Source organism: Phyllobates terribilis, unplaced genomic scaffold, assembly GCF_046119375.1.
Source record: "Phyllobates terribilis strain yellow unplaced genomic scaffold, ASM4611937v1 Scaffold_3__8_contigs__length_932513732, whole genome shotgun sequence".
NCBI lineage: Eukaryota > Metazoa > Chordata > Amphibia > Anura > Dendrobatidae > Phyllobates > Phyllobates terribilis.
Window position 1 is genome coordinate 589,106,322 of NW_027362763.1, and position 72,089 is coordinate 589,178,410.

The window sequence follows — 72,089 nt, forward strand, 5'->3', positions numbered from 1 at the left end:
AGTTCCACGGGTCAAATCGCTGTACTATCCAGTTTTGGGCCTTTGGTATCTAAAAAAAACGCAGTTTGAGTGTGTCGCTCACTGTTCAGCCGCAAATATCTCTATTTAAAAAGTGTGGTATACCCCAGTAAACAATAACTGTGGTTTTGCCATCCCACGGTAAAAAATCTCCATTATTCAGCTTTTGGTAGTTTTTTCCGTAAAGAAAAACAGTAGTGTCTCCTGACTGTTGTGACACAAAAATATATCTGTTGAAAATAGTCTTGTGTAGACCCGACATCCCAGTGTGGTTTTGCAGTTCCACGGGTCAAATCGCTGTACTCTCCAGTATTGGGCCTTTGGTATCTAAAAAAAAAGCAGTTTGAGTGTGTTGCTCACTGTTCAGCTGCAAATATCTCTATTTAAAAAAGTGTGGTATACCCCAGTAAACAATAACTGTGGTTTTGCCATCCCACGGTAAAAAATCTCTATTATTCAGCTTTTGGTAGTTTTTTCCGTAAAGAAAAACAGTAGTGTCTCCTCACTGTTGTGACACAAAAATATATTGTTGAAAAAAGTCTTGTGTAGGCCCGACATCCCAGTGTGGTTTCGCAGTTCCATGGGTCAAATCGCTGTACTCTCCAGTTTTGGGCCTTTGGTATCAAAAAGAAAAGCAGTTTGAGTGTGTTGCTCACTGTCCAGCCGCAAATATCTCTATTTAAAAAAGTGTGGTATACCCCAGTAAACAATAACTGTGGTTTTGCCATCCCACGGTAAAAAATCTCTATTATTCAGCTTTTGGTAGTTTTTTCCGTAAAGAGAAACAGTTGTGTCTCCTGACTGTTGTGACACAAAAATATATCTGTTGAAAATAGTCTTGTGTAGGCCCGACATCCCAGTGTGGTTTCGCAGTTCCACGGGTCAAATCGCTGTACTCTCCAGTTTTGGGCCTTTGGTATCTAAAAAAAAAGCAATTTGAGTGTGTCGCTCACTGTTCAGCCGCAAATATCTCTATTTAAAAAAGTGTGGTATACCCCAGTAAACAATAACTGTGGTTTTGCCATCCCATGGTAAAAAATCTCTATTATTCAGCTTTTGGTAGTTTTTTCCGTAAAGAAAAACAGTAGTGTCTCCTGACTGTTGTGACACAAAAATATATCTGTTGAAAATAGTCTTGTGTAGGCCCGACATCCCAGTGTGGTTTCGCAGTTCCATGGGTCAAATCGCTGTACTCTCCAGTTTTGGGCCTTTGGTATCTAAAAGAAAAGCAGTTTGAGTGTGTTGCTCACTGTCCAGCCGCAAATATCTCTATTTAAAAAATTGTGGTATACCCCAGTAAACAATAACTGTGGTTTTGCCATCCCACGGTAAAAAATCTCTATTATTCAGCTTTTGGTAGTTTTTTCCGTAAAGAAAAACAGTAGTGTCTCCTGACTGTTGTGACACAAAAATATATCTGTTGAAAATAGTCTTGTGTAGGCCCGACATCCCAGTGTGGTTTCGCAGTTCCACGGGTCAAATCGCTGTACTATAAAGTTTTGGGCCTTTGGTATCTAAAAAAAAAGCAGTTTGAGTGTGTCGCTCACTGTTCAGCCGCAAATATCTCTATTTAAAAAAGTGTGGTATACCCCAGTAAACAATAACTGTGGTTTTGCCATCCCATGGTAAAAAATCTCTATTATTCAGGTTTTGGTATAGTTTCCGTAAAGAAAAAGAGTAGTGTCTCCTGACTGTTGTGACACAAAAATATATCTGTTGAAAATAGTCTTGTGTAGGCCCGACATCCCAGTGTGGTTTCGCAGTTCCACGGGTCAAATCGCTGTACTATCGAGTTTTGGGCCTTTGGTATCTAAAAAAAAGCAGTTTGAGTGTGTCGCTCACTGTTCAGCCGCAAATATCTCTATTTAAAAAAGTGTGGTATACCCCAGTAAACAATAACTGTGGTTTTGCCATCCCACGGTAAAAAATCTCTATTATTCAGCTTTTGGTAGTTTTTTCCGTAAAGAAAAACAGTAGTGTCTCCTGACTATTGTGACACAAAAATATGTCTGTTGAAAATAGTCTTGTGTAGGCCCGACATCCCAGTGTGGTTTCGCAGTTCCACGGGTCAAAGCGCTGTACTATCCAGTTTTGGGCCTTTGGTATCTAAAAAAAAAGCAGTTTGAGTGTGTCGCTCACTGTTCAGCCGCAAATATCTCTATTTAAAAAAGTGTGGTATACCCCAGTAAACAATAACTGTGGTTTTGCCATCCCACGGTAAAAAATCTCAATTATTCAGGTTTTGATATATTTTCCGTAAAGAAAAACAGTAGTGTCTCCTGACTGTTGTGACACAAAAATATATCTATTGAAAATAGTCTTGTGTAGGCCCTACATCCCAGTGTGGTTTCTCAGTTCCACGGGTCAAATCACTGTACTATCCAGTTTTGGGCCTTTGGTATCTAAAAAAAAAGCAGTTTGAGTGCGTCGCTCACTGTTCAGCCGCAAATATCTCTATTTAAAAAAGTGTGGTATACCCCAGTAAACAATGACTGTGGTTTTGCCATCCCACGGTAAAAAATCTTAATTATTCAGGTTTTGATATATTTTCCGTAAAGAAAAACAGTAGTGTCTCCTGACTGTTGTGACACAAAAATATATCTGTTGAAAATAGTCTTGTGTAGGCCCGACATCCCAGTGTGGTTTCGCAGTTGCATGGGTCAAATCGCTCTACTATCCAGTTTTGGGACTTTGGTATCTAAAAAAAAGCAGTTTGAGTGTGTTGCTCACTGTTCAGCCGCAAATATCTCTATTTAAAAAAGTGTGGTATACCCCAGTAAACAATAACTGTGGTTTTGCCATCACACGGTAAAAAATCTCTATTATTCAGCTTTTGGTAGTTCTTTCCATAAAGAAAAACAGTAGTGTCTCCTGACTGTTGTGACACAAAAATATATTTGTTGAAAATAGTTTTGTGTAGGCCGAACATCCCAGTGTGGTTTCGCAGTTCCACAGGTCAAATCGCTGTACTATCCAGTTTTGGGCCTTTGCTATCTAAAAAAAAGCAGTTTGAGTGTGTCTCTCACTGTTCAGCCGCAAATATCTCTATTTAAAAAAGTGTGGTATACCCCAGTAAACAATAACTGTGGTTTTGCCATCCCACGGAAAAAAATCTCTATTATTCAGGTTTTGGTATATTTTCCGTAAAGAAAAACAGTAGTGTCTCCTGACTGTTGTGACACAAAAATATATCTGTTGAAAATAGTCTTGTGTAGGCCCGACATCCCAGTGTGGTTTCGCAGTTCCACGGGTCAAATCGCTGTACTATCCAGTTTTGGGCCTTTGGTATCTAAAAAAAAAAAGCAGTTTGAGTGTGTCGCTCTCTGTTCAGCCGCAAATATCTCTATTTAAAAAAGTGTGGTATACCCCAGTAGACAATAATTGTGGTTTTGCCATCCCACGGTAAAAAATCTCTATTATTCAGCTTTTGGTAGTTTTTTCCGTAAAGAAAAACAGTAGTGTCTCCTGACTGTTGTGACACAAAAATATATCTGTTGAAAATAGTCTTGTGTAGGCCCGACATCCCAAGGTGGTTTCACAGTTCCACGGGTCAAATCGCTGTACTCTCCAGTTTTGGGCCTTTGGTATCTAAAAAAAAAGCAGTTTGAGTGTGTCGCTCACTGTTCAGCCGCAAATATCTCTATTTAAAAAAGTGTGGTATACCCCAGTAAACAATAACTGTGGTTTTGCCATCCCACAGTAAAAAATCTCTGTTATTCAGCTTTTGGTAGTTTTTTCCGTAAAGAATAACAGTAGTGTCTCCTGACTGTTGTGACACAAAAATATATCTGTTGAAAATAGTATTGTGTAGGACCGACATCCCAGTGTGATTTCGCAGTTCCATGGGTCAAATCGCTGTACTCTCCAGTTTTGGGCCTTTGGTATCTAAAAGAAAAGCAGTTTGAGTGTGTCGCTAACTGTTCAGCCGCAAATATCTCTATTTAAAAAAGTGTGGTATACCCCAGTAAACAATAACTGTGGTTTTGCCATCCCACGGTAAAAAATCTCTATTATTCAGCTTTTGGTAGTTTTTTCCGTAAAGAAAAACAGTAGTGTCTCCTGACTGCTGTGACACAAAAATATATCTGTTGAAAATAGTCTTGTGTAGGCCCGACATCCTAGTGTGGTTTCGCAGTTCCACGGGTCAAATCGCTGTACTATCCAGTTTTTGGCCTTTGGTATCTAAAAAAAAAAAGCAGTTTGAGTGTGTCGCTCTCTGTTCAGCCGCAAATATCTCTATTTAAAAAAGTGTGGTATACCCCAGTAGACAATAATTGTGGTTTTGCCATTCCACGGTAAAAAATCTCTATTATTCAGCTTTTGGTAGTTTTTTCCATAAAGAAAAACAGTAGTGTCTCCTGACTGTTGTGACACAAAAATATATCTGTTGAAAATAGTCTTGTGTAGGCCGGACATCCCAGTGTGGTTTTGCAGTTCCACGGGTCAAATCGCTGTACTCTCCTGTTTTGGGCCTTTGGTATCTAAAAAAAAAGCAGTTTGAGTGTGTCGCTCACTGTTCAGCCGCAAATATCTCTATTTAAAAAAGTGTGGTATACCCCAGTAAACAATAACTGTGGTTTTGCCATGCCACGGAAAAAAATCACTATTATTCAGGTTTTGATATATTTTCCGTAAAGAAAAACAGTAGTGTCTCCTGACTGTTGTGACACAAAATATATCTATTGAAAATAGTCTTGTGTAGGCCCTACATCCCAGTGTGGTTTCTCAGTTGCACGGGTCAAATCACTGTACTATCCAGTTTTGAGCCTTTGGTATCTAAAAAAACCAGTTTGAGTGTGTCGGTCACTGTTCAGCCGCAAATATCTCTATTTAAAAAAGTGTGGTATACCCCAGTAAACAATAACTGTGGTTTTGCCATCCCACGGTACAAAATCTCTATTATTCAGCTTTTGGTAGTTTTTTCAGTAAAGAAAAACTGTAGTGTCTCCAGACTGTTGTGACACAAAAATATATCTGTTGAAAATAGTCTTCTGTAGGCCCAACATCCCAGTGTGGTTTCGCAGTTCCACGGGTCAAATCGCTGTACTCTCCAGTTTTGGGCCTTTGGTATCTAAAAAAAAGCAGTTTGAGTGTGTCGCTCACTGTTCAGCCGCAAATATCTCTATTTAAAAAAGTGTGGTATACCCCAGTAAACAATAACTGTGGTTTTGCCATCCCACAGTAAAAAATCTCTATTATTCAGCTTTCGGTAGTTTTTTCCGTAAAGAAAAACAGTAGTGTCTCCTGACTGTTGTGACACAAAAATATATCTGTTGAAAATAGTCTTGTGTTGGCCCGACATCCCAGTGTGGTTTCTCAGTTCCACGGGTCAAATCGCTGTACTATCCAGTTTTGGGCGTTTGGTATCTAAAAAAAACAGTTTGAGTGTGTCGGTCACTGTTCAGCCGCAAATATCTCTATTTAAAAAAGTGTGGTATAACCCGGTAAACAATAACTGTGGTTTTGCCATCCCACGGTAAAAAATCTCTATTATTCAGGTTTTGGTATATTTTCCGTAAAGAAAAACAGTAGTGTCTCCTGACTGTTGTGACACAAAAGTATATCTGTTGAAAATAGTCTTGCGTAGGCTCGGCATCCCAGTGTGGTTTCTCAGCTCCACGGGTCAAATCGCTGTACTATCCAGTTTTTGGCCTTTGGTATCTAAAAAAAAAAAGCAGTTTGAGTGTGTCGCTCTCTGTTCAGCCGCAAATATCTCTATTTAAAAAAGTGTGGTATACCCCAGTGGACAATAATTGTGGTTTTGCCATCCCACGGTAAAAAATCTCTATTATTCAGCTTTTGGTAGTTTTTTCAGTAAAGAAAAACTGTAGTGTCTCCAGACTGTTGTGACACAAAAATATATCTGTTGAAAATAGTCTTGTGTAGGCCCGATATCCCAGTGTGGTTTCGCAGTTCCACGGGTCAAATCGCTGTACTCTCCAGTTTTGGGCCATTGGTATCTAAAAAAAAAGCAGTTTGAGTGTGTCGCTAACTGTTCAGCCGCGAATATCTCTATTTAAAAAAGTGTGGTATACCCCAGTAAACAATAACTGTGGTTTTGCCATCCCATGGTAAAAAATCTCTATTATTCAGGTTTTGATATATTTTCCGTAAAGAAAAACAGTAGTGTCTCCTGACTGTTGTGACACAAAAATATATCTGTTGAAAATAGTCTTGTGTAGGCCCGACATCCCAGAGTGGTTTCTCAGTTCCACGGGTCAAATCGCTGTACTATCCAGTTTTGGGCCTTTGGTATCTAAAAAAACCAGTTTGAGTGTGTCGCTCACTGTTCAGCCGCAAATATCTCTATTTAAAAAAGTGTGGTATACCCCAGTAAACAATAACTGTGGTTTTGCCATGCCACGGTAAAAAATCTCTATTATTCAGGTTTTGGTAGTTTTTTCAGTAAAGAAAAACAGTAGTGTCTCCAGACTGTTGTGACACAAAAATATATCTGTTGAAAATAGTCTTGTGCAGGCCCGACATCCCAGTGTGGTTTCGCAGTTCCACGGGTCAAATCGCTGTACTATCCAGTTTTGGGCCTTTGGTATCTAAAAAAAAGCAGTTTGAGTGTGTCGCTCACTGTTCAGTCGCAAATATCTCTATTTAAAAAAGTGTGGTATACCCCAGTAAACAATAACTGTGATTTTGCCATCCCACGGTAAAAAATCTCAATTAATCAGCTTTTGGTAGTTTTTTCCGTAAAGAAAAACAGTAGTGTCTCCTGACTGTTGTGACACAAAGATATATCTGTTGAAAATAGTCTTGTGTAGGCCCGACATCCCAGTGTGGTTTCGCAGTTCCACGGGTCAAATCGCTGTACTATCCAGTTTTGGGCCTTTGGTATCTAAAAAAAAGCAGTTTGAGTGTGTTGCTCACTGTTCAGCCGCAAATATCTCTATTTAAAAAAGTGTGGTATACCCCAGTAAACAATAACTGTGGTTTTGCCATCCCACGGTAAAAAATCTCTATTATTCAGCTTTTGGTAGTTTTTTCCGTAAAGAAAAACAGTAGTGTCTCCTGACTGTTGTGACAGAAAAATATATCTGTTGAAAATAGTCTTGTGTAGGCCCGACATCCCAGAGTGGTTTCGCAGTTCCACGGGTCAAATCACTGTACTATCCAGTTTTGGGCCTTTGGTATCTAAAAAAAAAGCAGTTTGAGTGTGTGGCTCACTGTTCAGCCGCAAATATCTCTATTTAAAAAGTGTGGTATACCCCAGTAAACAATAACTGTGGTTTTGCCATCCCACGGTAAAAAATCTCCATTATTCAGCTTTTGGTAGTTTTTTCCGTAAAGAAAAACAGTAGTGTCTCCTGACTGTTGTGACACAAAAATATATCTTTTGAAAATAGTCTTGTGTAAGCCCGACAACCCAGTGTGGTTTCGCAGTTCCACGGGTCAAATCGCTGTACTATCCAGTTTTGGGCCTTTGGTATCTAAAAAAAAAGCAGTTTGAGTGTGTCGCTCACTGTTCAGCCGCAAATATCTTTATTTAAAAAAGTGTGGTATACCCCAGTAAACAATAACTGTGGTTTTGCCATCCCACGGTAAAAAATCTCTATTATTCAGCTTTTGGTAGTTTTTTCCGTAAAGAAAAACAGTAGTGTCTCCTGACTGCTGTGACACAAAAATATATCTGTTGAAAATAGTCTTGTGTAGGCCGGACATCCCAGTGTGGTTTCGCAGTTCCACGGATCAAATCGCTGTACTATAAAGTTTTGGGCCTTTGGTATCTAAAAAAAAGCAGTTTGAGTGTGTCGCTCACTGTTCAGCCGCAAATATCTCTATTTAAAAAAGTGTGGTATACCCCAGTAAACAATAACTGTGGTTTTGCCATCCCACGGTAAAAAATCTCCATTATTCAGCTTTTGGTAGTTTTTTCCGTAAAGAAAAACAGTAGTGTCTCCTGACTGTTGTGACACAAAAATATATCTGTTGAAAATAGTCTTGTGTAGGCCCGACATCCCAGTGTGGTTTCGCAGTTCCACGGGTCAAATCGCTGTACTATCCAGTTTTGGGCTTTTGGTATCTAAAAAAAATGCAGTTTGAGTGTGTCGCTCACTGTTGACCTGCAAATATCTCTATTTAAAAAAGTGTGGTATACCCCAGTAAACAATAACTGTGGTTTTGCCATCCCACGGTAAAAAACCTCTATTATTGAACTTTTGGTTGTTTTTTCCGTAAAGAAAAACAGTAGTGTCTCCTGACTGTTGTGACACAAAAATATATCTGTTGAAAATAGTCTTGTGTAGGCCCGACATCCCAGTGTGGCTTCGCAGTTCCACGGGTCAAATCGCTGTACTATTCAGTTTTGGGCCTTTGGTATCTAAAAAAAAAGCAGTTTGAGTGTGTCGCTCACTGTTCAGCCGCAAATATCTCTATTTAAAAAGTGTGGTATACCCGAGTAAACAATAACTGTGGTTTTGCCATCCCACGGTAAAAAAATCTCTATTATTCAGCTTTTGATAGATTTTTCCGTAAAGAAAAACAGTAGTGTCTCCTGACTGTTGTGACACAAAAATATATCTGTTGAAAATAGTCTTGTGTAGGCCCGACATCCCAGTGTGGTTTCGCAGTTCCACGGGTCAAATCGCTGTACTATAAAGTTTTGGGCCTTTAGTATCTAAAAAAAAAGCAGTTTGAGTGTGTCGCTCACTGTTCAGCCGCAAATATCTCTATTTAAAAAAGTGTGGTATACCCCAGTAAACAATAACTGTGGTTTTGCCATCCCACGGTAAAAAATCTCTATTATTCAGCTTTTGGTAGTTTTTTCCGTAAAGAAAAACAGTAGTGTCTACTGACTGTTGTGACACAAAAATATATCTGTTGAAAATAGTCTTGCGTAGGCCCGACATCCCAGTGTGGTTTCGCAGTTCCACGGGTCAAATCGCTGTACTATCCAGTTTTGGGCCTTTGGTATCTAAAAAAAACGCAGTTTGAGTGTGTCGCTCACTGTTCAGCCGCAAATATCTCTATTTAAAAAGTGTGGTATACCCCAGTAAACAATAACTGTGGTTTTGCCATCCCACGGTAAAAAATCTCCATTATTCAGCTTTTGGTAGTTTTTTCCGTAAAGAAAAACAGAAGTGTCTCCTGACTGTTGTGACACAAAAATATATCTGTTGAAAATAGTCTTGTGTAGGCCCGACATCCCAGTGTGGCTTCGCAGTTCCATGGGTCAAATCGCTGTACTATTCAGTTTTGGGCCCTTGGTATCTAAAAAAAAAGCAGTTTGAGTGTGTCGCTCACTGTTCAGCCGCAAATATCTCTATTTAAAAAAGTGTGGTATACCCCAGTAAACAATAACTGTGGTTTTGCCATCCCATGGTAATAAACCTCTATTATTCAGCTTTTGGTAGTTTTATCCGTAAAGAAAAACAGTAGTGTCTCCTAACTGTTGTGACACAAAAATATATCTGTTGAAAATAGTCTTGTGTAGGCCCGACATCCCAGTGTGGTTTCGCAGTTCCACGGGTCAAATCGCTGTACTATAAAGTTTTGGGACTTTGGTATCTAAAAAAAAAGCAGTTTGAGTGTGTCGCTCACTGTTCAGCCGCAAATATCTCTATTTAAAAAAGTGTGGTATACCCCAGTAAACAATAACTGTGGTTTTGCCATCCCACGGTAAAAAATCTCTATTAATCAGCTTTTGGTAGTTTTTTCCGTAAAGAAAAACAATAGTGTCTACTGACTGTTGTGACACAAAAATATATCTGTTGAAAATAGTCTTGCATAGGCCCGACATCCCTGTGTGGTTTCGCAGTTCCACGGGTCAAATCGCTGTACTATCCAGTTTTGGGCCTTTGGTATCAAAAAAAAAGCAGTTTGAGTGTGTCGCTCACTGTTCAGCCGCAAATATCTCTATTTAAAAAGTGTGGTATACCCCAGTAAACAATAACTGTGGTTTTGCCATTCCACGGTAAAAAATCTCTATTATTCAGCTTTTGGTAGATTTTTCCGTAAAGAAAAACAGTAGTGTCTCCTGACTGTTGTGACACAAAAATATATCTGTTGAAAATAGTCTTGTGTAGGCCCGACATCCCAGTGTGGTTTCGCAGTTCCACGGGTCAAATCGCTGTACTATCCAGTTTTGGGCCTTTGGTATCTAAAAAAAAAGCAGTTTGAGTGTGTCGCTCACTGTTCAGCCGCAAATATCTCTATTTAAAAAAGTGTGGTATACCCCAGTAAACAATAACTGTGGTTTTGCCATCCCATGGTAATAAACCTCTATTATTCAGCTTTTGGTAGTTTTATCCGTAAAGAAAAACAGTAGTGTCTCCTAACTGTTGTGACACAAAAATATATCTGTTGAAAATAGTCTTGTGTAGGCCCGACATCCCAGTGTGGTTTCGCAGTTCCACGGGTCAAATCGCTGTACTATCCAGTTTTGGGCCTTTGGTATCTAAAAAAAAAGCAGTTTGAGTGTGTCGCTCACTGTTCAGCCGCAAATATCTCTATTTAAAAAAGTGTGGTATACCCCAGTAAACAATAACTGTGGTTTTGCCATCCCACGGTAAAAAATCTCTATTATTCAGCTTTTGGTAGTTTTTTCCGTAAAGAAAAACAATAGTGTCTACTGACTTTTGTGACACAAAAATATATCTGTTGAAAATAGTCTTGCATAGGCCCGACATCCCTGTGTGGTTTTGCAATTCCACGGGTCAAATCGCTGTACTATCCAGTTTTGGGCCTTTGGTATCTAAAAAAAAAGCAGTTTGAGTGTGTCGCTCACTGTTCAGCCGCAAATATCTCTATTTAAAAAGTGTGGTATACCCCAGTAAACAATAACTGTGGTTTTGCCATCCCACGGTAAAAAATCTCTATTATTCAGCTTTTGGTAGATTTTTCCGTAAAGAAAAACAGTAGTGTCTCCTGACTGTTGTGACACAAAAATATATCTGTTGAAAATAGTCTTGTGTAGGCCCGACATCCCAGTGTGGTTTCGCAGTTCCACGGGTCAAATCGCTGTACTATCCAGTTTTGGGCCTTTGGTATCTAAAAAAAAAGCAGTTTGAGTGTGTCGCTCACTGTTCAGCCGCAAATATCTCTATTTAAAAAAGTGTGGTATACCCCAGTAAACAATAACTGTGGTTTTGCCATCTCACGGTAAAAAATCTCTATTATTCAGGTTTTGGTATATTTTCCGTAAAGAAAAACAGTAGTGTCTCCTGACTGTTGTGACACAAAAATATATCTGTTGAAAATAGTCTTGTGTAGGCCCGACATCCCAGTGTGGCTTCGCAGTTCCATGGGTCAAATCGCTGTACTATTCAGTTTTGGGCCCTTGGTATCTAAAAAAAAAGCAGTTTGAGTGTGTCGCTCACTGTTCAGCCGCAAATATCTCTATTTAAAAAGTGTGGTATACCCCAGTAAACAATAACTGTGGTTTTGCCATCCCACGGTAAAAAAATCTCTATTATTCAGCTTTTGGTAGATTTTTCCTTAAAGAAAAACAGTAGGGTCTCCTGACTGTTGTGACACAAAAATATATCTCTTGAAAATAGTCTTGTGTAGGCCCAACATCCCATTGTGGTTTCGCAGTTCCACGGGTCAAATCGCTGTACTATCCAGTTTTGGGCCTTTGATATCTAAAAAAAAAGCAGTTTGAGTGTGTCGCTCACTGTTCAGCCGCAAATATCTCTATTTAAAAAAGTGTGGTATACCCCAGTAAACAATAACTGTGGTTTTGCCATCCCATGGTAATAAACCTCTATTATTCAGCTTTTGGTAGTTTTATCCGTAAAGAAAAACAGTAGTGTCTCCTAACTGTTGTGACACAAAAATATATCTGTTGAAAATAGTCTTGTGTAGGCCCGACATCCCAGTGTGGTTTCGCAGTTCCACGGGTCAAATCGCTGTACTATAAAGTTTTGGGCCTTTGGTATCTAAAAAAAAAGCAGTTTGAGTGTGTCGCTCACTGTTCAGCCGCAAATATCTCTATTTAAAAAAGTGTGGTATACCCCAGTAAACAATAACTGTGGTTTTGCCATCCCACGGTAAAAAATCTCTATTATTCAGCTTTTGGTAGTTTTTTCCGTAAAGAAAAACAATAGTGGCTACTGACTGTTGTGACACAAAAATATATCTGTTGAAAATAGTCTTGTGTAGGCCCGACATCCCTGTGTGGTTTCGCAGTTCCACGGGTCAAATCGCTGTACTATCCAGTTTTGGGCCTTTGGTATCTAAAAAAAAAGCAGTTTGAGTGTGTCGCTCACTGTTCAGCCGCAAATATCTCTATTTAAAAAGTGTGGTATACCCCAGTAAACAATAACTGTGGTTTTGCCATCCCACGGTAAAAAATCTCTATTATTCAGCTTTTGGTAGATTTTTCCGTAAAGAAAAACAGTAGTGTCTCCTGACTGTTGTGACACAAAAATATATCTGTTGAAAATAGTCTTGTGTAGGCCCGACATCCCAGTGTGGTTTCGCAGTTCCACGGGTCAAATCGCTGTACTATCCAGTTTTGGGCCTTTGGTATCTAAAAAAACAGCAGTTTGAGTGTGTCGCTCACTGTTCAGCCGCAAATATCTCTATTTAAAAAAGTGTGGTATACCCCAGTAAACAATAACTGTGGTTTTGCCATCCCACGGTAAAAAATCTCTATTATTCAGCTTTTGGTAGTTTTTTCCGTAAATAAAAACAATAGTGTCTACTGACTGTTGTGACACAAAAATATATCTGTTGAAAATAGTCTTGCATAGGCCCGACATCCCTGTGTGGTTTCGCAGTTCCACGGGTCAAATCGCTGTACTATCCAGTTTTGGGCCTTTGGTATCTAAAAAAAAAGCAGTTTGAGTGTGTCGCTGACTGTTCAGCCGCAAATATCTCTATTTAAAAAGTGTGGTATACCCCAGTAAACAATAACTGTGGTTTTGCCATCCCACGGTAAAAAATCTCTATTATTCAGCTTTTGGTAGATTTTTCCGTAAAGAAAAACAGTAGTGTCTCCTGACTGTTGTGACACAAAAATATATCTGTTGAAAATAGTCTTGTGTAGGCCCGACATCCCAGTGTGGCTTCGCAGTTCCATGGGTCAAATCGCTGTACTATACAGTTTTGGGCCCTTGGTATCTAAAAAAAAAGCAGTTTGAGTGTGTCGCTCACTGTTCAGCCGCAAATATCTCTATTTAAAAAAGTGTGGTATACCCCAGTAAACAATAACTGTGGTTTTGCCATCCCATGGTAATAAACCTCTATTATTCAGCTTTTGGTAGTTTTATCCGTAAAGAAAAACAGTAGTGTCTCCTAACTGTTGTGACACAAAAATATATCTGTTGAAAATAGTCTTGTGTAGGCCCGACATCCCAGTGTGGTTTCGCAGTTCCACGGGTCAAATCGCTGTACTATAAAGTTTTGGGACTTTGGTATCTAAGAAAAAAGCAGTTTGAGTGTGTCGCTCACTGTTCAGCCGCAAATATCTCTATTTAAAAAAGTGTGGTATACCCCAGTAAACAATAACTGTGGTTTTGCCATCCCACGGTAAAAAATCTCTATTATTCAGCTTTTGGTAGTTTTTTCCGTAAAGAAAAACAATAGTGTCTACTGACTGTTGTGACACAAAAATATATCTGTTGAAAATAGTCTTGCATAGGCCCGACATCCCTGTGTGGTTTCGCAGTTCCACGGGTCAAATCGCTGTACTATCCAGTTTTGGGCCTTTGGTATAAAAAAAAAAGCAGTTTGAGTGTGTCGCTCACTGTTCAGCCGCAAATATCTCTATTTAAAAAGTGTGGTATACCCCAGTAAACAATAACTGTGGTTTTGCCATTCCACGGTAAAAAATCTCTATTATTCAGCTTTTGGTAGATTTTTCCGTAAAGAAAAACAGTAGTGTCTCCTGACTGTTGTGACACAAAAATATATCTGTTGAAAATAGTCTTGTGTAGGCCCGACATCCCAGTGTGGTTTCGCAGTTCCACGGGTCAAATCGCTGTACTATCCAGTTTTGGGCCTTTGGTATCTAAAAAAAAAAGCAGTTTGAGTGTGTCGCTCACTGTTCAGCCGCAAATATCTCTATTTAAAAAAGTGTGGTATACCCCAGTAAACAATAACTGTGGTTTTGCCATCCCATGGTAATAAACCTCTATTATTCAGCTTTTGGTAGTTTTATCCGTAAAGAAAAACAGTAGTGTCTCCTAACTGTTGTGACACAAAAATATATCTGTTGAAAATAGTCTTGTGTAGGCCCGACATCCCAGTGTGGTTTCGCAGTTCCACGGGTCAAATCGCTGTACTATCCAGTTTTGGGCCTTTGGTATCTAAAAAAAAAGCAGTTTGAGTGTGTCGCTCACTGTTCAGCCGCAAATATCTCTATTTAAAAAAGTGTGGTATACCCCAGTAAACAATAACTGTGGTTTTGCCATCCCACGGTAAAAAATCTCTATTATTCAGCTTTTGGTAGTTTTTTCCGTAAAGAAAAACAATAGTGTCTACTGACTTTTGTGACACAAAAATATATCTGTTGAAAATAGTCTTGCATAGGCCCGACATCCCTGTGTGGTTTTGCAATTCCACGGGTCAAATCGCTGTACTATCCAGTTTTGGGCCTTTGGTATCTAAAAAAAAAGCAGTTTGAGTGTGTCGCTCACTGTTCAGCCGCAAATATCTCTATTTAAAAAGTGTGGTATACCCCAGTAAACAATAACTGTGGTTTTGCCATCCCACGGTAAAAAATCTCTATTATTCAGCTTTTGGTAGATTTTTCCGTAAAGAAAAACAGTAGTGTCTCCTGACTGTTGTGACACAAAAATATATCTGTTGAAAATAGTCTTGTGTAGGCCCGACATCCCAGTGTGGTTTCGCAGTTCCACGGGTCAAATCGCTGTACTATCCAGTTTTGGGCCTTTGGTATCTAAAAAAAAAGCAGTTTGAGTGTGTCGCTCACTGTTCAGCCGCAAATATCTCTATTTAAAAAAGTGTGGTATACCCCAGTAAACAATAACTGTGGTTTTGCCATCTCACGGTAAAAAATCTCTATTATTCAGGTTTTGGTATATTTTCCGTAAAGAAAAACAGTAGTGTCTCCTGACTGTTGTGACACAAAAATATATCTGTTGAAAATCGTCTTGTGTAGGCCCGACATCCCAGTGTGGCTTCGCAGTTCCATGGGTCAAATCGCTGTACTATTCAGTTTTGGGCCCTTGGTATCTAAAAAAAAAGCAGTTTGAGTGTGTCGCTCACTGTTCAGCCGCAAATATCTCTATTTAAAAAGTGTGGTATACCCCAGTAAACAATAACTGTGGTTTTGCCATCCCACGGTAAAAAAATCTCTATTATTCAGCTTTTGGTAGATTTTTCCTTAAAGAAAAACAGTAGGGTCTCCTGACTGTTGTGACACAAAAATATATCTCTTGAAAATAGTCTTGTGTAGGCCCAACATCCCATTGTGGTTTCGCAGTTCCACGGGTCAAATCGCTGTACTATCCAGTTTTGGGCCTTTGATATCTAAAAAAAAAGCAGTTTGAGTGTGTCGCTCACTGTTCAGCCGCAAACATCTCTATTTAAAAAAGTGTGGTATACCCCAGTAAACAATAACTGTGGTTTTGCCATCCCATGGTAATAAACCTCTATTATTCAGCTTTTGGTAGTTTTATCCGTAAACAAAAACAGTAGTGTCTCCTAACTGTTGTGACACAAAAATATATCTGTTGAAAATAGTCTTGTGTAAGCCCGACATCCCAGTGTGGTTTCGCAGTTCCACGGGTCAAATCGCTGTACTATAAAGTTTTGGGCCTTTGGTATCTAAAAAAAAAGCAGTTTGAGTGTGTCGCTCACTGTTCAGCCGCAAATATCTCTATTTAAAAAAGTGTGGTATACCCCAGTAAACAATAACTGTGGTTTTGCCATCCCACGGTAAAAAATCTCTATTATTCAGCTTTTGGTAGTTTTTTCCGTAAAGAAAAACAATAGTGTCTACTGACTGTTGTGACACAAAAATATATCTGTTGAAAATAGTCTTGTGTAGGCCCGACATCCCTGTGTGGTTTCGCAGTTCCACGGGTCAAATCGCTGTACTATCCAGTTTTGGGCCTTTGGTATCTAAAAAAAAAGCAGTTTGAGTGTGTCGCTCACTGTTCAGCCGCAAATATCTCTATTTAAAAAGTGTGGTATACCCCAGTAAACAATAACTGTGGTTTTGCCATCCCACGGTAAAAAATCTCTATTATTCAGCTTTTGGTAGATTTTTCCGTAAAGAAAAACAGTAGTGTCTCCTGACTGTTGTGACACAAAAATATATCTGTTGAAAATAGTCTTGTGTAGGCCCGACATCCCAGTGTGGTTTCGCAGTTCCACGGGTCAAATCGCTGTACTATCCAGTTTTGGGCCTTTGGTATCTAAAAAAAAAGCAGTTTGAGTGTGTCGCTCACTGTTCAGCCGCAAATATCTCTATTTAAAAAAGTGTGGTATACCCCAGTAAACAATAACTGTGGTTTTGCCATCCCACGGTAAAAAATCTCTATTATTCAGCTTTTGGTAGTTTTTTCCGTAAATAAAAACAATAGTGTCTACTGACTGTTGTGACACAAAAATATATCTGTTGAAAATAGTCTTGCATAGGCCCGACATCCCTGTGTGGTTTCGCAGTTCCACGGGTCAAATCGCTGTACTATCCAGTTTTGGGCCTTTGGTATCTAAAAAAAAAGCAGTTTGAGTGTGTCGCTGACTGTTCAGCCGCAAATATCTCTATTTAAAAAGTGTGGTATACCCCAGTAAACAATAACTGTGGTTTTGCCATCCCACGGTAAAAAATCTCTATTATTCAGCTTTTGGTAGATTTTTCCGTAAAGAAAAACAGTAGTGTCTCCTGACTGTTGTGACACAAAAATATATCTGTTGAAAATAGTCTTGTGTAGGCCCGACATCCCAGTGTGGTTTCGCAGTTCCACGGGTTAAATCGCTGTACTATCCAGTTTTGGACCTTTGGTATCTAAAAAAAAAGCAGTTTGAGTGTGTCGCTCACTGTTCAGCCGCAAATATCTCTATTTAAAAAAGTGTGGTATACCCCAGTAAACAATAACTGTGGTTTTGCCATCCCACGGTAAAAAATCTCTATTATTCAGCTTTTGGTATTTTTTTCGTAAAGAAAAACAGTAGTGTCTCCTGACTGTTGTGACACAAAAATATATCTGTTGAAAATAGTCTTGTGTAGGCCCAACATCCCAGTGTGGTTTCGCAGTTCCACGGGTCAAATCATTGTACTATCCAGTTTTGGGCCTTTGGTATCTAAAAAAAAGCAGTTTGAGTGTGTCGCTCACTGTTCAGCTTCAAATATCTCTATTTAAAAAAGTGTGGTATACCCCAGTAAACAATAACTGTGGTTTTCCTCTTCCACGGTTCTATTCTACTCTTTATTACCCTTTTTCCATTGATAGTGCAAGTGTAAGCTATTTTACTTCATTTACAATGGGCAAGGCGCGTGGCAAGGGACATGGAAGTGGACGTTCTGGTTATGGTTCGTGCAGAGGACGGGGCTGTGGCCAAGGTGAAAATCTGCCACAACCAACAGCCACATCTTCTCGCTCCCACTTCTTGACCGAATTACTAGGGAAGCACAGAACAACACCAGTATTGAGAACTGATCAGTGTGAACAGGTTATTAATTGGATAGCAGATAATACTTCCAGTTACCTGGGCACCACCACCTCCAGTCTGTCTTCCACACGGTCAGCTCTTTGTAGCCGTGAGTCTCGACCACATACTCCTCCTCACCCTGATGCTCCTTCCTCCCACCATGCCGAGTGTCGTCAGACAGCAAGTGATCCCACACTTGGACACTCTGAAGAGCTGTTCACTGGTCCATTTCCATATTTGGGCCCCTCACCTGATACGCTTGAAGTGGTGGAAGAGGAGATCCCATGTTGCGATGCCCAAATATTTGAACAGCCACGGCCACAGGAAGTCGACATTGGCAATCTGTCACAAGAGGTGGACGATGACGAGACACAATTGCCAGGAAGTGAGGAGGAGGTGGTGGATGATCTAGTAACTGACCCAACATGGAAGGAGGACATGCAGAGTGAGGCCATTAGCACACAGGGGGAGGGAGGCAGAGTACCCCAACAGGCAGGAAGAAGCAGTGTGGTGGCCGCAGACAGAAGGCAGGCAACCATTCCCCGTAACACCAACACGAGGGACGTTGCCAGTACAAGCGGTAGGTCTTCCAGAGTCTGGAATTTTTTTAAAGACTCTGCTGATAACCCCAAAAAGGCCATATGTTCCACCTGCCATGCCAGCATCAGCAGGGGTGACAAAACTACCAGCCTGACCACCACCAGCATTATCAGGCACATGGCAGCAAAGCACCCGACTTTGTGGGGCGAAACCCAGGGTACACGACCAGTGTCAGCGGGTGTCACCACTGCCTCTTCCACTATTGTGCATGCAATTGAACCCCCTGTTGTGTGTGCAAGGCAATCCCCTGTCCATACTGCATGTAAAGATGCCCCCTCCTCTCAGTCTTCACTTGTTATGGCAGTTTCGCAAGAAACAGCATCAACGTCCACGTCCACGTCCCACCGCAGCGTTCAATTGTCCATATTCCAGACCTTTGAATGAAAGCGGAAATTAGCAGCTAACGCCCCACAGGCCACAGTCCTAAATTCGCACATTTCATGACTGCTTGCGTTGGAAATGCTGCCTTTTAGGCTGGTGGAGACGGAATCCTTCCGCAATCTTATGGCGGTGGCCGTCCCTCGGTACTCGGTCCCCAGCCGACACTATTTTGCCCGGTGTGCCATCCCCGCACTACACAAGCACGTGTCCCAAAGCATCTGCCGTGCTCTCAACAACGCAGTTACTGGGAGAGTCCACCTGACAACGGACACGTGGACAAGTGCTTGTGGCCAGGGACGGTACATCTCTCTGACGGCACACTGGGTAAACATAGTGGAAGCCGGGACCCAGTCGGACCTTGGGACGGAACACATCCTCCCCACACCGAGGATTGTGGGCCCTATGTCAGTCAGAGTTGCCCCCACATTGTACAGCTCCTGCGCATCCTCCTCCTCCTCCTCCTCATGTTCAGCCTCCATCTCAGATATCACCACATCAGTTACAAGCTGGAAGCATTGCAGTACTGCCTCCCCCAAGCGGCAACAGGCTGTGCTGAAACTCATAAGCTTAGGTGATAAACCTCACACTGCTTGTGAGTTGTGGACAGCTGTGAAAGAGCAGGCAGATCTGAAGCTGAGACCGCTGAACCTACATCCCGGCATGGTCGTGTGTGACAATGGCCGTAACCTGGTGGCAGCTCTGAGGCGAGGTGAGATCACACACGTGCCATGCCTGGCTCATGTGCTTAACCTCGTGGTTCAGCGGTTTCTTAAATCGTTCCCCGAGTTGCCAGATCTGCTTGTGAAAGTATGCCGCCTGTCAGCTCATTTTCGCAAGTCGGCTACAGCTTCCGCCGCCCTTGCTGTGTTGCAGCAGCGTTTGCAGCTTCCGGCTCACCGACTGGTGTGTGATGTCCCCACACGTTGGAACTCTACCCTCCACATGTTGCAAAGGATTTGTGAGCAGAAGAGAGCAGTTGTGGAGTACCAGCTGCAACAAGGCCGTCGATATTCAGGTCAGACTCCACACATAAGACCTCAGGAGTGGACCTGGATGTCTGACATATGTACCATCCTGACAAACTTTGAGGAGGCCACCAAGATGGTGAGTGGCGATGATGCCATCATTAGTGTCAGCATCCCACTTGTCTGTTTTTTGCAATGCTTTCTGCAGAGAAGTAAAGAGGAGGCATTGCAGCCAGAGTATGATGAGTTGGATCAGGAAGCCATAGCGGGCGACTACACACAGACCAGCCTCAGCTCATCCCAACGTACATTGGGGGACAATGAGGGAGAGGAGGAGGAGGAGGAAGAAGAACAGGAGCTGCTATCATGCGTTGTAGACGGTAGTACCTGTACAAGTGTCATACCGTCAGTTCAGCGTGGGTGGCCTGAGGACATGGGGGAGGAGGAAGAGGAGGAGGAGGAGAGCATTGTCAGTCGTCATCTTGGTGAGGACACGGAAATCTTGCCCGTTACCAGTCTGGCAGGCATGGCTGACTTTATGTTACGCTGCCTTAACCGTGACCCTCGCGTTGCCAAAATGTTGGGTGACAGTCATTACTGGTTGGTGATACTTGTAGAACCCCGCTACAAGTAGAACTTTCACTCTCTTATTCCTGAGGTGGAGAGGTCTACAAAAATGGGGCAGTTCCAGAAGGCCCTTGCCGCAGAACTCTTAAAAAAATTCCCATCTGAACACGCTAGCGGCAGAGGTCACAGTTCGTTGCCCAACCAAGGCGTACAGGCGAGAGAGATGCAACTCCAATCCAGCAGGGGCAGGGGAACACTGTCAACGTTCTGGAACAGTTTTCTGACACCCACCCAGCTTACAGGCCCTGAGGCGCAGGGTACTCTCACAAGGAGTGGAAAGTTTCAAAAGATGGTGAGGGAGTACCTTGCCGACCGTACCAGCATCCTCCGTGATTCCTCTGTGCCTTTTAATTATTGGGTATCCAAGCTGGACACTTGGAATGAACTCGCTCTGTACACCTTGGAGGTCCTGGCCTGCCCTGCCGCTAGCGTGTTATCGGAGCGTGTTTTTAGTGCCGCTGGGGGAATTATAACTGATAAGCGCACTCGCCTGTCAACTGACAATGCTGACAAGCTGACCCTTATCAAAATGAACAAGGGCTGGATTGGGCCAGACTTCTCATCACCACCAAATGACAGCAGAGTAACATAAAGTCAAATCCACTGTGTTATTTCGGGAGGTGTATTCACATGCACCGCTTCACACCCACACATGGGTATATGCTTCCTCGTTTTGGCTGTTTAATCTTCTTCTCCTTATCCTCAGACTCCACCACTACTATACCACCAGGGTGCCAGCATTGCAAGTTGCTCCGTCCTTATTTTTGGCAGCTTTTGCTTGCAAGGCATAAGCAAATACTATGGGACACCCACTCCCCAATAATGTGACTTATGTTTGTAATATGCTGTACTGCATGGCTCTTGTAAGAGGCATTGCAAGTTGCTTCGTCCTAATTTTTGGCAGCTTTTGCTTGGAAAGCATAAGCAAATACTATGGGAGACCCACTCCCCAATAATGGGACTTATGTTTGTAATATGCTGTACTGCATGGCTCTTGTAAGGGGCATTGCAAGTTGCTCCGTCCTAATTTTTGGCAGCTTTTGCTTGCAAGGCATAAGCAAATACTATGGGACACCCACTCCCCAATAATGGGACTTATGTTTGTAATATGCTGTACTGCATGGCTCTTGTAAGGGGCATTGCAAGTTGCTCCGTCCTAATTGTTGGCAGCTTTTGCTTGCAAGGCATAAGAAAATACTATGGGACACCCACTCCCCAATAATGGGACTTATGTTTGTAATATGCTGTACTGCATGGCTCTTGTAAGGGGCATTGCAAGTTGCTCCGTCCTAATTTTTGGCAGCTTTTGCTTGCAAGGCATAAGCAAATACTATGGGAGACCCACTCCCCAATAATGGGACTTATGTTTGTAATATGCTGTACTGCATGGTTCTTGTAAGGGGCATTGCAAGTTACTCCATTCTAATTTTAGGCAGCTTTTGCTTGCAAGGCATAAGCAAATACTATGGGAGACCCACTCCCCAATAATGGGACTTATGTTTGTAATATGCTGTACTGCATGGCTCTTGTAAGGGGCATTGCAAGTTGCTCCGTCCTAATTTTTGGCAGCTTTTGCTTGGAAAGCATAAGTAAATACTATGGGAGACCCACTCCCCAATAATGGGACTTATGTTTGTAATATGCTGTACTGCATGGCTCTTGTAAGGGGCATTGCAAGTTGCTCCGTCCTAATTTTTGGCAGCTTTTGCTTGCAAGGCATAAGCAAATACTATGGGAGACCCACTCCCCAATAATGGGACTTATGTTTGTAATATGCTGTACTGCATGGTTCTTGTAAGGGGCATTGCAAGTTACTCCATTCTAATTTTAGGCAGCTTTTGCTTGCAAGGCATAAGCAATTACTATGGGAGACCCACTCCCCAATAATGGGACTTATGTTTGTAATATGCTGTACTGCATGGCTCTTGTAAGGGGCATTGCAAGTTGCTCCGTCCTAATTTTTGGCAGCTTTTGCTTGCAAGGCATAAGCAAATACTATGGGACACCCACTCCCCAATAATGGGACTTATGTTTGTAATATGCTGTACTGCATGGCTCTTGTAAGGGGCATTGCAAGTTGCTCCGTCCTAATTTTTGGCAGCTTTTGCTTGCAAGGCATAAGCAAATACTATGGGACACCCGCTCCCCAATAATGGGACTTATGTTTGTAATATGCTGTACTGCATGGCTCTTGTAAGGGGCATTGCAAGTTGCTCCGTCCTAATTTTTGGCAGCTTTTGCTTGGAAAACTTAAGCAAACACTATGGGAGACCCACTCCCCAATAATGGGACTTATGTTTGTAATATGCTGTACTGCATGGCTCTTGTAAGGGGCATTGCAAGTTGATCCGTCCTAATTTTTGGCAGCTTTTGCTTGCAAGGCATAAGCAAATACTATGGGACACCCACTTCCCAATAATGGGACTTATGTTTGTAATATGCTGTACTGCATGGCTCTTGTAAGGGGCATTGCAAGTTTCTCCGTCCTAATATTATGCAGCTTTTGCTTGCAAGGCATAAGCAAATTCTATGGGAGGCCCACTCCCCAATAATGGGACTTATGTTTGTAATATGCTGTACTGCATGGCTCTTGTAAGGGGCATTGCAAGTTGCTCCGTCCTAATTTTTGGCAGCTTTTGCTTGCAAGGCATAAGCAAATACTATGGGAGACCCACTCCCCAATAATGGGACTTATGCTTGTAATATGCTGTACTGCATGGCTCTTGTAAGGGGCATTGCAAGTTTCTCCGTGCTAATTTTTGGCAGCTTTTACTTGCAAGGCATAAGCAAATACTATGGGAGACCCACTCCCCAATAATGGGACTTATGTTTGTAATATGCTGTACTGCATGGCTCTTGTAAGGGGCATTGCAAGTTGCTCCGTCCTAATTTTTGGCAGCTTTTGCTTGCAAGGCATAAGCAAATACTATGGGAGACCCACTCCCCAATAATGGGACTTATGTTTGTAATATGCTGTACTGCATGGCTCTTGTAAGGGGCATTGCAAGTTGCTCCGTCCTAATTTTTGGCAGCTTTTGCTTGGAAGTCATAAGCAAATACTATGGGAGACCCACTCCCCAATAATGGGACTTATGTTTGTAATATGCTGTACTGCATGGCTCTTGTAAGGGGCATTGCAAGTTGCTCCATCCTAATTTTTGGCAGCTTTTGCTTGCAAGGCATAAGCAAATACTATGGGAGACCCACTCCCCAAAAATGGGACTTATGTTTGTAATATGCTGTACTGCATGGCTCTTGTAAGGGGCATTGCATGTTGCTCCGTCCTAATTTTTGGCAGCTTTTGCTTGCAAGGCAGAAGCAAATAATATGGGAGACCCACTCCCCAATAATGGGACTTATGTTTGTAATATGCTGTACTGCATGGCTCTTGTAAGGGGCATTGCAAGTTGCTCCATCCTAATTTTTGGCAGCTTTTGCTTGCAAGGCATAAGCAAATACTATGGGAGACCCACTCCCCAATAATGGGACTTATGTTTGTAATATGCTGTACTGCATGGCTCTTGTAAGGGGCATTGCAAGTTGCTCCGTCCTAATTTTTGGCAGCTTTTGCTTGCAAGGCAGAAGCAAATAATATGGGAGACCCACTCCCCAATAATGGGACTTATGTTTGTAATATGCTGTACTGCATGGCTCTTGTAAGGGGCATTGCAAGTTGCTCCATCCTAATTTTTGGCAGCTTTTGCTTGCAAGGCATAAGCAAATACTATGGGAGACCCACTCCCCAATAATGGGACTTATGTTTGTAATATGCTGTACTGCATGGCTCTTGTAAGGGGCATTGCAAGTTGCTCCATCCTAATTTTTGGCAGCTTTTGCTTGCAAGGCATAAGCAAATACTATGGGAGACCCACTCCCCAAAAATGGGACTTATGTTTGTAATATGCTGTACTGCATGGCTCTTGTAAGGGGCATTGCATGTTGCTCCGTCCTAATTTTTGGCAGCTTTTGCTTGCAAGGCAGAAGCAAATAATATGGGAGACCCACTCCCCAATAATGGGACTTATGTTTGTAATATGCTGTACTGCATGGCTCTTGTAAGGGGCATTGCAAGTTGCTCCATCCTAATTTTTGGCAGCTTTTGCTTGCAAGGCATAAGCAAATACTATGGGAGACCCACTCCCCAATAATGGGACTTATGTTTGTAATATGCTGTACTGCATGGCTCTTGTAAGGGGCATTGCAAGTTGCTCCGTCCTAATTTTTGGCAGCTTTTGCTTGCAAGGCAGAAGCAAATAATATGGGAGACCCACTCCCCAATAATGGGACTTATGTTTGTAATATGCTGTACTGCATGGCTCTTGTAAGGGGCATTGCAAGTTGCTCCATCCTAATTTTTGGCAGCTTTTGCTTGCAAGGCATAAGCAAATACTATGGGAGACCCACTCCCCAATAATGGGACTTATGTTTGTAATATGCTGTACTGCATGGCTCTTGTAAGGGGCATTGCAAGTTGCTCCGTCCTAATTTTTGGCAGCTTTTGCTTGCAAGGCATAAGCAAATACAATGGGAGACCCACTCCCCAATAATGGGACTTATGTTTGTAATACGCTGTACTGCATGGCTCTTGTAAGGGGCATTGCAAGTTGCTCCGTCCTAATTTTTGGCAGCTTTTGCTTGGAAGGCATAAGCAAATACTATGGGAGACCCACTCCCCAATAATGGGACTTATGTTTGTAATATGCTGTACTGCATGGCTCTTGTAAGGGGCATTGCAAGTTGCTCCGTCCTAATTTTTGGCAGCTTTTGCTTGCAAGGCATAAGCAAATACTATGGGACACCCACTCCCCAATAATGGGACTTATGTTTGTAATATGCTGTACTGCATGTGACGCGCCCCCTGGGCAGTGTGTACACGTGTGTGGGATACGCGGTGCCGGGTCTCTGGGGTCTGTAGTCTCCGTGGCGGTGACCCGGTCCCGTGGCTCAGGCTGGTCAAACCAGTGGCAGTCTTTCTTAGGTTTTGAGGTTAATTGTCCGACTGCGCCACCCGTAGATTTCGGTCAGGGAGTACCACCGCTGCTATGCAGACCACTGAGGCTGGTGTTGTGTGCACAGCTGAGAATAGGATAACTCCCCATGGGAGGAGTATAGCCTCAGGGCAGTGAGTGTGGATGATGGGGTTGATGGTGCACAAGCGCAGCAGGAATGACTCAGAGTCTTTGCAGTGCAGTTCAGGGTTTTACTGATGATTATAAGGTAGACCCTCCCGGGAGAACTGGGTAGCATAAGAGGCCTGGTCAGTCTGTGAGCAAGCAGGAGTTCCCCTGGCCAGGTGGAGTTGTAGGCCTCCCCGTCTGTCTGCACTCTTCCTGGCTACCTTGCTGTAAGCGGGTAGAAGTAGCCCACGTCCCTGAGTGTACCGTGTAGTGCTCACCCGTATGGCTGGTGACTTGGGGCCTTCTGTTAGCCTCCGCTCCACGACGGCGGTGCTGGTCCCTTGCTTGTGACTGAGCCTCCGGGCTTCTATGGCCAGAGGACCTGAAATCCCCTACCGGCTGGTTTCTGCTGCTGGATATATAAGTCCTCACAGCCTCGGACTCCTGTGTCCGGTTCCTATTGTCTTCTGCCAGGGCGAGCTATGCTCAGCTTCCAGCCCCTGGTCTTTAGCTCCTAGCTCCTACAGAGCTCATTGCTGTTACTTTCCCTTGCTCTCACTCTGACTCTGACTGTTCTCTGTTCTCTGACTCACTCAACCCCGCCCCAGATCCAGTTTATAAGGGCAGAATTCTCCCCTCCCAGGACTGGGGCAGGAGGATGTTGCATGTTTAAGGGATCCTGACCAGGAAATCTCCCACTTGCTCTTCGACGTAATATCTCTATTACTGTGGTGACCAGACCCCTGGGGTGCACACATGGCTCTTGTAAGGGGCATTGCAGTTCCTCATAATTTTGGAAAGCCTTCCATTCACTGCTTAGGCCAACAGTGCACAGGAGACCCAGTTGCTATAAATGGAAAAAAAGGTTTAGTTAACTCCCTCTGACCTCCATGTCATTTCCAAGGGGCATTGGAGTGCCTCAAAATTTTTGGTAGGCATTGCACTCACTGTATGCCCTATAACTGTGTAGCCGAACCACTCCTTTTGTTACAGAAACATATCCTACAAGACATATCTGGTTGACTGGCCTGATATTCATGTGAATGGTCCCTGTTCCTCCTGCTCTTTCTCCTTTGCCACTACCTCATCCATCATTTATCACCTGAAGCTTTGTTTTAACGGGAGTCATAGAACTTGGATAGTAGCAGGAAAACATCCAGCAATCCTCGGAGGAGGTAGGATATGCGCCAAAACGCTGACCACCTCAGGCCTAGCCGCTACTACATACATGCGCTTGCATTACAACAAAACAAAGCAGATGCTAACTTCTATCATCCTCATCATGCTCCTCACTTTGGCACTCTCAACTCCCCTGATGGAGAAGCCAGGGCCCACCGGAGGAGTCTGATAGTCCGGTGGGCTCGGCCAATGCTGCCCTAAAGCAGGCCAGGCTAAGAAAAGTGTGGGAAAGGTTACCGGGACAAATAGCGGTGGCTGGGGACCGAGTATGAACACCCGGCCACCCCCTGGAGGCTGGGGAGTAGTGTTGAGCCACCCCGTAGTGTTCGAGTTTGGTTCAGTTCGTCGAACACCCTTGTGTTTGCCGAACTGTTCGTCGAACTGTTCATTGAACACCTTCGAACACCGTTAAAACCAATGGCAGGCAAAGAAAAACACATAGAAACACATAGAAAACACCTTCAAAGGTGTCCAAAAGCTGACAAACTGCTCAGAAGACATAACTAACACATGGAAAAGTGACAAGTACATATAGTCATGCGAAAAGAAAAGAGGTGGAGGCGTAAAAGGAGGGGGAGACACAGATATAGGCATGTCATGCCCTTCTAAAATCCAAAAAGTGAGAAGCCGACACGGCCAGTCCGTTCCTGCCCGTGCCACCTTCGTGTCGCCGGGTTTGTGCCAGAGCCGAGGTGGACCCTGACTGCCAGCCCCCCTCTCCCAATACTGGTGCCTGTTCGCTGGTGGGTCGAGCGAGCCCCCCTGTGGTGGAGGCAGCTCTAAGCTTTTTAATTTAAATTGTCTCTCTAATTTGAATGAATACACTTTAAATAATTTTACAAGGATCTATTGAAGGGCAAGTCTCATGCCAGCAGCTGCGTAATTCCAGCTCCAGTAGCGTCCACTAAAGCTGCTGCAGTTAAAAAGCTTTTATAAGGATCGAGCTCGGCTGTCCACCGCAAGGCGTCCTACCGACAGTCCCAGCCCCTATGCCTTGGGGTGCCTCCTGATGCTCTTCACTGAGAATCCCGTGGTCCCGAAGCATTTCCTTTGAAAAAATTAAGTGTCCAAACTACAGGTGGTGTAGCTTGCTTAACAGCCGGGATAATCAGCTGACTAGCAGACACTGCTACTAGGCACAAAGTATTTCCTGGGCTAAATGCAGTTAAAAATTTGTAATTAGATACTCTCGTTGGATGCTGAGAAAGCATTCCATAGAGTCTCCTGGCACGCCATATATTATTCTCTTAAAAAGCTTGGGGTAGGGGTCTAGGGGACCCTTTTATAGTCAAAATCACGGCCCTGTATCGCAATACGTCACCTAGGCTGAAGATAAATGGAACTGTAGCACCTCGAGGGCTCGGTTGCTACAGAGGTATTGCACCTCACCCAGAGGTGTGATATCTCACTCTCAGGTAAGGATGGAGTGTGGATCAGGACCCGACACCTGCATGCATTACACCACATTGCCGTGGGGCAGGGCGACCAATATGCCCCTGAGATGGGCACGACAGTCCTTTTCCCTGGCTGGAGTGGGGGGAGGGAACACTGAGGAAGGGGAACCCTGTAGTGCAGGAGCAGGGAGGAAGCAGTTCCTGGGTGCATTGAAAAGGGAGTATAAAAGGTGGGCACCATCTTAGTTCAGTGCAGAGAAGTCTGAGCAGAAGTGACAGGGAGCAGGGGCTCTGCATGAGCTCTGCTCCGGAGGCGGGCCTAGTAACAGAGGCCCAGGCCTGGAAGAGGGAGAAGGAAGGAAGAGGAGTGGAGAAGGCTCCAGGAACGAGGAACGAAGGGATCCCAAGGGTGTAGACGGGCGAGTCGCCACCGCACGCCCGAATCCACCTGCGTGGAGGGGTCAGGCCAAAGGGGGAGACCGGTCCCCGAAACTAGTGGGGGCGGGAAACGACCCTCAGCTAGAAACCGGAGGCTATGACATTTTATGTGGCGCAGCCCCTCGCTACACCCGCTAGGATGGCAGCACAAAGGGTCAGGGAAACTGGCGCCAAGTTTAACAAGAGGAGGCCCGAGACAGCCGGACAGAAGGGTTGGTAAGAAAGGCCAGACAAAGGACACACAAAGGGGGTCCTGTGAAGCGCTCCAAAGTTATCTGGGAGTTGTCTGAGCCCCTCACCTGGTGAGCACAGTACGACGTGGGCAGCCATTACATGCAGAAGTGGTCTGGATAATAAGAACTGTGAGTAAAGGCCCTGGACTGCATCACTGACTCCGTGTCGTTACTGCTGCTGCCCTGCACCATCACCCCCATCCTCCGCATACACTGCCCTGAGGCTATACTCCTCCCGTGGAGAGTTATGCTACGCTCTGCTGCACCCACAACACCAGCCTCAGCGGTCTGCCCTGCAGCGGCGGTTCACTCTGACCGCAATCCACGGGTGGCGTAGTCGGACATTTAAACATCAAAACCACATAAATAGTTCCGCCACTGGTTTGAACGCCCTGAGCCACGGAACCGGGTCGCCGCCACGGAGACTACAACCACCAGCATCCACCAAAAAGGGTCCGGCTCCGGATGTCCCAAGGCCCAGGGGGCGCATCAGAACATTTTCATCACCTTTCATAATCACCAATGGGACAAGGCAGGGATGTCCTCTGTCCCCTCTCTTATACATCCTAGTGACGGAGCACCTGCTCTCATCAATTCGCCATAACCCCAATATTAGGTGGATTGAGGTGGGAGGCACCGAGTACAAGTGCTCTCTATTTGCTGATGATGTCCTAGTATATATCACTCAATCACATATAGCCATCAATGCTGTTATGGCTGAAATAGATCACTTTGTTACATGGTCAAATTTTAAAATCAATACAGCGAAGTCTGAGGCCCTCGATGTCTCCCTCCCCAAATCCATACAGGATTCCATCCAGTCCAACTTTCCCTTTGCCTGGCCCTCACAGGGTATCAAATTCTTAGGAATTCCTATTCATAGAGACCTCTCCCGTCTATGTTATGTTAATTATGGGCCCTTTATTGAACAACTCCATACAGACCACGGTTGGCAAGTTAGAACTGTAAGATTCGCTACGTGAACCACTGGTGTTTTGTGGAAAAGCACATGTACACTGTGTTCCAAATTATTATGCAAAAAGTGTTTAGGAGTGATAAGGGGAGAATTTGTTTGTTTGTCAGTTAAACTCATTGATGGTGATGTGTGTCAGGGCTCTTTATATCACTGTAGCAATTGCAGACACCTGTGCTAATTAGTTTGGCAGGTGTGTCCAATGAACGGCAAGACTACTTAAGAAGGCTGTCCCACATTATTAAGCAGCCTACATTTTCTGCCAAAATGGGAAAGAAAAAGGATGTGTCGGCAGCTGAGAAGCAACAAATTGTGGAGTGTTTAGGTCAAGTCATGACTACAATCAACATTGTGCGATGATCAGGATGAAGTGTCTGGGCAATCAAGAAGTATGTAGCTGATTCACAGTACACATGTGTGCGTGCTGATAAGGGCAAATTGAGGACTCTTTCCTACAGGCAATTACATCAGGTTAAAAGAGCAGCGGCAAAAAAGCCTTGTCATAGCAGCAGACAAGTTTTTGAAGCTGCTGGTGCCTCCAACGTCCCCCGAACAACAAGATGCAGGGTCCTTCAGAGGTTTGCAGCTGTGCGTACGCCATCCTGTCGACCTCCTCTATCCACTGCACACAAGCAGAAACGGCTCCAGTGGGCCAAACAATACATGAAGATTGACTTCAAAACTGTTTTGTTCACGGATGAGTGCCGTGCAACGCTCAATGGTCCAGATGGATGGAGTTGAGGATGGCTGGTTGATGGACACCCCACGCAAACACGGCTACAGCGCCAACAAGGAGGAGGTGGAGTAATGTTTTGGGCTGGAATCATGGGGAGAGAGATTGTCGGCCCCTTTAGGATCCCTGAAGAGGTAAAGATGAACTCCATAATGTATGCGGAGTTTCTCAAACAGCACTTCCTGCCATGGTTCAAGAAGAAGAACCGTGTATTCCACAGCAACATCATTTTCATGCATGATAATGCACCGTCTCATGCTGCACATAACACATCTGCATCTCTGGCTGATATGGGCATAAAAGGGGACAAACTTATGGTGACCCCCATGCTCCCCTGACCTCTACCCCATTCAGAACCTCTGGAGCATCATTAAAAGGAGTGTCTATGATGGCGGGAGGCAGTTCACATCTAAGCAACAGCTCTGGGAGGGTATTCTGTCCTCATGCAAAACAATTGAAGCAGAAACCATCCAAAACCTGACAAATTCAATGGACGAGAGAGTTCAGAAGCTCCTTTCGAACAAGGGGTCCTTTGTGCAAATGTAACATAACCTAGAATAAAGTTTTGAGTTGAAAACTGTTTGATTTCAGTTTCTAATAACCTGCTAATGCTTATAATTTCAAAAATGACCATTTTTTTGGTCTTTATTAAAATGAAAAGGCTGATCGAAGAGTGTGGGGGATCTAAGAGTGTGGCAACACAGTAGTCAGGATTACTTCGAATTCTGACAATCTGAGGGTCATGTTGCAGGTAGTGCAGCAAGAAGGCACTTATGTGTCTTGCGCATCTCGGAGCCCCAAAATTATTTTCCAGGCTAGATGCAGCTAAAAATTATTATTAATTTTAAATCTGGTGGAACTTAGTATAGATGGCCTAATAGAATCAGTACTGCACACTGCTACAAAGCCCAAATTATTTTCCAGCCAAGATACAGATAAACATGATTAGTAATTTGAAAGCTTAAAACGGTTGGTGAGGTGATTTTAACCAATCATCAAGCTTTTACTCTCCCCAGGATGACACAGGGGTAGAAAAGTCGTTTCGGATCCATGATTTGTTCATCTTTATGAACGTGAGTCTGTCTACATTATCAGTGGAGAGCCGCTTTGGCTTATCTGTCAGCACACCACCAGCAGCGCTGAACACACGTTCAGACAGAACGCTGGCTGCGGGGCATGACAAGATCTCCAAGGCGTAAGTGATGAGCTCCGGACATTTATCCAGATTGGAAGCCCAAAAAGAGCAAGGGTCCAGTGACACAGTCATGGCTTCAATGTTTACTTGGAGATACTCCTGTACCATCGTCTCTAGGCGTTGACTATGTGTCAGACTTCTTGTCTCCTGTGGCCTTGCAAAGGATGGGCTAAAAAAGTGGTGAAATGATTCCGCAAAATTGATGTTACCAGCAGATACTGTGTTTCTGTTACGGTTTGAGTGCTGAACACTCGACGGTCCCATGGTTGGCAAGTTGGAACTGTGAGATTCACTATGTGCACCACTGGTGTTTTGTGGAAAAGCACATGTAAGATTCTGCAACAGTCTCTGCTGATTCTCCTGCATGCGTGCATCCCTTTCTATGGCAGGAATAATTTCTGCAAATTTACTTTTGTACCAGGGATCTAACAGTGTGGCAACCCAGTAGTCAGGATTATTTCTAATTCTCATAATTCGAGGGTCATGTTGCAGGTAGTGCAGCAAGAAGGCACTCATGTGTCTTGCGCATCCAGGAGCACCAAGTCCCTGTTGTGTTGGTGGCGAGGTCTCCCTCATCTGATGAGTCTTCCATCAGTTCGTCCTCCACTTCTTCCTGGGCTCCTGCACCTTCCTCACTAGTTTGGCTGCTACCATGCGCCCTGGTAAAACCATCTCCCCCACCCTCACATGCCTGCCGCCTTGGTGCTGTGGACTGTCTGGACCATGCAGATGTTAGCCCTTCCGCATACAACTCCTCCTCCTCTACTTCTTCCACCTCCTCTTGTGCCACCACCTGACTCCGAATTCTGTTTAACATGTGCTCCAGCATGTAAATCACCAGAATAGTCATGCTGATAATGGCATCGTCAGCACTAAACATCTTCGTCACCATTTCAAAACTGTGCAGAAGGGTGCATAGGTCCCTGATCTGAGACCACTCCTCCAGTGTGATTTGCCCCACCTCTGGATCTCGTTTGCCCAGGCTATACATCAGAACGTATTGCACCAGGGCTTGTCGGTGCTGCCACAGTCGCTGCAACATGTGCAGAGTTGAATTCCACCGGGTAGGCACATCGCATTTTAGCTGGTGAAGTGGCCCAACGACTTCTGTAGAGATGTAAGTCGCTGAGCTGCGGCATGCAAACGGCGGAAGTGAGCACACAGCGACCGTGCCGTCTTCAGAAGGCCATCTAGTCTGGGATAGTGGGCTAAAAATTGCTGGACAACCAGGTTCAACACGTGAGCCATACAAGGCACGTGTGACATTGCCCCGGCGAAGGGCCTCACCCAGGCTTGCAGCATTGTCGCACACGGCCTTCCCTGGTTTCAGGTCCAGTGGAGACAACCATTCATGAAATTGGTTCTCCAGAGCTGACCACAACTCCTCAGCTGTGTGACTCACATTTCCCAGACATTTCAAAGTAAAAACCGCCTGATGACGTTGAGCCCTACTGCCAGCATAGTAAGGAGGTGTGCAGGATCCCTTCTGCGCAGTTAGAAAGCTTGCGGCATGACCAGACAGGCTTTGGGTGCAGGTGGAGGACCGAGAGGAGGTTGAGGAGGCAGAAGCAGTGGAGGAACTTTGAGATAAAGAGGATTGACGCACAACTCATGGGGACGGCAAGACTTGGACAGCAGCCCCTTGTCCTGCTGTCACCATAGTTACCCAGTGCCCAGTCAGCGACATGTAACGCCCCTGTCCATGCCTACTCGTCCAAGTGTCTGTGGTGAAATGCACCCTGTCACACACAGAGTTTCTCAAAAAAGCGGTGATGTTGTGTGCGACATGCTGGTGGAGCGCAGGCACACCTTTCTTTGAGAAGTAGTGCCGACTGGGCATCTGGTACTGGGGCACTGCGACGGACATAAGGTCTCGAAAATCCTCTGTGTCCACCAGGCAGAAAGGCAGCATTTCTGTAGCCAAGAGCTTGCAGATGGTGAAATTCAACCTCTTAGCTTTCTCATGGCTAGGAGGAAATGGTCTTTTACTTCTCCACATCTGAGGGACCGAGTGCTGGCTGTTGTGCTTAGACGGGGTTGATAAGGGTGTCCCCGGCAAACTGCCGGTCTGTGAGGAAGATCCAGGCGGACATGTTAGGTTGCCTTGATCCAAAGGTGGTGCTATCGATGTCGGACAGCGCTCAACACCAGCTGGTGTTACCACCTCCAAAGAAAATGATGACCTGCCAATCACACTGGCTGTTGCGGGTAAAGAGGTGGCAGGTCTGCGTCCCAAAACAGGTGTGACTGCTGTCCCCCCAGTCACAGAGGATGAAGGGCCGCAGATGCACAAGATGGGGCAGATGGTGGTTTCCCCAGCCAGCTAGGTCGCATTGTAGCACAGTGAGCTTCCCACTGCAACTTATGCTTCATGTCCATGTGCCGGTTCATGCATGAAGTACTCAAACTTTGTATTTTTTGGCCTCTAATTAGCTTTTTTTGACAAATGTTACAGATAACACGAGTTCGGTCATCTTTATCGATCTGAAAAAATGCCCAGGCTATGCAAGGCTTAGCACCCATGCGACCTGAAGAGCCACCACGACTTGTGGTCAGAGGCAGAGTTGTGTTTGAGGATGCAGTTGTTGACGTGCTTCCAGTACTACGTCTCTGTCCAGGAAGGCGCAACCTGACCTCGTCATCACTAGCATCCTCCTCCACCTCCTCTGCTGACCTCATCTCTTGGCTGCCTGTGGGTTGACAGTAAGTGGGATCTCCAACCTCATCATCATCACTCTGTGTGTTATCACACCCGTTGTCCTCAGAGCCAACCTGTTCCTGCCCTGACAAAAAACTAAAGTTGTCGCTCCAATCAGGTATTTGAGTCTCATCATCGTCTTCCTCATTGTCTCCACCAACAGGAGTTACAGTTTGGAAATGAGGGTCTACAGTATGTTCAGAACCTTCTGCGTCTGGTCCTGGATCCGACTCATAAAGATTCTGGGCATCAGTGCAGATCATTTCCTCGTCCGGATTCACAGAAGCGCTGGAGCCGACCTCTGATTCCCAGGCTATAGTATGAGTAAACAGCTCTGCAGACTCAACCATCGGTTCTACCTCATACTCAGCAGCTGGAGATTTGGGAGCTGTGAGGAAGCAAGTGCGATTGGGGTGACACCTCTGAGGACTTGAGTATTTGTGATGTTGAAGTTGATGTGGAGGAGAGCCCACTTAAAGGAGCACTTGATATCCGTTGAAGCACCTGCTGTTTTTGTGCCTCATCTGGAATTTGTAGCGATTGGCGTGGCCGTAAGAAAGGAATCTTATCACATTGTCCGCTAAAAGAAGTAGACATTTTAGTTTGGATGGAAGATGGTCTTTCTTCTGCAGATGTTACTGTTGCTTTAACACCTACCCCACGGACACAAACTTTTTTCCCTGTCCCAACATGCCTATTCCCCTTTCCACCAGCAGCAGGCCTTTTTCCACTCATTTTGGTGGTTAACTAATTCACAACTCTGGAGTTGTTTGCACAAAAGAACAATGGATGGGAACCGAGCAGAGCTGAGTGGCCAAACTGTGGTATTAGGCCAAAACTATCGTCTGGGTTAGATGCAGAAAAAAATTATATTCAATTTGCAACCTGATGGAGGTCAGTATAGATGGACTAATAGAACAAGTCCCACACACTGTTAGAAGGGCAAATATTTTTTCAGAGCTAGATGCAGATAAAAAATTATTTTTAATTTGCAACCTGATGGAGGTCAGTATAGATGGACTAATAGACCAAGTCCCACACACTGCTAGAAGCTCAAATATTTTTTCAGAGCTAGATGCAGATAAAAATTATTTTTAATTTTCAACATGATGGAGGTCAGTATAGATGGACTTATAGACCAAGTCCCACATACTGCTAGAAGCCCAAATATTTTTTCAGAGCTAGATGCAGAAACAAATTATATTCAATTTGCAACCTGATGGAGGTCAGTATAGATGGACTAATAGAAAAAGTCCCACACACTGTTAGAAGGGCAAATATTTTTTAAGAGCTAGATGCAGACAAAAAATTATTTTTAATTTTCAAACTGATGGACGTCAGTATAGATGGATTAATAGAACAAGTCCCACACACTGCTAGAAGGCCAAATATTTTTTCAGAGCTAGATGCAGATAAAAATTATTTTTAATTTGCAACCTGATGGAGGTCAGTATAGATGGACTAATAGACCAAGTCCCACACACTGCTAGAAGCAAAAAATTTTTTTCAGAGCTAGATGCAGATAAAAATTATTTTTAATTTTCAAACTGATGTAGGTCAGTATAGATGGACTAATAGAACAAGTCCCACACACTGCTAGAAGGGCAAATATTTTTTCAGAGCTAGATGCAGACAAAAAATTATTTTTAATTTGCAACCTGATGGAGGTCAGTATAGATGGACTAATAGAACAAGTCCCACACACTGCTAGAAGGCCAAATATTTTTTCAGAGCTAGATGCAGATAAAAATTATTTTTAATTTGCAACCTGATGGAGGTCAGTATAGATGGACTAATAGAACAAGTCCCACACACTGCTAGAAGGGCAAATATTTTTTCAGAGCTAGATGCAGACAAAAAAATATTTTTAATTTGCAACCTGATGGAGGTCAGTATAGATGGACTAATAGAACAAGTCCCACACACTGCTAGAAGGCCAAATATTTTTTCAGAGCTAGATGCAGACAAAAATTATTTTTTATTTGCAACCTGATGGAGGTCAGTATAGATGGACTAATAGAAAAAGTCCCATACACTGCTAGAAGGCCAAATATTTTTTCAGAGCTAGATGCAGATAAAAATTATTTTTAATTTGCAACCTGATGGAGGTCAGTATAGATGGACTAATAGAACAAGTCCCACACACTGCTAGAAGGCCAAATATTTTTTCAGCGCTAGATGCAGATAAAAATTATTTTTAATTTGCAACCTGATGGAGGTCAGTATAGATGGACTAATAGAACAAGTCCCACACACTGCTAGAAGGCCAAATATTTTTTCAGAGCTAGATGCAGAAAAAAATTATATTCAATTTGCAACCTGATGGAGGTCAGTATAGATGGACTAATAGAACAAGTCCCACACACTGCTAAAAGCCCAAATATTTTTTCAGAGCTAGATGCAGAAAAAAATTATATTCAATTTGCAACCTGATGGAGGTCAGTATAGATGGACTAATAGAATGATGCTAAGCCCAAAAGGTTTTACTTCACTAGGTGCAGTAAAAAAATTGGCATTCTATACACAGGTGGTGTAGCTTGCAACACAGATAGGCTACTCCACTGACTAACACACTCTGCAATAGGCCAAAAAAATTAGCTTTGTTAGATTTAGCCAAATGCTGTGAAAAAAACTTGCACAGCACTGGCACAGACCTGCCTGGCAAAAACTGATAGGAACTGATCTAACTTAGTCCTGAAAAGGACAGCAATTACAATTAATATTTACTCCCAACCTATCTATTTTAGAGCACAGACCTACCTGATAAAAGTCGTAGGAAATGCTGTAACCTAGTCCTTAAAAGGACTCCAATCACAAATATTCCCTACTCCCAAGCTATCTGTAGATTTGTGCGAAAATTGGCTTGAAATTACCAAGGTATAGCGCACACAGCAACAGCGGTGCCGTCTAACACGCAGCTGCAGCAGTGAGAAAATGGTGGCGACGGGGAAAATGGCTGGGTCTTATAGGGCAAGGACATGTGACATACACTGCCAATGACACATGCCCTTGCTTGTGTGAAAAAAAGCACTTCGCTCCGTGTGTGCGCTGCTGATAGGCTGACAGATTGCACCTCCCCACTGTAAATGCGGGAAAGAGAAAAAAAAATGGAGATCTTCATTATTCCTGCAGAGATCCATTCCCTGCCCCTCCCCCCGCCCCGCTGTACACTCAAACTGCGTATTAACATTAATTTTCAGCATTACTGAGAAAAAATCCAGTTATGATTTTGGTGCACGAACAGTTATCGAACATAACCTCGAACAGCCAATTTTTTTTCAAATCGTTCGTGTTCGCCGAACAGCTCGAACACCGCCCAAAACACCTCGAATTTGAGATTGGCGAACAGTTCGAGTCGAACAACGCTCATCTCTACTGGGGAGCAAGCGGGGACACCCGGCCACCAGGTGGCTGGGGACTGAGTATGGATACCAGTCTGCCGACACAGCCATGGCTTCGTGGCCAGATTCCGCCTCCACATGCCTAAAAGGCTCAATTCAAAGTGCAAGCAAGCAAGCAGTATGGCATTGCAGCCTGGGGGTGGGTGGGTGGCAGGCTGCATACTTGCGCTTGCATTGCAAGGAATGGGAGAGGTACAATTGAACACTGCCCTGGGACAAGGACTTGAATGGGGATAGTTGCAAGTTTGCAACGACAGGTGCAAGGTGGGAGGAATCTTTGCATGTACCATGAACAGGGGTTTGGCATGCACACACTACAGCGGAATAGGCTCTCCTTCCCACTAAATGCACTGGGGAGGGCACAGGTAATGTTTTGGTATACGCGCTTAATCTTATGTATAAGGCACACCAGGACAAATAGGGGCGGCTGGGGACTGAGTATGGATACCTCGCTGCCGAAGCAGCCATTAGGTAGTGGCCAGCTTCGGCCTCCTCCAAACTTAAAGGCCCCATTTCAAGTGCAAGCTAGCAGTATGGAATTGCAGTCTGGGGGTGGGTGGGTGGCAGGCTGCACACTTACACTTGCATTAAAAGAAAACATAGCAGATGCTAACTTCTGTCATCATCATCATGCTCCTCACCTTGGCACTCTCAACTCCACTGATGGAGAAGTCAGGGCCCACCGGAGGAGTCTGGTTCTCTGGTGGGCTCGTCCAATGCTGCCTAAAGCAGGCCGGGCTAAGAAAAGTGTGTGGGGGGATGTTCCAAGGAGAAATAGGGGCGGCTGGGGACAATTTATGGACACCCGGCTGCCCCCAGGCAGCTGGGGACCGTGTGTGGACACCCGGCCGCGGGGTGGCTGGGGACCGAGTATGGACACCCGGCCGCCGGGCTGCTGGGGACTTAGTATGGATTCCAGGATGCCAACACAGCCATGACGTGGTGGCCAGATTCCGCCTCCACATGCCTATAAGGCCCAATTTCAAGTTCAAGCAAGCAAGCAGTATGGTATTGCAGCCTGGGGGTGGGTGGCAGGCTGCATACTTGCGCTTGTATTGCAAGGAATGGGGGAGGTACAATTGAACACTGCGCTGGGACTAGAACTTGCATGGGGATAGTTGCAAGTCTGCATCTTCTGATGCGGCAAGGATCACTTATGATGGGCACACTTTTAGACAGTGACCTGGGAGTCAGAGATGCTTCCAGGGGTCTTCCCCATGCTGTTCCCATGTCTTTTCAGCACTTTATGCATGTGTCACACAGCACATGGCCAGATAAGGTTGTAAAATGTTAAAATGACATTTCCCGGTGAATGCATTTGTCATAGTTGAAAGCAATACAAAAGTGCAAAAACGCATAAAAAATGCTACTTGTGAACATAACCGAAGGTGTGGAGGAGTAATTTTGTTTTTGGTCATTTATTTTAACTTATATACAAGTCTTTTCCCTGGAAAGGATGTTCCTTAACATATTTCACAGAAAAAAGTTTCACTTTCGTTTTTGAATGTTTTATTGTGAGCCCGTAAAAGTGGCTTAATACCTCTGACCACGTTGTTGACAGTAGTGACCTGGGGGTCAGAAATGCTTCCTGGGGCGATCCCCATGCTGTCCCCATGTCATTTGAGCACTGTCACTATCGTTTTGGGCACTTGTTAGGCTTTTAAAAGACTGCTGGAGGTCCCACCGCAAAAATGCTCGAGTCTCCCATAGACTAACATTGGGCTCGTTGCTCGGGTCGAGCACCCGAGTATCACGGCGAGCTCGGCCCGAGCTTCGAGCACCCGAGCATTTTAGTGCTCGCTCAACACTAATCTTATTCCCTCATTTAGCGGATATTTTCACAAAAAAAGTGAAATTTTCAAAAAGTCAGAAAATTGGCTGAAAACGACTATATATCAAGGACTCATTGGGCGAATCGCTCTGGAACTGAAATTGGACATGCTCACTGACATTTCCCCCTCTCTGAAAGTCTGACAAACGCCAAAAAAATGATTAAGTCCAAAAAAAATTGTTTTCAACTTTTTTGCAATTTTACCTCCGTGGGATATATTTTCTACCCACACATTTGGAACTTTCCTGGGGTACCCTCACACATATTATTCCCTCATTTAGCGGATATTTCCACAAAATGTGAAATTGTCAAAAAGTCAGAAAATTGGCTGAAAATGACTAAATATCAAGGACTCATCGGGTGAATTGCTCTGGAACTGAAATCGGTCACGCTCACTGACATTTCCCCTTCTCTGGAAATCTGACAAACAGGAAAAATGACAGTCCAAAAATAATTTTATTTCAACTTTTTTTCAATTTTACCCCCGTGGGATATATATTCTACCCAAACATTTGGAACTCTCCTGGGGTACCCTCACACATATTATTCCATCATTTAGCGGATATTTTCACAAAAAAAGTGAAATTTTCAAAAAGTCAGAAAATTGGCTGAAAATGACTAAATATCAAGGACTCATCGGGCAAATCGCTCTGGAACTGAAATCGGACACACTCACTGACATTTCCCTTCTTTGGAAATCTGACAAACCGGAAAAATGACAGTCCAAAAATAATTTTTTTTAACTTTTTTGCAATTTTCCCCCCGTGGGATCTGTATTCTACCCACACATTTGGAACTCTCCTGGGGCACCCTCACACATATTGTTCCCTCGTTTAGCAATATTTTCACAAAAAAAGTGAAATTTTCAAAAAGTCAGAAAATTGGCTGAAAATGACTTATTATCAAGGACTCATCGGGCAAATCGCTCTGGAACTGAAATTGGACATGCTCACTGACATTTCTCCTTCTCTGAAAGTCTGACAAACGTCGAAATAATGAGTAAGTTAGAAAAAAAAAATTTTTCAACTTTTATTTCAATTTTACCCCCATGGGATATATATTCTACCCACACATTTGGAACTCTCCTGGGGTACCCTCACACATATTATTCCATCATTTAGCGGATATTTTCGCAAAAAAGTTACATTTTCAAAAAGTCAGAAAATTGGCTGAAAACGACTAAATATCAAGGACTCATCGGGCAAATCGCTCTGGAACTGAAATCAGACACACTGACTGACATTTCCCCCTCTCTGAAAGTCTGATAAACGCCGAAAAAATTACTAAGTTCCCAAAAAAATCTTTTTCAACTTTTTTTCAATTTTACCCCCGTGGGATATATATTCTACCCAAACATTTGGAACTCTCCTGGGGTACCCTCACACATATTATTCCGTCATTTAGCGGATATTTTCACAAAAAAAGTGAAATTTTCAAAAAGTCAGAAAATTGGCTGAAAATGACTAAATATCAAGGACTCATCGGGCAAATCGCTCTGGAACTGAAATCGGACACACTCACTGACATTTCCCTTCTTTGGAAATCTGACAAACCGGAAAAATGACAGTCCAAAAATAATTTTATTTCAACTTTTTTTCAATTTTATCCCCGTCGGATATATATTCTACCTACACATTTGGAACTCTCCTGGGGTACACTCACACATATTATTTAGCGGATATTTTCACAAAAAAGTGACATTTTCAAAAAGTCTTAAAATTGGCTGAAAACGTCTAAATATTTTGCCCCCGTCGGATATACAGTACAGACCAAAAGTTTGGACACCTCTTCTCATTTAAAGATTTTTCTGTATTTTCTTGACTATGAAAATTGTACCTTCACACTGAAGGCATCAAAACTATGAATTAACACATGTGGAATTATATACTTAACAAAAAAGTGTGAAACAACTGAAAATATGTGTTATATTCTAGGTTCTTCAAAGTAGCCACCTTTTGCTTTGATGACGGCTTTGCACACTCTTGGCATTCTCTTGATGAGCTTCAAGAGGTAGTCACCGGAAATGGTCTTCCAACAATCATGAAGGAGTTCCCAGAGATGCTTAGCACTTGTTGGCCCTTTTGCCTTCTCTCTGCCGTCCAGTTCACCCCAAACCAACTCGATTGGGTTCAGGTCTGGTGACCGTGGAGGCCAGGTCATCTGGCGTAGCACCCCATCACTCTCCTTCTTGGTCAAATAGCCCTTACACATCCTGGAGGTGTGTTTGGGGTCATTGTCCTGTTGAAAAATAAATGATGGTCCAACTAAATGCAAACCGGATGGAATAGCATGCCGCTGCAAGATGCTGTGGTAGCCATGCTAGTTCAGTATGCCTTCAATTTTGAATAAATCCCCAACAGTGTCACCAGCAAAGCACCCCCACACCATACCACCTCCTCCTCCATGCTTCACGGTGGGAACCATGCATGTAGAGTCCATCCGATCACCTTTTCTGCGTCGCACAAAGACACGGTGGTTGGAACCAAAGATCTCAAATTTGGACTCATCAGACCAAAGCACAGATTTTCACTGGTCTAATGTCCATTCCTTGTGTTCTTTAGCCCAAACAAGTCTCTTCTGCTTGTTGCCTGTCCTTAGCAGTAGTTTCCTAGCAGCTATTTTACCATGAAGGCCTGCTGCTCAAAGTCTCCTCTTAACAGTTGTTGTAGAGATGTGTCTGCTGCTAGAACTCTGTGTGGCTTTGACCTGGTCTCTAATCTGAGCTGTTGTTAACATGCGATTTCTGAGGCTTGTGACTCAGATAAACTTATCCTCAGAAGCAGAGGTGACTCTTGGTCTTCCTTTCCTGGGGCGGTCCTCATGTGAGCCAGTTTCTTTGTAGCACTTGATGGTTTTTGCAACTGCACTTGGGGAAACTTTTAAAGTTTGCCCAATTTTTCGGACTGACTGACCTTAATTTCTTAAAGTAATGATGGGCACTCGTTTTTCTTTACTTAGCTGCTTTTTTCTTGCCATAATACAAATTCTAACAGTCTATTCAGTAGGACTATCAGCGGTGTATCCACCAGACTTCTGCACAACACAACTGATGGTCCCAACCTCATTTATAAGGCAATAAATCCCACTTATTAAACCTGACAGGGCACATCTGTGAAGTGAAAACCATTTCCGGTGACTACCTCTTGAAGCTCATCAAGAGAATGCCAAGAGTGTGCAAAGCAGTCATCAAAGCAAAAGGTGGCTACTTTGAAGAATCTAGAATATAAGACATATTTTCAGTTGTTTCACACTTTTTTGTTAAGTATATAATTCATCATGTGTTAATTCATAGTTTTGATGCCTTCAGTGTGAATGTACAATTTTCATAGTCATGAAAATACAGAAAAATCTTTAAATTAGAAGGTGTGTCCAAACTTTTGGTCTGTTCTGTATATTCTACCTACACATTTGGAACTCTCCTGGGGTACACTCACACATATTATTTAGCGGATATTTTCACCAAAAAGTGAAATTTTCAAAAAGTCTTAAAATTGGCTGAAAACGACTAAATATCAAGGACTCATCGGGCGAATCGCTCTGGAACAGAAATTGGAAATGCTCACTGAGATTTCCCCCTCTCTGAAAGTCTGACAAACCGGAAAAATGACTAAGTCCAAAAATAATTTTTTTATCAATTTTACCCCCCGTGGGATATATATTCTACTCACACATTTGGAACTCTCCTGGGGTACCCTCACACATATTGTTCCCTCATTTAGCAGATATTTTCACCAAAAAAGTGAAATTTTCAAAAAGTCAGAAAATTGGCTGAAAATGACTTAATATCAAGGGCTAATTGGGCGAATCGCTCTGTAACTGAAATCGGACATGCTCACTGACATTCTCCCCTCTCGGAAAGTCTGCCAAATGCTGAAAAAATGGCTAAGTCCCCAAAAAAATTTTTTTAAACTTTTTTGCAATTTTACCCCCGTGGGATATAAATTCTACCCACACATTTGGAACTCTCCTGGGGTACCCTCACACATATTATTCCCTCATTTAGCGGATATTTTCACAAAAAAGTGAAATTTTTAAAAAGTCAGAAAATTGGCTGAAAACGACTAAATATCAAGGTCTCATTGGGCGAATCGCTCTGGAACTGAAATCGGACACGCTAACTGACATTTCCCTTCTCTGGAAATCTGACAAACCGGAAAAATGACTAAGTCCATAAATAATTTTTCTATCAACTTTTTTTCAACTTTACCCCCGTGGGATATATATTCTACCCACACATTTGGAACTCTCCTGGGGTACCCTCACACATATTATTCCCTCATTTAGCGGATATTTTCACAAAAAAGTGAAATTTTCAAAAATTTAGAAAATTGGCTGAGAACGACTAAATATCAAGGACTCATCGGGCGAATCGCTCTAGAACTGAAATCGGACACGCTCACCGACATTTCCCCTTCTCTGGAAATCTAATGAACCGGAACAATGACAGTCCAAAAATAATTTTTTTTTTTCAACTTTTTTTCAATTTTACCCCCTTGGGATATAAATTCTACCCACACATTTGGAACTCTCCTGGGGTACCCTCACACATATTATTCCCTCATTTAGCGGATATTTTCACAAAAAAAGTGAAATTTTCAAAAAGTCAGAAAATTGGCTGAAAACGACTAAATATCAAGGACTCATCGGTAGTGTTGAGCCACCCCCGTAGTGCTCGAGTTTGGTTCAGTTCGTCGAACACCCGTATGTTCGCCGAACTGTTCGTCGAACTGTTCGTCGAACACCTTGGAACACCATTAAAACCAATTTCAGGCAAACAAAAACACATAGAAACACGTAGAAAACACCTTCAAAGGTGTCCAAAAGCTGACAAACTGCTCAGAGGACACAACTAACATATGGAAAAGTGACAAGTACATATAGTCATGCAGAAAGAAAAGAGGTGGAGGAGTAAAAGGAGGGGGAGACACAGATATAGTCATGTCATGCCCTTCTAAACCCAAAAAAGTGCGAAGCCGACATGGCCAGTCCGTTCCTACCCGTGTGACCTCCGTGTCGCCGGTTTTGTGCCAGAGCCGCGGTGGACCATGACGGCCAGCCCCCCTCTCGAAATACTGGTGCCTGTCTGCTGGTAGGTCGAGCGAGCCCCCCTGCGGTGGAGGCAGGTCTAATCTTTTTAATTTAAGTTGTCTCTCTAATTTGAATGAGTACACTTTAAATCCTTTTACAAGGATCTATTGAAGGGCAAGTCTCATGCCAGCAGCCGTGGTAATTCCAGCTCCAGTAGCGTCCACTAAAGCTGCTGCAGTTAAAAAGCTTTTATAAGGATCGAGCTTGGCGGTCTACCGCAAGGCGTCCTACCGCCAGTCCCAGCCCTTATGCCTTGGGGTGCCTCCCCGATGCTCTTCACTGAGTGTCCTTGGGGCCTGAACCATTTCCTTTGAAAAAATTAAGTGTCCAAACTACAGGTGGTGTAGCTTGCTTAACAGCTGGGATAATCCGCTGACTAACAGACACTGCTACTAGGCACAAAGTATTTCCTGGGCTATATGCAGTTAAAAATTTGTAATTAGATACTCTTGTTGGATGCTGAGAAAGCATTCCATAGAGTCTCCTGGCACGCCATATATTATTCTCTTAAAAAGCTTGGGGTAGGGGTCTAGGGGACCCTTTTGTAGAAAAAAAATCACATCCCTGTATCGCAATACGTCACCTAGGCTGAAGATAAATGGAACATTTTCATCACCTTTCATAAACACCAATGGGACAAGGCAGGGATGTCCTCTGTCCCCTCTCTTATAAATGATAGTGATGGAGCACCTGCTCTCATCAATTCGTCATAACCCCAATATTAGGTGGATTGAGGTGGGAGGCACCGAGTTCAAGTGCTCTGCATTTGCTGATGATGTACTAGTATATATCACTCAATCACATATATCCATCCCTGCTGTTATGGCTGAAATAGATCACTTTGTTACATGGTCAAATTTTAAAATCAGTGCAGCGAAGTCTGAGGCCCTCGATGTCTCCCTCCCCAAATCCAAACAGGATTCCATGCAGTCCAACTTTCCCTTTTCCTGGCCCTCACAGGGTATTAAATACTTAGGAATTTGTATTCATAGAGACCTCTTATCTATGTTATCTTAATTTTGGGCCCTTTATTGAACAACTCCATACAGACCACGGTTGGCAAGTTAGAACTGTAAGATTCACTACATGAACCACTGGTGTTTTGTGGAAAAGCACATGTACACTGTGTTCCAAATTATTATGCAAAAAGTGTTTAGGAGTGATAAGGTAAGAATTTTTTGGTTTGTCAGTTAAACTCATTGATGGTGATGTGTGTCAGGGCTTTTTATATCACTGTAAGCAATTGCAGACACCTGTGCTAATTAGTTTGGCAGGTGTGTTCAATGAAAGGCAAGACTACTTAAGAAGGCTGTCCAACATTATTAAGCAGCCTACATTTTCTGCCAAAATGGGAAAGAAAAAGGATGTGTCGGCTGCTGAGAAGCAACAAATTGTGGAGTGTTTAGGTCAAGGCATGACTACAATCAACATTGCCAAGACACTTCATCCTGATCATCGCACAATCAAGAAGTATGTAGCTGATTCACAGTACACACGTGTGCGTGCTGATAAGGGCAAATTGAGGACTCTTTCCTACAGGCAAATACGTCAGGTTAAAAGAGCAGCGGCAAAAAAGCCTTGTCATAGCAGCAGACAAGTTTTTGAAGCTGCTGGTGCCTCCAACGTCCCCCGAACAACAAGATGCAGGGTCCTTCGGAGGTTTGCAGCTGTGCGTAAGCCATCCTGTCGACCTCCTTTATCCACTGTACACAAGCAGAAACGGCTCCAGTGGGCCAAACAATACATGAAGGCTGACTTCAAAACTGTTTTGTTCACCGATGAGTGCCGTGCAACGCTCAATGGTCCAGATCGATGGAGTGGAGGATGGCTGGTTGATGGACACCCCATGCAAACACGGCTACGGCGCCAACAAGGAGAAGGTGGAGTAATGTTTTGGGCTGGAATCATGGGGAGAGAGATTGTTGGCCCCTTTAGGATCCCTGAAGGGGTAAAAATGAACTCCATAATGTATGTGGAGTTTCTCAAACAGCACTTCCTGCCATGGTTCAAGAAGAAGAACCGTGTATTCCGCAGCAAGATCATTTTCATGCATGATAATGCACCGTCTCATGCTGCACATAACACATCTGCATCTCTGGCTGACATGGGAATAAAAGGGGACAAACATGGTGTGACCCCCATGCTCCCCTGACCTCAACCCCATTGAGAACCTCTGGAGCATCATCAAAAGGAGTGTCTATGATGGCGGGAGGCAGTTCACATCTAAGCAACAGCTCTGGGAGGGTATTCTGTCCTCATGCAAAACAATTGATGCAGAAACCATCCAAAACCAGACAAATTCAATGGACAAGAGAGTTCAGAAGCTCCTTTCGAACAAGGGGTCCTATGTGCAAATGTAACATCACCTAGAATAAAGTTTTGAGTTGAAAACTGTTTGATTTCAGTTTCTAATAACCTGCTAATGCTTATAATATCAAAAATGACCATTTTTTTGTTCTTTATTAAACTGAAAAGGTTGATCGAAGAGTGTGGGGGATCTAAGAGTGTGGCAACACAGTAGTCAGGATTATTTCGAATTCTGACAATCTGAGGGTCATGTTGCAGGTAGTGCAGCAAGAAGGCACTCATGTGTCTTGCACATCTAGGAGCCCCAAAATTATTTTCCGGGCTAGATGCAGCTAAAAATTATTATTAATTTGAAAGCTGGTGGAGCTCAATATAGATGGCTTAATAGAATCAGTACTCCAAACTGCTACAAGGCCCAAATTATTTTCCAGCCAAGATACAGATAAACATGATTAGTAATTTTAAATCTGGTGGAGTTTAATATAGATGGCCTAATAGAATCATTACTGCACACTGCTACAAGACCCAAATTATTTTCCAGCCAAGATACAGATAAACATGATTAGTAATTTGAAAGTTTAAAACGGTTGGTGAGGTGATTTTAACAAATCATCAAGCTTTTACTTTCCCCAGGATGACACAGGGGTAGAAAAGTCATTTCGGATCCATGATTTGTTCATCTTTAAGAACGTGAGTCTGTCTACAATATCAGTGGAGAGCCGCGTGCGCTTATCTGTCAGCACACCACCAGCAGCGCTGAACACACGTTCAGACAGAACGCTGGCTGTGGGGCATGACAAGATCTCCAAGGCATAAGTGGTGAGCTCCGGCCATTTATCCAGATTGGAAGCCCAAAAAGAGCAAGGGTCCAGTGACACAGTCATGGCTTCAATGTTTACTTGGAGATACTCCTGTACCATCGTCTCTAGGCGTTGACTATGTGTCAGACTTCTTGTCTCCTGTGGCCTTGCAAAGTATGGGCTAAAAAAGTGGTGAAATGATTCCGCAAAATTGATGTTACCAGCAGATACTGTGTTTCTGTTACGTTTTGAGTGCTGAACAGTGTTGAGCCACCCCTTAGTGTTCGAGATCGGTTCGGTTCGTCGAACACCCGTGTGTACGCCGAACTGTTCGTCGAACTGTTCGTCGAACATCTTCGAACACCATTAAAACCAATGGCAGGCAAACAAAAACACATAGAAACACATAGAAAACACCTTCAAAGGTGTCCAAAACCTGACAAACTGCTCAGAAGACACAACTAATACATGGAAAAGTGACAAGTACATATAGTCATGCGAAAAGAAAAGAGGTGGAGGAGTAAAAGGAGGGGGAGACACAGATATAGGCATGCCATGCCCTTCTAAAAGCAAAGAAGTGCAAAGCCGACATGGCCAGTTCGTTCCTGCCCGTGCCACCTCCGTGTCACCGGGTTTGTGCCAGAGCCACGGTGGACCCTGACGACCAGCCCCCTCTCTCCCAATACTGGTGCCTGTCCGCTGGTGGGTCGAGCCCCCTCGCGGTGGAGGGGGAGTAACATTTGCAGAAGAAAGACCATCTTCCAGCCAAACTAAGATGTCGACTTCTTTTCGTGAACAATGTGATAAGATCCCTTTCTTACGGCCACACCAATAGCAACAAATTCCAGATGAGGCACAAAAACAGCAGGTGCTTCAACGGATATCAAGTGCTCCTTCAAGTGGGCTCTCCTCCACCTCAACTTCAACATCACAAATAATCCAGTCCTCAGATGTGTCACCCCAATCGCACTTGCTTCCTCACAGCTCCCAAGTCTCCAGCTGCCTGTCTGAGTATGGGGTAACACAGATGGTTGAGTCTGCACAGCTGTTTACTCATACTATAGCCTGGGAAATGGAGGTCTGCTCCAGAGCTTCTGTTAATCCAGATGAGGAAATGATCTGCACTGATGCCCAGAATCTTTATAAGTCGGATCCAGGACCAGATGAAGAAGGTTCGGAGCATAATGTAGACCCTCGTTCCCAAACTGTAACTCCTGTTGGTGGAGATAGTGAGGAAGATGATGATGAGACTCAAATACCTGATTGGAGCGACAACTTGACTTTTCGGTCAGGGCAGGAAGAGGTTGGCTCTGAGGACGACGGGTGTGAGAACACACAGGGTGATGATGACAAGGTTGGAGTACCCACTTACTGTCAATCCACAGTCAGCCAGTCAATGAGGTCAGCAGAGTAGGTGGAGGAGGATGTGACTAGCCCAGGGGATGGGGATGACAAGGTACCCGGGCCTTTGCCTGGCCTTGGGGATGTCGCGGTGGTCGGCTCCCTGGCCCGTACCCTGGGGTCACTCTTTAAAAGGGTGGATAATTGTTAATTTTATAAGAGTTCGTGATGCCACCTGTGGTATCTAGTGAGAAGCACCAGCGCTGCAGCAGTCCACTGAAGCCTGTGATAACGCAGCTCGATGGTATAGCTCCCCACAGGTGGAGCTAGGTCTCAGGGCAGCGTATGCAGGGGGAATGCAGAACAGGCAAGACCCAGCTGGGTCAGAGCAAGAACGGGAACGGACACGGTAGTCACTTCAGTACTTTTTACTGGTGGAAATTCAGGCACATCCCAGAGCACTGTAGGGTTAAGGGTGCATATCAGGATCCTCCCCAATGAGCGGGTGTAGGGCCTCCTGTTTCTTGCCTCTGCGTAGTAAGTTTCTGACCTGCCTGGAGCTAGGCCTAACTTTGTCTCTGTCCTGCGCTGGCTGACCTTGTGGTAGGGCCTTCTCTTGGAGTTCACGCTCCCAGTATGCGGGGCCTAAGCGTCTCCTGGCTCTGTTACGTATCAGCACCTTAGCGATCCTGCGACTTGTAGTTCTCCAGGGATTCCGGTTATGCCTTACTGGGTCATAGAGATCCCCGTAAGCTCGGATCCGGTGTCCAGTAAATGCTTCGGGGTGAGCTGGTTAAGCTCCTCTGCCCCTTATGTACTAACTCGCCACTCGCCTTCGGCCTTCTCGGGCCCTCACTAGGCTATACACACTAACGGCAGCTTGCCGCGCTTCACCGATCTTATGATGCCGGCACACCTTAAGCTCTATCTGGGCTCCCTGAATCTAGCTAGCAGGAGCCTCGTGCTCCACTGCTGAACTATTAACTGAGTTCTCTAGACTAGACTGAGCTCCACTGCAGACTGACCTCTCTTAGGCTTCTCTACTACAGGAACTCTTCAGAGGAACTGAACTGCCTAGCTCCACCTTCCCTATTTATATCCCTTACGGGCTCCCTCTGCTGGTCTGAGGTGGAAGGTGGAGATGTGTGAATGTTTATGGGGGCCTCTTGTGGAGGGTTCCATCAATGCACTCTTCTAGGATCTGTGATACCAAGCGCAGTGGGGCGTCACAGATGCTATTGACGATGAGGTTAGGTTGCGCCTTCCTGGACAGAGACGGAGTACTGGAAGCACGTCAACAACTGCATCCTCAACCACAACTCTGCCTCTGACCACAAGTCTTGGTGGCTCTTCAGGTCACATGGGCTCTAAGCCTTGCATAGCCTGGGCATTTATTCAGATCGATAAGGATGACCCAACTCGTGTTATCTGTAATATTTGTCACCAAATCTAAGTAGAGGCCAAAAAATCCATAGTTTGAGTACTTCATGCATGAACCGTCACATGGATATGAAGCATAAGGTGCAGTGGGAAGCTCACTGTGCTACAATGCGGCCTAGCGGGCCGGGCCAACCACTGTCTGCCACATCTTGTGCATCCGCAGCCTCTTCATCCTCTGTGACTGGGGGGACAGCAGTCACACATGTTTTTGGACGCAGACCTGCCACCTCTTTACCCGCAACAGCCAGTGTGATTGGCAGGTCTTCAGTTCATTGGGAAGTGGAAACACCTGCTGGTGTTGAGCGCTCTCCGACATCGAGAGCACCACCTTTGGATCAAGGCAACCTAACATGTCCGCATGCATCTTCCTCACAGACCGGCAGTTTGCCGGGGACACCCTTCTCAACCCCATCTAAACACAACAGCCAGCCCTCGGTCCCTCAGATGTGGACAAGTAAAAGACCATTTCCTCCTAGCCATGAGAAAGCTAAGAGGTTGAATTTCACCATCTGCAAACTCTTGGCTACAGAAATGCTTCCTTTCCGCCTGGTAGACACAGTGGATTTTCGAGACTTTATGTCCGTCGCAGTGCCCAAGTACCAGATGCCCAGTCGGCACTACTTCTCAAAGAAAGGTGTGCCTGCGTTCCACCAGCATGTCGCACACAACATCACCGCTTCTTTGAGATACTCTGTGTGTGACAGGGTGCATTTCACCACAGACACTTGAAAGAGTAGGCATGGACAGGGGCGTTACATGTCGCTGACTGGGCACTGGGTAACTATGGTGACAGCAGGACAAGTGGTTGCTGTCCAAGTCTTGCCATCCCCACGAGTTGTGCGTCAATCCTCTTTATCTCAAAGTTCCTCCACTGCTTCTGCCTCCCCAACCTCCTCTCGGTCCTCCACCTGCACCCAAAGCCTTTCTGGTCATGCCACAAGCTTTCTAACTGCGCAGAAGGGATCCTGCACACCTCCTTACTATGCTGGCAGCAGGGCTCAACGTCATCAGGCGGTTTTTACTTTGAAATGTCTGGGAAATGTGAGTCACACAGCTGAGGAGTTGTGGTCAGCTCTGGAGACCCAGTTTCATGAATGGTTGTCTCCACTGGACCTGCAACCAGGGAAGGCCGTGTGCGACAATGCTGCAAACCTGGGTGCGGCCCTTCGCCTGGGTAATGTCACACACGTGCCTTGTATGGCTTACGTGTTGAACCTGGATGTCCATCAATTTTAGCCGACTATCCCGGACTAGATGGCCTTCTGCAGACGGCATTGTCGCTGTGTGCTCACTTCCCCCGTTCGCATCCCGCAGCTCAGCGACTTACATCTCTACAGAAGTCGTTGGGCCTGCCAGTTCACCGGCTGAAATGCGATGTGCCGACACGGTGGAATTCAACTCTGCACATGTTGCAGCGACTGTGGCAGCACCAACAAGCCCTGGTGCAATACGTTCTGACTAATAGCCTGGGCCAACGAGATCCAGAGGTGGGGCACATCACGCTGCAGGAGTGGTCTCAGATCAGGGACCTATGAATTTGACGCGCCCCCTGGGCCGTGGGGTACCTGGAGCCGGGCCGGTAGACACTGGGGGTTGTAGTCACTGTGGCGGTGACCCGGTCCGTGACCCAGGTTGGTCAATCCAAGGGTAATTTGTATATATGGGTTTTATAATGTCCGACTACGCCACCTCTGGAGTGCGGCAAAAGGGGCCGCCGCTGCGGAACAGTCCTCTGAAGCTGGTGGTTTTGCAGCAATGGTATTATTACTCCCCACAGGAAGAGTGTAGCTTCAGGGCAGTGTGGGTGGATGATGGTTGTTGTAGTGCAGGGAGTCAGTAATGAACACAGAGTCCATGTGATGCAGTCCCAAGATCTTTACTCACAGTTGTTGCAGTCCAGATTACAGGTACCAGAGCAATCTCCCCCGTCGTGCTGTGCGTACTCAGTGAGGGGCTCAGTCCACCCCCAGATAGCTCTGGAGTACTTAGCAGGACCCCCTTCTGTGTGTCCTTTCTCTGGCCTTCTCCCTGCACCTCACACCCAGTGACACTTCTATCCGGTATCCTCGGGCCTTGGCGGGCGACGTGTGTTCCGTCCCCTGGGTCCTATGTGGCTACCTTCTTAGTGAGACTGGTGTGGACTTTGGCCTGCCGTACATGAAATGCTGCAGCTTCCGGTTTCTAGTTGAGCCTTACTGTTTCTCCGCTACTTGAGGGACCGGTTCCCCTTATCTGGCCTGACCCCTCTACCTCCTGGTAGCAGCGGGAGTACGGGTGGCCTTCTGCACAGCCCGTACCACTAGGGTCCCTTCGGTTCCTGGAGCCTTCCTGCTCCCACTCCTCTCTTCTCTCCTTCAGTCCTGGGCCTCCCAGGCTAGGCCCGCCTCCAGAGCAGAGCTCATGCAGAGCCTCTGCTCCTGTCACTTTTCCTCCTCTGACTGGCTTGCTCTTTCTAAGATGGCTTCCTATTTATACTCTCCCTGTCATGTGCTCCCCTAAGCACCCACCACATAGGACCTTCCCGCCAGCTAGGGACCTGGGACTGTGCTCTCCCTTAGGAGTAATCTCACCCTACCCTCACTGCTGGTATGCGTTGGATGCAGGTGTTAGGGTCCCGAGCCATACGCCTTCCTTACCTGAGGGTGAGATACCACACCTCTGGGTGAGATGCAGTAACTCTGTGGCGACTGAACCCTCAGGGGCACCACACACCCTTCTGCACAGTTTTGAAATGGTGACAAAGATGTTTAGTGCTGACGACGATGCCATTATCAGCATGACTATTCCCGTGATTTACATGCTGGAGCACACATTAAACAGAATTCAGAGTCAGGTGGTGGGACAAGAGAAGGTGGAGGAAGTAGAGGAGGAGTCGTATGCGGAAGGGATAACATATCCAAGGTCCAGACGGTCGGCAGCACCAAGGCGGCAGGAATGGGAGGGTGGGTGAGAGGGATTAACCAGGGCGCATGATAGCAGCCAAACTGTTGAGGAAGGTGCAGGAGCCGAGGAAGAAGTGGAGGACGAACTGGCGATGGGCATGGAAGACTCATCAGATGAGGGAGACCTTGATCACATTTCTGTTGTGCGAGGTTGGGGGGAGAGGGCAGAGGAAGGAAGCATGATTCTTACCTCGCTACCAACACAACAAGGACTTGGTCCTCCTGGATGCGCAAGACACATGAGTGCCTTCTTGCTGCACTACCAGCAACATGACCCTCGGATTGTCAGAATTCGAAGTAATCCTGACTACTGGGTTGCCACACTCTTAGATCCCTGGTATAAAAGTAAATTTGTCTAAATAATTCCTGCCATAAAAAGGGATTTACGCATGCAGGAATATCTGCAGACGCTGTTGCAGAATCTTACATGTGCTTTTCCACAAAACACCAGTGGTGCACGTAGTGAATCTCACAGTTCTAACTTGCCAACCGTGGGACTGTCGAGTCTTCATCACTCAAGCCCTAACAGTAACACAGTATCTGCTGGTAACAGCAATTGTGTGGAATCGTTTCACCACTTTTTTAGACCATCCTTTGCAAGTCCACAGGAGACAAGAAGTCTGACACATAGTCAACGCCTAGAGAGGATGGTACAGGAGTATCTCCAAGTAAACATTGAAGCCATGACTGTGTCACTGGACCCTTGCTCATTTTGGGATTCCAATCTGGAAAAATGGCCGGAGCTCGCCACTCACGCCTTGGAGACCTTGTCATGCCCCGCAGCCAGCGTTCTCTCTGAACTTGTGTTCAGCGCTGCTGGTGGTGTGCTGACAGATAAGCGCACGCGGCTCTCCACTGGTAATGTAGACAGACTCACGTTCATAAAGATGAACAAATCATGGATTCGCAAGGACTTTTCTACCCCTGTGTCATCCTGGGGAGACTAAAAGCTTGAGTATTTTGTAAAATCACCTCACCAACCGTTTTAAGCAACTGTGGGGCAATTGATGCCACTTAACCCTAGAACGCATGACCATAAAAATCTACACTTTCACATACCTGGGAACTTTTAGGCCCGTGTGCAAATAACATGAAATAACTCAAAGTCAAATGACAAACAACTATATACATGAACAATACCTAGAGTTTCAAAATTCTAACTAAAGTAATCTTGCAGAAAATAGAAAACAATTAACAGCGCGGGCCTGTGAGGCCCCAGGTATGCGTTCTAGGGTTAAGTGGTGTCTGTGCCACAATTTTGGGAAAAAATGGAGACTCTTTTTGCAGTCCCCTTGCTGTGTCTTATGTGACGTTGGCATCGTCAATTCCAGGTGGGTTGGGTCGCTCCCGCCCCCCTTTTAACTGTAAGAAACTAAATACACTATGGCTTGGGGTAACACAGATGGTTGAGTGTGAAGAGCTGTTTACTCAGAGGTCTGCTCCAAAGCTTCAGTGTCTGCTAGTCAGCGTAGAATTTTTAACTGCATCTAGCCTAGGCAATACTTTGGGCGTAGAAGCCCAGCTGCGAAGCAAGCTGCACAGCCTGTGTATCTAATAAGAATTTTTAAATGCATCTAGCCTAGGTAGACTGTGGGGACCCCCAACCAAACCCAGACGCTCAGCCCCCCTACCGCCCCCCTTTCCTGGACAATACAATAATGTAACTCTTACAACTGGATGGGTGAGGATCGGTCACAGCTTTATTAACTCTTTATACTCATTCCATTAGAAAGGCATTTTATTTCTAAAATAATTCAGCTTGTTGCAGCATGCCCTGGGTCTCCACTCCGGCAAGTTAGCCAACAAGTGTAACTCTCCAACATGTCCTTTCTATTTCCAGGCCACGGAGGATCCTGCGTACTCATATGCAGGACTCTGACCCCCACCCATCACTCTTAACGCTTGTTCCACTCCGTCCTGGAGTCCTGACAGGAATATGTCCAGTCCAATATCCATTAAGCGAACACCGTCGGGCCGTATGAGGCCTGCTTTATCTCCTTCCAGTTGTCGGTGTCGTATCACTACACCGCCTCTGTCTCTTCTAAATTTTTCCATCCGAATATTTATTACCCGTCTTGTCCGTTCGATGGCCGTGATGTCTCGCGCACCTTGCCATACCTCTATCGGCACAATCTCTGACCATACTATAGCTAGTTTTGTGAAAAATTCTCTGAAGCGCTCAGTGTCTACTTTCATTATTGCCATTAGTTATGCGCTCTTGTGATGACCTACTTTGTTTCCCCTGGCCTGTATAACTAAGATGACCAGACCTCTGGTCTCTCTCCCTACCTTGATTACCTCCATTAATACCTGTGGGCATAGCAGGCCTGTAATACCTCTCCAGTTGAAATATGTGTTATGAAACTCTAATTTCCTCCCGCCTGGGCGGACTTTCGCCCTTTTTTCTGCCAAATATATATACGAGTGGCCTATCACCCACACTGTTGGCTTAGCATCACCTGTAAAAGAAACAAACCACGTTAGGATAACAAGTCCGGTCTTATGTATGTCGCCAAACACGTGGATCGCCATCTCCCTATCCTCTGAACCTCCGTTTCTGACAGTCCTGCTCTTGCTGCTTCCGTGGCCGCGCCTATGCGGAATGAGTGTATCCTGCAATCTTTGGGGTGGTTCCCTGCCGATGTTATGCATTTATTAAATATAGCTTGGAACTGGTATCTTGATAATGGCGTTCCATCAATGAGTGATAGGAAGAAATTACTTTGTGATCTGACGGTTATATATGTTTTTGCTATTGGTACCCGACTCAGTGTACCGTTTGTGGGTTGTATAAGTACCCAAGTGCTCCTGCCCGCTGGAACTGTTTTCGATTGGCGTATGCGTAGACGTATTGCATTATTGGCTATGACTATTTCCTGGTGTAATAAGCCTCCACTGGTGGTAATTTTGGATTGAGAGACTAATTCGCTTATGCATAGCACCCCGAAGAAGGCGATCACAAATGCAGTAGACAGCAGTGTTGCTTCAAATTGTGAATGTCATGTTAATGGTGTTAGGGATATGATGTGAGAAATTAGTTTTAGCGACACGGGACAGGACGTCTACACTCCTGACTTGGCTGACCCCTTTTCCACCCTATTTTGGATTGTCTGATGATGAATCTTTGTCACATCTCCCCAATTCAGTAGTTGGAAGTGAAATACTACTCCGGTCAGACACCGCTGTGCTGACGCCCCTGATATGCCCCTCATCATTAGCTGGTGGAGAAATTCCATGGTGACTTGTGATCTGGCTTGTTCACATTGGTCAACCCGTCTGCCTGCTACTAGTCGTGTCCACTCTTCCCATGCCTTACCGTACGCTTGCCACGTCGACGGGGCAACTGATGCTCTGATTAATGGCATCAACTATTCGCCACTAGATCCCATAGGGAGGGTGGGCAACTGCTGCCCGATGGGTGGGCGTTGGGGAAGAGCTCTGTGAAAATCTGCCAATTGAATTGTTATAAAGCATTAGCAGCAGCCTTACACCCCTCAGCATAGTGGCTAGCGCAGACCCATACATTGTGTTTTAGGCACAGGAATGCTAGCCGGCGTAGTAGGCCTAGAACTGGGAGAGACGATGATGCTATCTTATTAATGCAATGCGCTAGGCTGGTGTTTTTTGTTATGAAGCGTATATTTTTGTTAGCCAGGCGTGCGCCCCATATTTCTATTGCTCCCACTATTGGGAAGAAAAATTATTTTCAGGGCTAGATGCAGCTAAAAATTATTATTAATTTCAAAGCTGGTGGAGCTTGGTATAGATGGCCTAATACAATGAGTACCACACACTGCTAGAAGCCGAAATATTTTTTCAGAGCTAGATGCAGAAAAAATTTATATTGAATTTGCAACCTGATGGAGGTCAGTATAGATGGACTAATAGAACAAGTCCCACACACTGTTAGAAGCCCAAATATTTTTTCAGAGCTAGATGCAGATAAAAATTATTTTTAATTTGCAACCTGGTGGAGGTTAGTATAGTTGGACTAATAGACCAAGTCCCACACACACCTAGAAGCCCAAATATTTTTTCAGAGCTAGATGCAGATAAAAATTATTTTTAATTTGCAACCTGGTGGAGGTCAGTATAGATGGACTAATAGACCAAGTCCCACACACTGTTAGAAGCCCAAATATTTTTTCAGAGCTAGATGCAGAAAAAAATAATATTGAATTTGCAACCTGATGGAGGTTAGTATAGATGGACTAATAGACCAAGTCCCACACACTGCTAGAAGCCCAAATATTTTTTCAGAGCTAGATGCAGAAAAAAATTATATTGAATTTGCAACCTGATGGAGGTCAGTATAGATGGAGTAATAGAACAAGTCCCACACACTGCTAGAAGCCCAAATATTTTTTCAGAGCTAGATGCAGAAAAAAATGATATTGAATTTGCAACCTGATGGAGGTCAGTATAGATGGACTAATAGAACAAGTCCCACACACTGCTACAAGCCCAAATATTTTTTCAGAGCTAGATGCAGAAAAAAATTATATTGAACTTGCAACCTGATGGAGGTCAGTATAGATGGACTAATAGACCAAGTTCCACACACTGCTAGAAGCCAAAATATTTTTTCAGAGCTAGATGCAGAAAAAAATTATATTGAATTTGCAACCAGATGGAGGTCAGTATAGATGGACTAATAGAACAAGTCCCACACACTACTAGAAGCCCAAATATTCTCACGCTGAAGCGCTGAGTGCAGGAGAATTTTCCCACACTGTCAGTGACGGTTATGAGGTGAGCCGTGTTCATTGGACATGACCTCGGCTCATCTGGATGCCGTCATAGCGAGACACTGAGGAGCGCAAGTATGCCTGCGCTTCTCAGTGTGTGCGGCATGGCAAGCTGGATGGCAGCGTTCGGCTGCGGTCCAGCCTGTCATGTGAATGTAGCAGAGCTGAAGCCGTCGTGGGAACCATGGAAAGGTAAGGATGATGTTGCTTTATTATTTTATTTTTATTGCAGAAGACATTGGCTTCAGCTGGAATGGGTGTGATGGTAAGTATGGTTTAATTTAGAACAATAAAGAATTGTGTGTTTATTTCAATTAAAGGACTTTATTCTGGGTGTTTGTGTTTTTTTGTAACTTTGACTATGGGGTTAGTAATGGGGGTGTCTTATAGACGCCTCTCCATTACTAACCTGGGCTTGATGTCAGCTGGCGTTATAAGTTGACATCAACTCCAGCCCTATTACCCCACTGCCACCGCTACAGGGCTGTGGGAAGAGCGAGGCTAAGTGCCAGAATTAGCACATCCTATGGATGCACCATTTCTGGGGCGGCTGACGGCTGGTGTTTCTAGCCAGGGAGGGGGCCAATATTCATGGCACCCTTCCTGGGCTATTAATATCAGCCCCCAGCTGTCTGCCTAGCCTTTGCTAGCTATTAAAATAGGGGGGACCCCACGTCATTTTTTTGAGGGGGTCCCCCATTTTAATAGCTAGTAAAGGCTAGGTATTCAGCTGGGGGCTGATATTAGTAGCTTGGGAAGCTCCATAGGTATTACCCCCTTCCCAGTCTTCAAACATCTGCCCCAGCCGTCTGCTTAACCTCCGCTAGAGCCTATAATTATGGGGAACCCCACGCCAATTTTTTTTAAAATAAATCCTTTATGTTAACACTAAATGACAAGTACAGTGATCAACACTGTCACTGTACTTCATATATACAGTACAGACCAAAAGTTTGGACACACCTTCTCATTTAAAGATTTTTCTTTATTTTCTTGACTATGAAAATTGTACATTCACACTGAAGGCATCAAAACAATGAATTAACAAGTGTGGAATTATATACTTAACAAAAAAGTGTGAAACAACTGAAAATATGTCTTATATTCTAGGTTCTTCAAAGTAGCCACCTTTTGCTTTGATGACTGCTTTGCACACTCTTGGCATTCTCTTGATGAGCTTCAAGAGGTAGTCACCGGAAATGGTCTTCCAACAATCTTGAAGGAGTTCCCAGAGATGCTTAGCACTTGTTGGCCCTTTTGCCTTCACTCTGCGGTCCAGCTCACCCCAAACCATCTCAATTGGGTTCAGGTCTGGTGACTGTGGAGGCCAGGTCATCTGGCGTAGCACCCCATCACTCTCCCTCTTGGTCAGATAGCCCTTACACAGCCTGGAGGTGTGTTTGGGGTCATTGTCCTGTTGAAAAATAAATGATGGTCCAACTAAACGCAAACAGGATGGAATAGCATGCCGCTGCAAGATGCTGTGGTAGCCATGCTGGTTCAGTGTGCCTTCAATTTTGAATAAATCCCGAACAGTGTCACCTGCAAAGCACCCCCACACCATCACACCTCCTTCTCCATGCTTCACGGTAGGAACCAGGGATGTAGAATCTATCTGTTCACCTTTTCTGCTTCGCACAAAGACACGGTGGTTGGAACCAAAGATCTCAAATTTGGACTCATCAGACCAAAGCACAGATTTTCACTGGTATAATGTCCATTCCTTGTGTTCTTTAGCCAAAACAAGTCTCTTTTGCTTGTTGCCTGTCCTTAGCAGTGGTTTCCTAGCAGCTATTTTACCATGAAGGCCTGCTGCGCAAAGTCTCCTCTTAACAGTTGTTGAAGAGATGTGTCTGCTGCTAGAACTCTGTGTGTCATTGACCTGGTCTCTAATGTGAGCTGCTGTTAACCTGCGAATGCTGAGGCTGGTGACTCGGATAAACTTATCCTCAGAAGCAGAGGTGACTCTTGGGCTTCCTTTCCTGGGGCAGTCCTCATGTGAGACAGTGTCTTTGTAGCGCTTGATGGTTTTTGCAACTGCACTTGGGGATACATTCAAAGTTTGCCCAATTTTTCACACTGACTGACTTTCATTTCTTAAAGTAATGATGGCCACTCGTTTTTCTTTACTTAGCTGCTTTTTTCTTGCCATAATACAAATTCTAACAGTTTATTCAGTAGGACTATCAGCTGTGTATCTATCTGACTTCTGCACAACACAACTGATGGTCCCAACCCCATTTATAAGGCAATAAATCCCACTTATTAAACCTGACAGGGCACACCTGTGAAGTGAAACCCATTTCCGGTGACTACCTCTTGAAGCTTATCAAGAGAATGCCAAGAGTGTGCAAAGCAGTCATCAAAGCAAAAGGTGGCTACTTTGAAGAACCTAGAATATAAGACATATTTTCAGTTGTTTCACACTTTTTTGTTAAGTATATAATTCCACATGTGTTAATTCATAGTTTTGATGCCTTCAGTATGAATGTACAATTTTCAAAGTCATGAAAATACAGAAAAATCTTTAAATGAGAAGGTGTGTCCAAACTTTTGGTCTGTACTGTATGTGACTGACATGTTTCTATCTCTCTAATCTATGTGTGATTCTGTATTCCTTCTATTCTAAATTGTCGGGTACCGCTGCTGAAATGTCGGCCGGCTTATTTAAAGAGACGGTGCATGAAAACACTATTATTTTTTTAAATAAATCCTTTACACTAAATGACAAGTACAGTAATCAACACTGTCATTGTACTTCCTATATATGTGACTGACATGTTTCTATCTATCTAATCTATGTGTGATGCTTTATTCTTTCTGTTCTAAATTGTCGGGTACCGGGGTATGCCGCTGCTGAATTGCCGGCTTTTCATGTTTCACTTTGAGCACTGTTCCCATCGATTTGGGCAACCACTGTAATGCCACAACCACCATGGCTGAGGCATTACAGTGAGTGGCAGACAATCCCTGCATGATTGGTGCTCTAAAGAGCGCCAGACATGCAGGAAACGCTTTTGGTGCACGAACAGTTAACGAACATAACCTCGAACAGCCAAATTTTTTGCAAATCGTTCGGGTTCGTCAAACAACTCAAACACCGCCCAAAACAGCTCGAATTTGAGATTGGCGAACAGTTCTAGTCGAACACCGCTCATCTCTACTGAACACTCGACGGTCCCACGGTTGGCAAGTTGGAACTGTGAGATTCACTACGTGCACCTCTAGTGTTTTGGGGAAAAGCACAGGTAACATTCTGCAACAGTCTCTGCTGATACTCCTGCATGCGTGCATCTCTTTCTAAGCCAGGAATAATTTCTGCAAATTGACTTTTGTACCTGGGATCTAACAGTGTGGCAACCCAGTAGTCAGGATTATTTCTAATTCTCACAATTTGAGGGTCATGTTGCAGGTAGTGCAGCAAGAAGGCAGTCATGTGTCTTGCGCATCCAGGAGCACCAAGTATCTGTTGTGTTGGTGGCGAGGTAAAAATCATGCTTTTTTCCTCTGCCCTCTCCCACCAACCTCACTCAACAGAAATGTGATCAAGGTCTCCCTCATCTGATGAGTCTTCCATCAGTTCGTCCTCCACCTCTTCCTGGGCTCCTGCACCTTCCTCACTAGTATGGCTGCTACCATGCGCCCTGGTAAAACCATCTCCCCCACCCTCCCATGCCTGCCGCCTTGGTGCTGCCGACCGTCTGGACCTTGCAGGTGTTAGCCCTTCCGCATACAACTCCTCCTCCTCTACCTCCTTCACCTCCTCTTGTGCCACCACCTGACTCCGAATTCTGTTTAACATGTGCTAAAGCATGTAAATCACCAGAATAGTCATGCTGATAATGGCATCGTCAGCACTAAACATCTTTGTCGCCATTTCAAAACTGTGCAGAAGGGTGCATAGGTCCCTGATCTGAGACCACTCCTCCAGCGTGATTTGCCCCACCTCTGGATCTCGTTGGCCCAGGCTATACGTCAGAACGTATTGCACCAGGGCTTGTCAGTGCTGCCACAGTAGCTGCAACATGTGCAGAGTTGAATTCCACCAGGTAGGCACATCACATTTTAGCCGGTGAAGTGGCAGGCCCAACGACTTCTGTAGAGATGTAAGTCGCTGAGGTGCGGGATGCGAACGGCGGAAGTGAGCACACAGCGACCGTGCCCTCTTCAGAAGGCCATCTAGTCCGGGATAGTGGGCTAAAAATTGATGGACAACCAGGTTCAACACGTGAGCCATACAAGGCATGTGTGTGACATTGACCCGGCGAAGGGCCGCACCCAGGTTTGCAGCATTGTCGCACACGGCCTTCTCTGGTTTCAGGTCCAGTGGAGACAACCATTCATGAAACTGGTTTTCCAGAGCTGACCACAACTCCTCAGCTGTGTGACTCACATTTCCCAGACATTTCAAAGTAAAAATCGCCTGATGACGTTGAGCCCTGCTGCCAGCATACTAAGGAGGTGTGCAGGATCCCTTCTGCACAGTTAGAAAGCTTGTGGCATGACCAGACAGGCTTTTGGTGCAGGTGGAGGACCGAGAGGAGGTTGAGGAGGCAGAAGAAGTGGAGGAACTTCGAGATAAAGAGGATTGACGCACATCTCGTGGGGACGGCAAGACTTGGACAGCAGCCCCTTGTCCTGCTGTCACCATATTTACCCAGTGCCCAGTCAGCGACATGTAGCACCCCTGTCCATGCCTACTCGTCCAAGTGTCTGTGGTGAAATGCACCCAGTCACACACAGAGTTTCTCAAAGAAGCGGTGATGTTGTGTGCGACATGCTGGTGGAGCGCAGGCACACCTTTCTTTGAGAAGTAGTGCCGACTGGGCATCTGGTACTGGGACATTGCGACGGACATAAGGTCTCGAAAATCCTCTGTGTCCACCAGGCGGAAAGGCAGCATTTCTGTAGCCAAGAGCTTGCAGATGGTGAAATTCAACCTCTTAGCTTTCTCAAGGCTAGGAGGAAATGGTCTTTTACTTGTCCACATCTGAGGGACCGAGGGCTGGCTGTTGTGTTTAGATGGGGTTGAGAAGGGTGTCCCCGGCAAACTGCTGGTCTGTGAGGAAGATGCAGGCGGACATGTTAGGTTGCCTTGATCCAAAGGTGGTGCTATCGATGTCGGACAGCGCTCAACACCAGCTGGGGTTTCCACCTCCAAAGAAAGTGATGACCTGCCAATCACGCTGACTGTTGCGGGTAAAGAGGTGGCATGTCTGCGTCCCAAAACAGGTGTGACTGCTGTCCCCCCAGTCACAGAGGATGAAGAGGCCACGGATGCACAAGATGTGGCAGACGGTGGTTGGCCCAGCCGGTTGGCCTCATTGTAGCACAGTGAGCATCCCACTGCAACTTATGCTTCAAATCCATGTGACGGTTCATGCATGAAGTACTCAAACTATGGATTTTTTGGCCTCTACTTAGCTTTTGCTAACAAATATTACAGATAACATGAGTTTGGTCATCTTTATCGATCTGAAAAAATGCCCAGGCTATGCAAGGCTTAGCACCCATGCGACGTGAAGAGCCACCACGACTTGTGGTCAGAGGCAGAGTTGGGGTTGAGGATGCAGTTGTTGACGTGCTTCCAGTACTACGTCTCTGTCCAGGAAGGTGCAATCTGACCTCGTCGTCACTAGCACCCTCCTCCACCTCCTCTGCTGACCTCATCGACTGGCTGACTGTGGGTTGACAGTAAGTGGGATCTCCAACCTCGTCATCATCACCCTGTGTGTTATCACACCCGTCGTCCTCAGAGCCAACCTGTTCCTGCCCTGACAAAAAACTAAAGTTGTTGCTCCAATCAAGTATTTGAGTCTCATCATCGTCTTCCTCATTGTCTCCACCAACAGGAGTTACAGTTTGGGAACGGGGGTCTACATTTTGGTCAGAACCTTCTGCGTCTGGTCCTGGATCCGACTCATAAAGATTCTGGGCATCAGTGCAGATCATTTCCTCGTCTGGATTCACAGAAGCTCTGGAGCCGACCTCTGATTCCCAGGCTATAGTATGAGTAAACAGCTTTGCAGACTCAACCATCTGTTCTACCCCATACTCAGACGGGCAGCTGGAGACTTGGGAGCTGTGAGGAAGCAAGTGCGATTGGGGTGACACCTCTGAGGACTGGAGTATTTGTGATGTTGAAGTTGAGGTGGAGGAGAGCCCAGTTAAAGGAGCACTTGATAACCCTTGAAGATCCTGCTGTTTTTGTGCCTCATCTGGAATTTGTAGCGATTGACATGGCCGTAAGAAAGGGTTCTAATCACATTGTCCGCTAAAAGAAGTAGACATCTTAGTTTGGCTGGAAGATGGTCTTTCTTCTGCAGATGTTACTGTTGCTTTAACACCTATCCCACGGACACAACCTTTTTATCCCTTCCCAACACGCCTATTCCCCTTTCCACCAGCAGCAGGCCTATTTCCTCTCATTTTGGTGGTTAACTAATTCACAACTCTGGAGTTGTTTGCACAAAAACCAATGGATGGGAACCGAGCAGAGCTGAGTGGCCAAACTGTGGTATTAGCCCAAAAGTATTGGCTGGGTTAGATGCAGATAAAAATTATATTGAATTTGCAACCTGGTGGAGGTTAGTATAGATGGACTAATAGACCAAGTCCCACACACTGCCACAAGCAGAAATATTTTTTCAGAGCTAGATGAAGAAAAAAATTATATTGAATTTGCAACCTGGTGGAGGTTAGTATAGATGGACTAATAGAACAAGTCCCACACACTGCTAGAAGCCGAAATATTTTTTCAGACCTAGATGCAGAAAAAAATTATATTGAATTTGCAACCTGGTGGAGGTTAGTATAGATGGACTAATAGAACAAGTCCCACACACTACTACAAGCTGAAATATTTTTTCAGAGCTAGATGCAGAAAAAAATTATATTGAATTTGCAACCTGGTGGAGGTTGGTATAGATGAACTAATAGAACAAGTCCCACACACTGGTACAAGCCGAAATATTTTTTCAGAGCTAGATGCAGATAAAAAATATTTTAAATTCGCAACCTGGTGGGGGTTAGTATTGATGGACTAATAGAACAAGCCCCACACACTGCTACAAGCCAAAATATTTTTTCAGAGCTAGATGCAGAAAAAAATTATATTGAATTTGCAACCTGTTGGAGGTTAGTATAGATGGACTAATAGAACAAGTCCCACACACTGCTCCAAGCCGAAAAAATTTTTCAGAGCTAGATGCAGAAAAAAATTATATGGAATTTGCAACCTGGTGGAGGTTAGTATAGATGGACTCATAGAACAAGTCCCACACACTGCTACAAGCCAAAATAATTTTTCAGAGCTGGATGCAGAAGAGAATTATATTGAATTTGCAACCTGGTGGAGGTTAGTATAGATGGAATAATAGAACAAGTCCCACACACTGCTACAAGTCAAAATATTTTTTTAGAGCTAGATGCAGATAAAAATTATTTTGAATTTGCAACCTGGTGGGGGTTAGTATAGATGGACTAATATAACAAGTCCCACACACTGCTACAAGCCGAAATATTTTTTCAGAGCTAGATGCAGATAAAAATGATATTGAATTGGCAACCTGGTGCAGGTTAGTATAGATGTACAAATAGAACAATTCCCACACACTGCTGCAAGCCGAAATATTTTTTCAGAGCTAGATGCAGAAAAAAATTATATTGAATTTGCAACCTGGTGGAGGTTAGTATAGATGGACTAATAGAACGAGTCCCACACACTGCTACAAGCCAAAATATTTTTTCAGAGCTAGATGCAGAAAAAAATTATATTGAATTTGCAACCTGGTGGAGGTTAGTATAGATGGCCTAATAGAACAAGTCCCACACACTGCTACAAGCCGAAATATTTTTTCAGAGCTAGATGCAGAAAAAAATTAAATTGAATTTGCAACCTGGTGGAGGTTAGTATAGATGGACTAATATAACAAGTCCCACACACTGCTACAAGCCGAAATATTTTTTCAGAGCTAGATGTAGATAAAAATGATATTGAATTGGCAACCTGGTGCAGGTTAGTATAGATGGGCAAATAGAACAATTCCCACACACTGCTGCAAGCCGAAATATTTTTTCAGAGCTAGATGCAGAAAAAAATTATATTGAATTTGCAACCTGGTGGAGGTTAGTATAGATGGACTAATAGAACAAGTCCCACACACTGCTACAAGCCAAAATATTTTTTCAGAGCTAGATGCAGAAAAAAATTATATTGAATTTGCAACCTGGTGGAGGTTAGTATAGATGGCCTAATAGAACAAGTCCCACACACTGCTACAAGCCAAAATATTTTTTCAGAGATATATGCAGATATAAATTATTTTGAATTTGCACACTGGTGGAGATTAGTATAGATGGACTAATAGAACAAGTCCCACACACTGTTACAAGCCGAAATATTTTTTCAGAGCTAGATACAGATAAAAATTATTTTGAATTTGCAACTTGGTGGAGGTTAGTATAGATGGACAAATAGAACAAGTCCCACACACTGCTACAAGCCGAAATATTTTTTCAGAGCTAGATGCAGAAAAAAATTATATTGAATTTGCAACCTGGTGGAGGTCAGTATAGACGAACTAATTGAAGAAGTCCCACACACTGCTACAAGCCGAAATATTTTTTCAGAGCTAGATGCAGAAAAAAATTATATTGAATTTGCAACCTGGTGGAGGTTAGTATAGATGGACTAATAGAACAAGTCCCACACACTGCTACAAGCCGAAATATTTTTTCAGAGCTAGATGCAGAAAAAAATTATATTGAATTTTCAACCTGGTGGAGGTTGGTATAGATGAACTAATAGAACAAGTGCCACACACTGCTACAAGCCGAAATATTTTTTCAGAGCTAGATGCAGATAAAAAGTATTTTGAATTCGCAACCTGGTGGGGGTTAGTATTGATGGACTAATAGAACCAGTCCCACACACTGCTACAGGCCAAAATATTTTATCAGAGCTAGATGCAGAAAAAAATTATATTGAATTTGCAACCTGGTGGAGGTTAGTATAGATGGACTAATAAAACAAGTCCCACACACTGCAACTAGCCAAAATAGTTTTTCAGAGCTAGATGCAGATAAAAATTATTTTGAATTTGTAACCTGGTGGAGGTTAGTATAGATGGACTAATAGAACAAGTCCCACACACTGCTACTAACCAAAAAATTTTTTCAGAGCTAGATGCATAAAAAAATTATATTGAATTTGCAACCTGGTGGAGGTTAGTATAGATGGACTTATAAAACAAGTCCCACACACTGCTCCAAGCCGAAATATTTTTTCAGACCTAGATGCAGAAAAAAATTATATTGAATTTGCAACCTGGTGGAGGTTAGTATAGATGGACTAATAGAACAAGTCCCACACACTGCTACAAGCCAAAATATTTTTTCAGAGCTGGATGCAGAAGAGAATTATATTGAATTTGCAACCTGGTGGAGGTTAGTATAGATGGAATAATAGAACAAGTCCCACACACTGCTACAAGTCAAAATATTTTTTCAGAGCTAGATGCAGAAAAAAATTATATTAAATTTGCAACCTGGTGGAGGTTAGTACAGATGGAATAATAGAACAAGTCCCACACTCTGCTAAAAGCCGAAATATTTTTTCAGAGCTATATGCAAAAAAAAATTAAATTGAATTTGCAACCTGGTGGAGGTTAGTATAGATGGACTAATAGAACAAGATCCACACACTGCTACAAGCCGCAATATTTTTTCAGAGCTAGATGCAGATAAAAATTATTTTGAATTTGCAATCTGGTGGAGGTTAGTATAGATGGACTTATAGAATAAGTCCCACACACTGCTACTAGCCGAAATATTATTTCAGAGCTAGATGCAGAAAAAAATTATACTGAATTTGCAACCTGGTGTAGGTAAGGATAGATATACTAATAGAACAAGTCCCACACACTGCTACAAGCCGAAATATTTTTTCAGAGCTAGATGCAGATAAAAATTATTTTGAATTTGTAACCTGGTGGAGGTTAATATAGATGGACTAATATAACAAGTCCCACACACTGCTACAAGCCAAAATATTTTTTCAGAGATATATGCAGATATAAATTATTTTGAATTTGCACACTGGTGGAGATTAGTATAGATGGACTAATAGAACAAGTCCCACACACTGCTACAAGCCAAAATATTTTTTCAGAGCTAGATACAGATAAAAATTATTTTGAATTTGCAACTTGTTGGAGGTTAGTACAGATGGACAAATAGAACAAGTCCCACACACTGCTACAAGCCGAAATATTTTTTCAGAGCTAGATGCAGAAAAAAATTATATTGAATTTGCAACCTGGTGGAGGTCAGTATAGATGAACTAATTGAAGAAGTCCCACACACTGCTACAAGCCGAAATATTTTTTCAGAGCTAGATGCAGAAAAAAATTATATTGAATTTGCAACCTGGTGGAGGTTAGTATAGATGGACTAATAGAACAAGTCCCACACACTGCTACAAGCCGAAATATTTTTTCAGAGCTAGATGCAGAAAAAAATTATATTGAATTTTCAACCTGGTGGAGGTTGGTATAGATGAACTAATAGAACAAGTGCCACACACTGCTACAAGCCGAAATATTTTTTCAGAGCTAGATGCAGATAAAAAGTATTTTGAATTCGCAACCTGGTGGGGGTTAGTATTGATGGACTAATAGAACCAGTCCCACACACTGCTACAGGCCAAAATATTTTATCAGAGCTAGATGCAGAAAAAAATTATATTGAATTTGCAACCTGGTGGAGGTTAGTATAGATGGACTAATAAAACAAGTCCCACACACTGCAACTAGCCAAAATAGTTTTTCAGAGCTAGATGCAGATAAAAATTATTTTGAATTTGTAACCTGGTGGAGGTTAGTATAGATGGACTAATAGAACAAGTCCCACACACTGCTACTAACCAAAAAATTTTTTCAGAGCTAGATGCATAAAAAAATTATATTGAATTTGCAACCTGGTGGAGGTTAGTATAGATGGACTTATAAAACAAGTCCCACACACTGCTCCAAGCCAAAATATTTTTTCAGACCTAGATGCAGAAAAAAATTATATTGAATTTGCAACCTGGTGGAGGTTAGTATAGATGGACTAATAGAACAAGTCCCACACACTGCTACAAGCCAAAATATTTTTTCAGAGCTGGATGCAGAAGAGAATTATATTGAATTTGCAACCTGGTGGAGGTTAGTATAGATGGAATAATAAAACAAGTCCCACACACTGCTACAAGTCAAAATATTTTTTCAGAGCTAGATGCAGAAAAAAATTATATTAAATTTGCAACCTGGTGGAGGTTAGTACAGATGGAATAATAGAACAAGTCCCACACTCTGCTAAAAGCCGAAATATTTTTTCAGAGCTATATGCAGAAAAAAATTAAATTGAATTTGCAACCTGGTGGAGGTTAGTATAGATGGACTAATAGAACAAGATCCACACACTGCTACAAGCCGCAATATTTTTTCAGAGCTAGATGCAGATAAAAATTATTTTGAATTTGCAATCTGGTGGAGGTTAGTATAGATGGACTTATAGAATAAGTCCCACACACTGCTACTAGCCGAAATATTATTTCAGAGCTAGATGCAGAAAAAAATTATACTGAATTTGCAACCTGGTGTAGGTAAGGATAGATATACTAATAGAACAAGTCCCACACACTGCTACAAGCCGAAATATTTTTTCAGAGCTAGATGCAGATAAAAATTATTTTGAATTTGTAACCTGGTGGAGGTTAGTATAGATGGACTAATAGAACAAATCCCACACACTGCTACAAGCCGAAATATTTTTTTCAGAGCTAGATGCAGAAAAAAATTATATTGAAAATGCAACCTGGTGGAGGTTAATATAGATGGACTAATATAACAAGTCCCACACACTGCTACAAGCCAAAATATTTTTTCAGACCTAGATGCAGAAAAAAATTATATTGAATTTGCAACCTGGTGGAGGTTAGTATAGATGGACTAATAGAACAAGTCCCACACACTGCTACAAGCTGAAATATTTTTTCAGAGCTAGATGCAGAAAAAAATGATATTGAATTTGCAACCTGGTGGAGGTTAGTATAGATGGAATAATAGAAAAAGTCCCACACACTGCTACAAGCTGAAATATTTTTTCAGAGCTAGATGCAGAAAAAAATTATATTGAATTTGCAACATGGTGGAGGTTAGTATAGATGGACTAATAGAACAAGTCCCACACACTGCTACAAGCCAAAATATTTTTTCAGAGCTAGATGTAGAAAAAAAGAATATTGAATTTGCAACCTGGTGGAGGTTAGTATAGATGGACTAATAGAACAAGTCCCACACACTGCTACAAGCCGAAATATTTTTTCAGAGCTAGATGCAGATAAAAAATATTTTGAACTTGCAACCTGGTGGAGGTTAGTACAGATGGACTAATAGAACAAGTCCCACACACTGCTACAAGCCGAAATATTTTTTCAGAGCTAGATGCAGAAAAAAATTATAATGAATTTGCAACCTGGTGGAGGTAAGTATAGATGGACTAATAGAACAAGTCCCACACACTGCTAAAAGCCGAAATTTTTTTTTCAGAGGTAGATGTAGAAAAAAATTATATTGAATTTGCAACCTGGTGGAGGTTAGAATAGAAGGAATAATAGAGCAAGTCTCACACACTGCTACAAGCCAAAATATTTTTTCAGAGCTAGATGAAGAAAAAAATTATATTGAATTTGCAACCTGGTGGAGGTTAGTATAGATGGACTAATAGAACAAGTCCCACACACTGCTACAAGTCGAAATATTTTTTCAGATCTAGATGCAGAAAAAAATTATTTTGAATTTGCAACCTAGTGGAGGTTAGTATAGATGGACTAATAGAACAAGTCCCACACACTGCTACAAGCCGAAATATTTTTTCAGAGCTAGATACAGATAAAAATTATTTTGAATTTGCAACATGGTGGAGGTTAGTATAGATGGACTAATAGAACAAGTCCCACACACTGCTACAAGCTGAAATATTTTTTCAGAGCTAGATGCAGAAAAAAATTATATTGAATTTGCAACCTGGTGGAGGTTGGTATAGATGAATTAATAGAACAAGTCCCACACACTGCTACAAGCCGAAATATTTTTTCAGAGCTAGATGCAGATAAAAAGCATTTTGAATTCGCAACCTGGTGGGGGTTAGTATTGATGGACTAATAGAACAAGTCCCACACACTGCTACAAGCCAAAATATTTTTTCAGAGCTAGATGCAGAAAAAAATTATATTGAATTTGCAACCTGGTGGAGGTTAGTATAGATGGACTAATAGAACAAGTCCCACACACTGCTACTAGCCAAAATATTTTTTCAGAGCTAGATGCAGATAAAAATTATTTTGAATTTGCAACCTGGTGGAGGTTAGTATAGATGGACTAATAGAACAAGTCCCACACACTGCTACTAACCAAAATATTTTTTCAGAGCTAGATGCATAAAAAAATTATGTTGAATTTGCAACCTGGTGGAGGTTACTATAGATGGACTTATAAAACAAGTCCCACACACTGCTACAAGCCGAAATATTTTTTCAGAGCTAGATGCAGAAAAAAATTATATTGAATTTGCAACCTGGTGGAGGTTAGTATAGATGGACTAATAGAACAAGTCCCACACACTGCTACTAGCCAAAATATTTTTTCAGAGATAGATGCAGATAAAAAGCATTTTGAATTCGCAACCTGGTGGGGGTTAGTATTGATGGACTAATAGAACAAGTCCCACACACTGCTGCAAGCAAAAATATTTTTTCAGAGCTAGATGCAGAAAAAAATTATATTGAATTTGCAACCTGGTGGAGGTTAGCATAGATGGACTAATAGAGCAAGTCCCTCACACTGCTTCAAGCGAAAATATTTTTTCAGAGCTAGATGCAGAAAAAATTATATTGAATTTGCAACCTGGTGGAAGTTAGTATAGATGGACTAATAGAACAAGTCCCACACACTGCTACTAGCCAAAATATTTTTTTCAGAGCTAGATGCAGATAAAAATTATTTTGAATTTGCAACCTGGTG